Here is a 71,603-nt window from a genome sequence, read left to right as displayed (position 1 = left end):
TCCAATGTACGATAACAATTTCGGGTGGGGGAGACCTCTGGCGGTGAGAAGTGGAAGAGCGAACAAATTCGACGGTAAGATCTCGGCGTTTCCCGGAAGAGATGGAACAGGGACCGTTGATTTGGAGGTTGTTTTAGCGCCCGAAACCATGGAAGCGCTGGAATCTGATCCAGAATTCACGAGATATGCAACGTGTCAGTTGTGACACGTGTGAAAAGGTGGTGCATCCGGCGTAACTACTTGCTCGCATGGTCACGTCATGGTAGTGTTGGGAGGAGGACATGGTTGGAGCAGTGATGATTTAATTCGGGATTGGGGGCTGTATCATGGTGACATAAAATGTTTTTTTTTTTAGCGTTTTTATCTGTTTTTAATTGAGTATGATGTGGTCCATTTTTTTCAGCTTATCAAATGGTTTCCTTTTCTCTTCAAAGATAGAGTTTTCAGAGACAGTTGTAATAAAGTATTAATTTAATATGAAGTAATTTTGGGAAATTAAGTTGGATTTGAATATTTAAAAAAAAAACATGAGAGTTGTGGAAAGAGTGTGAATGTAGAATATGAAGTAATTGGAAGTTGGAAGTTGGAAGTTGGAAGTAGTAAGTGAAAGAAAAGAAAAAGGAAACGTGGGATGGGATAAAGTACTGCCGTACTGGATAATAGAAGTTGAATAAAAGGAGGAGGCTTGACTGTTTAAGTGAGTATTTTTAGGGACAGCTGAGTCTAGCGCTTTTATTGGGATTCTATCCTCCTTACCACTTCACATGCACTCAATGTCAATATCAATATCACACTTACATACACGATTTATATCAACCAAATTCAGATGTACAAAGTTTTCAGACACACAACAACTTGCTCCACTTTCCCTCAAATCATATGCTGTCACCTTTCATTATTGCTTCTGCTTCACTCTCATTTCGGGGAACTTACCTGCCAAAACTCCAAACATAAAACACACTCAGCGACCAATACTCCCGACACACCCAGAGAGACTACTAAATAATACACTTCATAACAGATATGCAACTCAAAAACAAAACAAAACATTTAACACTTCCTTTTATCTCATATTCTGCTTATTTTCTTCCTATTTAAAGCTTTTTTTCCCAATAACCCAATTTTGATTCTATCACCTATCATCATTATTTTTAAATTAATGAATCATATTAAATAAATAATTCAAGTTCAAAACGTCAAAAATAATAGATGACATAAGTTCTTTATCATGAAACAAACTGAATTAATTTCAAAAATATATTTTAAATTAATTAATTAAAAATATTATCCTTTTAAATGATTCAACACATACAGCTAAAGAACCACTGACATCAAACTCAGAAAAAAAAAAAAAAAGAGCAGACAATATGGAGTTAGGATAACAACAAAGTTGTTAGTTGGAGCAAAAATCAGACAAGCATTAAAAAAAACGAATTCAGAGTAAAATAAGCTTAAGCTAATCTTGTAACATAATAATTTTCATTTTGTCAAATCAGGAAGCAAGAGGGGCATTTTGTCCATGGCTTGTCCTTGGACAACAGCATGATGACAGTTACATAACTGCAAGAGTTACATGTAGCAGTTATTTGATTCTGGTGGAAATGAATCGAAACACAATTGTCCAAAATGATATGATCGTGGAGAAATAAAACCAAAACTTCTTTTGACGTAATTATATTTCTACCTTTTAATTTAAATTCTGGAAAATTATAATTTATAAAGAAATACTTGGGATAAGTATAGTTTGTGTCTCACATTGATCCTATGTCAAACTTTGTTTAGGATGAGCTTGTCTTCATATTCAATTAATGATGTGTGGAGTACAATTTGGTTTGGATTGTGAGTGAAATCTGGAATCACAGGAATTCTATCATTTTCAAAAGGGGTGTGGTTGATGTGTCAGAAGTGTGTGCAATGGTGCAAGTAAATGTTTGGTCTTCGATTTCTGTAAAATCTCGTTTTGCTTATAGTTTTCCTATTCTAATTAGTGTTTGGAATCTTTGAAGTGTATCAGGATGGTTTCTTAAAGTATTTTAGGTTTTATTAGTACGGTTTGAGCTTTAGTTTGTTAGATTAGTGGCTCTAGTTAGAAGTTGGTTATTATGTCTTTTGTACAAGGGTTGAATCATTCCTGAAATAGTTCGCATTTATTTATTTTTTATTGCTGATAAAAAAAAAAGTGTCATATAATACAAAAGTAAAAATATTGTAAACTATCATAATTTAAAAAATTTAAATATTTTATGTGCTTATAGGACTGAGTAACTTATTTCATTTTGTTATCTTACATATTTTAATAAAAGACAAAAGTTGACCTGTGTCCTTGATTAAGAAATTCAAAATAGAAATAATTTAATAAAAACTATTGTTAGCTATTTCAATGTGAATTCCCATAAATAAATGTTTTAATTCTTTAATTAATATCTTTGACATTTCGGTTAGTGAACTATTTATAAAAATGCCGATAAAAAAAATCTATTTATAAAAACGATCATACATGGCGGACGGGTACTCAGAACAACTCTTTTTTTATGCCATAGTTTATTTTCAAATGACTGATCTTGTTAATTAGTATTATTGTTGTTAGTCGAACACATTTTCATATACAGTACCATTAAATAATTTTAAAATACAATTTTTTTTGTGTTATATGAACTGTTCTCAAATTTTATAAGCGTAAGTTGACTAATTACTGTGTAAATCTATCCAATTTTACACAAAGAACAAATAATATAAAAAAAAAAATAAAGATGGCAATAAAAGGTGAGTTACGTGGACTGATCCGCAACACATTAGAAAAAAGATGAAAGGGATTGGACAATTATTCTTAAGTTCGTGTAGATCCACTCCCCATAATCCATAATTTGGGTAAATTAAAGTATAATTAAGTTTGTCCTATCTCATAATTTGCATTAATTTTTTTAAATATTTTATTGTTACCGATCCGCATGACACAAGAAAAAGATGAAAGGATTACAAATTTGTTCAAAACTCCTATAGATACACTCCACATAACGCGTAATTTACGTGGATTAAAGTATAGACCGGTTTGTCCTTTCTCACAATTTGCATTAAATTTTTTAATGTTTTATTGTTACATAGTATAATTTGTATGTTTAATATGGTTAAATACTTTTATTAATATAAGTATAAATCTAAATTTATTGTGGCCGACTTTAATATAAAAACTTTATAGGATGTTTCAATGTTTACTTGTAACAAATCGTAAATCATTAGTATAAGTTTTTATTATTGTTGTAATATTTGTAACAAAACCTTGTTTTGACGAAATACTCAAAGTTGAGATTAAAAGAATTCTAAAGAATTTTTTAAACTTTTTAGTTTATGCGGGTTAGTTCATAAATTTATAAACCTATATAGAACAAGTCAGATCTATTAACCCACAAATATTATATGGGTCACCTACCCTAAATATACAAAAACATATAGAGAACTTGCATAACAACTTTACTACCACAACAAAGGCAAAAGAAGTGTCAATATGGAAGTTATGCAATAGATGTCTAAGCCAAGTTATTTTACTTAAAATAGTTGATAAAGCTTTGCATTCTGCCTTGGTAGAAGATTTGCTGACCCTGTCTTTTTTTTGGACTTTCAAGAGATTAAAGAGTTATATATCGAAAAATGCAGAATCAATTCATAGATTTCCAGCTATCTGGACAAGATCCCTAATCAGCATTACATAAGCATGAAATCGGGTATCATAATCTACTTTAAAAACAATGCCTTGTCTAATAATGTTTTTGAGGTACCTAAACAAAGTATGAACAATATTCATATAATCAATATAAGGATTAGAGATTGACTAAGTTTGTGAAAGTTAAACATATGTCAAACCTAGATGTAGTTAAGTATAAAAATCTTCCTATAAGTCTCTATTATTGTTGAGGATTAACTAACTTGGAACCCAATTATGTAATAAGTTTTAAATTCAGATAAATTGGGATAGTTGAAGGTTCGCGTCCATACATACCACAATCTTTAAATAGAGACAAAAACATAATGCACTTGACATATAAATATTCCTTCTTTTTAGACCTAGATAATTTTATTCCAAGAAAAATTTTAAGATGTCCAAGATCTTTTAATCTAATGTTTACGAAGAAGAATTTTTGTGCATGAAATATCATCATTATTAGGCCCAAAATAATAATATCATCCACATAAACTAAGACCACAACAAAATCTAAACTACTGCCTTTAGTAAACAAAGAATAATCATTATTATATTTTTTATAATCATGACAAAGCAAAGTATTACTGAATTTGGTAAACCAACTTCTTGAAGCTTGTTTGAGCCCACATATAGTTTTTTTTTTTAAAGTTTGCAAACAAGAGGAGCAATGGAGTTGTTTCAAATAGTGTGGTTGTAACCCCGGGAAATCTTCATATAAGTATATTCTTCAAGATTACCGCTTAGAAAAACATTATTAACATATATAGTTAGGCTAAATGCTAATGCTTGGAAGGAGCTAAAGAAGTCTAAGAGTAGTGATCTCGGCAATAGTGGAAAAAGTTTTCTTGAAATCAATGTCATATTGTTGGGTGCGTAATTCCCTAGCAACAAGTCTAACTTTGTGTTTAACAACAATACCATCAAAATTAAGTTTAAACCTAAAAATCAACTTTCAAAACCATTCCCTTAGACAGGTAAAATAGGCAACACTTTTCTATCCAAATTTAGGCCACACTTTTTATTGTAATTTTAATCAATGATTGTTTAAGTGTTGCATTTATGTTTAGGTCACATTTAATATTATTAACAATTTGTTTGTTATAGTAAATCAAACACAGGTCCCATGAGTAAACATAAAACCTATAATCACTACATCAACAAAGTTTATTGTCAAATTATGATTCCGATTCTTATTATGATTATTACTATTATTCTTATTTTGATTATTATTAATAATAATATTTTTTATTTTTATTGATAATAATAATATTTTTATTATAGTTATTCATAAGCCACATTGTAAAAGTGTTATATTTTTCACTTTTAGGCCACATATATATGTTTGTGGCCACTTTTAGATCCGAGTTTTATTTTTTAGCCAACATATTCTAAGGACAACATTTAAAAAAATATGGTTTAAATAAGCAACGATTTTACAAATGTGGTATTTGGTAGTCCTCAAACGACACTTGTAAACTTGTTTCATTTTCTATGTTTAGACAACGATTATATAAGTGTGGCCTAGTGTAACCACGTCTTTGTATCTCCGTATATGATATATTAAAGTCCATAGGTAATAAATGTTGTCTAAATTACCTACAATTTTAAAAAATATGGCATAAAATATTGGTTAAATCACCCAAACTTTAAGGAGTGTTACCTAAAGTTTTCACATTTTAAAAAAATGTTGCTTGAAGTAACTACAGTTTAATAAGTGTTGCCTATAATTTTCCACATTCTATAACATGTTTGAAATAAATAGACAATAGGTGTCCCATATACATTGAGTCAAAGCAAATAAACCTTACTATATAGTTAAAATTTAAAAATCATTACTTATCCATATTTTAGGCAACGCTTTTTAAAAACCTTTAACAAGTCAACGTGGCTTAAAGTAAAAAAATATGTAGTGTCTTGGATGTTAGAATTAGAGGCCTAAACAAGAGGGGGTGAATTGTTTTTGAAAGATTTTCACAAAGATTGAAGGTAAAGTAAAAAGCTATGTAGAATCAATCAATTGAAAATTATGTTCAACTAATAAAAAATTGTTTTAAGTTTGATTCCAAATAATTAACCAGTTGTTTTCACGAAACAAGTAGTTGTTTATACTAGAAAAATTGAAAAACAATGTTAAAACAATTTATACCGATTCACTCTTAACCAAAAGTTACATTAAGCCCTTTGCTAACCTCTGAGAATTCACTATGTAATCAATCATAGATTACAAAACACACACCAAGAGTGATGAACCCTTCAAGAACACACACCACTTTATAGCAAACAACACATTTTCTATAAACACGTTCTGAAACTACCTTACATAAGAACACACATAAATACAATGGGTAAATCAAAGCTTAAAGTTCAGAAGTACAAAACCCAATCCTATTCCACACACTTGAGATGATCCAAAGCTTTTGAAATCTTGAAAAACTTTTTTGATGAATCTCTCTTTCTTAGTTAATGCTAAGGAGCATTAAAAAACTTTTATGTAACCTCAATTAATTGGTCAAAGCAGTTAAACCAAAAGCCAAAAGCAGTCAGTTGGATCATTTAAAACAGTTCAACCCACTTAACAAAGTTTTGTTAAGGTTTTCACAAAAAACAATAAGTTGATTGATCGAAACAACCGGTTGATTATGTTTGATAGCAAAGTCAAAACAAAGCTAAGTTTTTCCAAATCATTTTAAAAACCACTAAGTGTCAAACAATGGATTGATTCGACATTTCAACAGGTTGAAATTTCACACCCTTTTAGAAAACTCATCTTTTAAAAAAGGTAAAGATTCAATTGAACTTGGATCATCTTAAGGAATGAATTAACAAGTTTCAAATAACTAAACAACACATGCGCAACAACAAAATTTTCAAGTTTTCTACTTGGATTTAGAGACATCAAAGTATCTTGTTTAATATGGAAGACATCAAAGTATCTTGTTTAATATGGAAGACTGTAGGCTTTTATTAGGTTTCATCTTTTATATATGTTTTAGATGTGTATAAGTAATATTTTGAAAAAAATATTTATATACCTTATATAAAACCCTCTATTGAATTCACAACATAATAGATAGTAAGTGTTTTGGGTGTTACAATTGTAATCTTGAAGTTATTGTAAGCCACCACGGAAAGGAAGGTTTGTAGCTCAATAACTCCTCCTACGTAGACTTCAGTTTGGTATAATAACATCATTGGTCCTTTGTTGTGACGAGGTGAGTTGTTTTCGAAGTTAAAAAAACCTTGGATCATTTTTCTAGAAATCATGGTTTTCCTATCTTTAGAAATTTTTGTTATAGTATAAATGAAAATAATATTGGTGATGATTTCTTGGGAAATAGAGTTATACAATTAAGAGATAACAATATTATATAAGACATTGAAGTCAGTATCATACATTGTAAAAAACTCTCCTCAAAACATATAAAGCTAACTAACTAAACACAAACTAGATCAAACAACATGATAAACCATGGTTGATCACAATAGATGAGTTCACATTATATAATAGATCCAAACTCAAATCCAGCGCATTTTTTTTAAAAAAAAATATCTTACCAAAATGATTTTCTCCAAAGAACATTCGTAGTCTTCGTTCAAAAGATAGTGAACCTAACATCAAATTCCCAAAACTCTACACCCCCCTCGTGCCTAGCTAGTAGTACCCTAAACATATACTACAATATTCTGACAGACTACTAGTCAAAACCAAAGATTATAGCTACATATAGAAGGCATTAGGTTTTTGGAGGTTTCTCGTAGAATAGGGTAACTGCTTATACAATGAACCGAGTGGGTTCATGCATGCAAGTGGAAATAATGAATGGTCTACTACTTTGAATGGCATGCATTTGCCGTACTATTATGCCAATGTAGTTTTCAATTCTGAAGCTGCAAATGTAAACCCAAACGTATCTGCAAGCAAGTGTCAATATCATTTCACACACCAGTTTCCATTGATTCTTATGGTCATACCTCAAAACTTTAGTCAATTTCATGTAATAGCTGCACACCGCCCACCCTATGCTTCACCAACTTCTTTGTACAAAAAGTGCTGTCAATCACATTTATAACCAGAAAGGTATTACCAGTTTGTCTTCTTCTATGTCTAAACATGCCAAAATTTCAAGAAAAAGTCAATGATGTTAGCTACGGGTACTTTATAATCAAAACTACTCGTGACAAAGGGGATGAATATATAAATCAAATTTTATATCCAGTTATAATAGATTGAATTTAAGAATTTATTAATCACTTTTCATCCAATCTAATTTATCTGTTAATTATTTTTCACGTCCTTTTATAAAAATAATATTTATTAAAATTTTTTTTTTTTTTAAGAGTTTCCAGAACTGGATTTTGTAAAATAAATATTTAATTAGTGAAAATTTGATTGAGTTAATTTAGATTTTTGAGAGATAATAGATGAATGATTATTTCTTTACAAGATTGAATAGATGGGTTTTCGGGGATATATTTATTTAATAGTGTCAGATTAATTAAAAGAGTTTACTTATAAAACATAAACAAATATATACTTTTGTTATCTAATGAAAAGTGAGAGAGAAGATTTTAACAAAAGAGAAAGTAGAGTTAGGAAATATTTATTAAGGCAGCAATGCTGTAAGATCAATGAAAGTCTAGAACGAAAAAAAGAAACTATTAAAAAAGATAATTTGTTAGTGCTTAAAATTCATTAAAGAAATCATATATATGCTTGTCAATAATTTTTTTAATAATCAATCATAAAAGTTTACACTTTGAGATAGAGGAATCAGCCTACTCACTGACTTTTGGTATATTGATTATTCATACCATTCCTATAAATTGCAATTAAGCTATTTCCATAACAAGAATTATTATGTAAGATCTTAATTTATTTTGTATGAATTTTATTGTATTATATTATTTCATTTTTTTACAATTTTCACTTCAATAACAAGATTGTATAAAACTTATAATTTAATTAATTAATATTTTATTTGGTTGTTAATATTTTTAAAATAGAAAAATAGTTTATAGTAATGAAGATCATTTGCCTAAAGCGAAAAGAAGTTTAAAGTTATTTTTTTGAATGCTAATAAATTTGTCTCTTTTGATTTTTAATTCCTCAATAAAATCACTTTCTTATCTATCTTTGCAGATTTTTTTTTTATCAAAGACATAATTTTCATCATGCTCTAATGCACTTCCTTTTTGTACTTCTTTTTTGTCATTTTCGAATTTTGTTTAGCGCTATGGTTCTCCAGTTCATTATATAATGTCAGTTTTGGGCTTTGCAGAAATACAATCATAAATGTGACGGGCTTCTGACCACGGTAGTTATGGGGCCTATAACAAAGCCTTAAATAGTACACACTGGGCCTCCACGTGAATCAACACGGCAATTTTTACTTAATTTTATAATTTTTTTAAAGTACAGTCTACAATATTAAAATTTTAAAACATTCGGAAAATTAAGTTTTAAAATATATTAAATTTTTAACAGTTCTGGAAGTATTTTTGAAATATTAATTTTTTGGAAATCTGGAATATTAGAATTTTTATTTTGGAATACACTTTCCGAAAACCAAGTTTTAGAAGGAAAAAAAAAGTGGGATATCTGTCGAGTTTAACGGAACAAGTTTTTCACTGTTTTAGACAATTGGTGTCATTGACATCATGATCGAAAAAATTCTTGGCACTTAAATTAATTCCTTTCTTCTTTTTTTCAATTTGGTAATAGTTCCTGCCAATTTCACAGATCGATTAGTTTAATTCATCTTATTTTACACAAAATCAATAATATGAAAGAAAAACCAGCAACATTTTAGAAAAAAATTTATATGGTACCAATTTTTGCTATCGTGTCATGCGAAGTGAATGAGGACACAAAAAGTGAGAGTAATACTAAGTTGCCAAATTTTAAATCAGCTGTTGAAAACCATGTTAATTCACTGATCAAGAGCCAAAACCCACACCATCACACAAGTTTGATGATTTCGCTAGTATATAACTAATAAAATATCGTTTGCTCACCAATCTTGGATGTTCTATTACTCTGCATTAATTAATGCAGGGAGTAATAAAACTAGATTATCAAGTGATAAAACTAGATTACTCTGTATCAAGTGTTAACTGAGATTACTCAAGTTAACCAGTCAAGTAATAAAACTAGATTATGTGAAAGTGGAGGGAGTAATGTTGATGCTTCAAGAATGAAATTGACTCCTCATATGATTATCAGCTTATCATTACAGTAAACTATCTTTCAGATATCAAACCTTGTAAGTCTCCAACACGTAAAGCATATAAGTAATACACCAAGAATTAAACTAACATATATCAGTGTTTGTCGTTATACGAAAGGTATAAAGAAAATATTATTATTATACACAATTCTTATTTGGATTTAATCTTTAGACACCACAATGATATATATATCCAATTCATACTGATTTATTGTTTATTATCGTTGAATAATTTGCCCTTGCACGTGACTAGCTTGCTTCCTTACATACATGTGAGTTGAGTAAGACCACTGGTCTTCATAATTATCCAAGTACCTCTCCCAAACAAAATTAGTAGTAATTTGATAGTAACAATGAGTGACATGCTATCTTGGTTAGCTACAATGCCTTGTTTTATATATATATATTCTTGTGTTGTAAATGTGGTTCATGATATTCAAAGATGGAATCAGACCCGAGGTATGACTACGACCCATTTGTAACTGGTAGAACAGTAAAGTACTAATGTTATCCTTTATGAATTCCAAGGTGAGAAATCTCATGAGGATAGAAATTAGAATCCCAAGCTATCCAAGTATAATCCAACAAAGATCAAATCAAAATTGAAGGAGCATAAGGAGAATGTCTAGACGTTTAGAATATTTTAATGGAGCTAAAACTGATCACTAGGTAAATATTAATCTCATAAACTACATATTGTCTTAACGGTCCATCATACACCCCTAAATGTTTTCTTTATGCTAAACCTAAGTCTACCAAGTAACAACAATGAATTTAGTAAAAATCTTCTTGCCTTCCACCACCACACAAAAGACTGAAACCCTTTTACAGAAAGCTCAAGCGCAGGTCCAATGGTGGGTGCTCTATTTGTTCATCCATCATGTACGAAAACATTGTACTACTATCCCTAAATTCATTTGCATGTAGCCTTAGGTTCTCTTGTTCAGATTCACCGAAGGAGTTCAAGGGAAAGAGTTGAAGAGTCTCAATCACCCTATCTGGCTCTGAAACTCGATACGTATCAGCAAGACCTACAACAATAAGGAAAACTGTTAAAAACACATTACATAGAACCTCAAGAGCTAATTGACAATCTTCCACACTCTCTTCCATAAAGTTTTCCATGAACACTTTAAATCAGCTTAAGCATTAGTTTACGGCAAAAGTTCAATTTTATTCTAACTTTTTAAGACTTTTTATGAATAATTACTAGGAAAAAGTTATGGAAACAGATGTAATACTTACTTTGTGTGGAAGTATTGAAGGAGTTTTGTCTACGAATGAGATCCTTGTCATCAAAGGAGACCTTGCGGCGCTTCTGTCTTTCCCTGGCCTTATGGTTCTGAAACCAATAGAAGACATTCTTGCTCTCAATCTTACCGTAAAAGCTGAGCTGAGTGGAGATCTTTTGAATCTGGTCAGTGCTTGGAGTGCGGAGCCCTGACCTGAAGAGTTCAGTTAGAAGTTTAACCTGTTCAGTGGTGGGATTCCAACGCCCACACTTGGTGCCAGTGGCAGAAGAAGTAGTGCTTCCACTTTTACCACGGACACTTCCTGATCTGATGCAAAAGCCTGACATGCCCTCATCCATGTTTTCTTCCAGATATGATTTTCTCTCTCTCTCTCTGCCTCTGAACTCAACTTTATTAGTTCTGAGATTATCTGAACCATAAAGATCCCAATCGTGCGCATATATATATAATACCCTAACTCATTAATCTAATGTCAAAATCTTTGTCCTTTTATTTTTTGTTGCATTGCTGTGTGGGGATCACAGATCTTACAATCAACGTTCTGTCTTCTTTGAATTTAGAGAATATGAGGGACCATTATGGGGCAAAACAAAAGGTGATCGATGAGTATTTTTTGTGTTTCTTTTCATGAAAACACTGCATAATTGTTACAATTTTGAGCAATGAACAGTTATATATACCTAAAAAATAGGGCATAACTGTTATATTTTATCATGATTGTAACACTTGTTGTGTACTTTCCATAGAAAAACAACATCAAATTGCGCATAGAAAATATAGCATATATATTAATCTTGTAATGTTTTTCATTGCATGTACTGTATTCGATCTGTTTCATTTAGAGTGGTGTTTTTTCATGGCAATAAAGAAATAGAAAGTCATGCGCAAAAGCAGCCGTTGTTCAACGTTTCGGTCTTGGGGCAGCGAACTTCAAGTTTCACTAATTGAAGTTTAACCATATTTTATATGATTCTTCATCGTTTATTTATTTTTATTTCCTCGAGTTCTTCTTAGACACAACACAGTGTGTTTTTCAGTAAAGTGTGCACTTACTCCTAAAATTTATATACTGTTATATATTTGTGTAGTTTTCATTGTCTTATCTCTGATGCTTAGTGCTTCGACAGCATTAATTGTCAAATTAATCCAATTCCATCAAGACATGTGAGTTAAGCCAAACTTTGCTTTTAAAAAGAAACGTTGCCCGCTAAAGTTATTGGAGAATAGTTAAAAGTTAAAGTTGTAATATACTATTTATCTTATAATGAGTTTGGCATCTATCAACTCCAAAAGCTAGCATAGAATATACCATAACTCCTTCACTTCTACACACTATTTTGACTATGTTACTAATAAGTGTGAAATCTTCAACAAAACACTTAAACATTTTAATTATATAATATTAGTGCCAAATCTTTAATGCAAACCCTCGTGCCTAAATTTGAACTTTAAGTTAAGCTCTTGTAGGTGATTTGTTTACATATAGGATCAACAATATAAATGCAAAAAAAAAATCTTTAATTTATATTTGAGTATAATTTAACTTTAAAGTTAGTTTGTAAGGGTAAATTTTTTTAACACACACGTAATATTTATATTGATCATATAAATAGTTAATGTTGCATTTCCTGCAAAGTGAGAATTCAATCTAATAAATAAAATCCAAAGCTGTAATTAGACTCAAAGTGAAAACATTATTTATAAAAAAACTTTATGAACGTAAATTTTATTATAAACTTCACTAATATTTCTTTTTGTTAAAAATCATAGTTTTGTATTTTATTTTCTAAAATTTTCCTCTAGCTTTAAAAAATCAAATATAATGTTAATTTCTATATAATTTGAGTTGCATACCTATTTTAACGTAAAGACATGAGCTTTTCCAACACTTCCTTTCGTTTTATGATGTATGATTTTACCATTATTTAATAATTGAATTCTATCTTTTAATAGGTTTAAAATTATTAAATCTTTTTTCTTTTTTAAAAAATCTCTGTTTTGAACTACTTTTAAAAGTTTTATTCAGCATATTTCTTTATTTTTTTTCTCAATCAATTATCAAACATTTATATTCTCTCTTTGATTTTCTTTTATAAATTTACACTTTCCCTCTGAACTTTTACTTGTATTTTTTCATATATTTATTTAATCAATTTAAAATTTTCCATTATTTTAGATTTTAATGTTTACTTGAAATAAGTTACTCCCGTAATGTTTACTTTAAAATTGTTATTAAAAATAAGATTGAATTCAAACTTAAATACGTTTAGTAATTTTACAATTTTTAGGTTTAAATTTTTTTCCAAGTCGTTTTTTAAATGAATATAACGTGTTAGATCATGGAAATTAAAAAAAAAATGTTTTGTTCATTCCTTTTTAAAATAAATTAAACCAAACACTACCTATACTAAGTTGACTTGTGTTCATGGGAATCTTCCTTTTAAGACGTGGGAGCATAATTATAGAGACGACAACATATGCATAGAGAGATTTGAAGGGGCACCTTGCGACCAGCACAATGGAAGCTGCTTTATTTTCTGTATGTTACGTCACTTTCTCCTTGTCTTCTGTCTTTTCCAATTTTATTAACATTTTCAGACTTACCATGTTTTTCTCAGCAAAAAGAATGATCAGACTTACCATTTTATAAATGTAAGAAGAAAAATTATGTTTGAGAAACCTAAATATAGTTAAACTTTAATTCTTTAAGTTTTATTCAATGTGCCTATGTGTAACCTAGATAGACATTGAAAGTGTTTTACTTTGTCTGCTTCTATTTTATTTTTTTTCTTGGTTCCAAGCAAAGGCTGTGATTCATGATATAGTGGTGATGGAAAAATAAAAGAAGAAATGATGATAGTGTGGTTGAGGAACACGAGAGTGGTAGTCAAGAAAAGACAGAGACCACATTCTTCCTTGCACTTTCTACAATTCCCGAGGATGTTGTACTATTCACGAGTGTCATTTGTCTCTTGAAACTTAGCACTAGGGCTCTAACTCCTACGTGTTTTGGCCACAAGCTGTTGTTCAGTCTACATGTCATGTTAGCCACCAAACTAGCTATCAAGTAATTTCCGCAACTAATTAAGCCTAACACCAAACAAGAAGGTGCTGCCAAGTTGCAAAATGCTCAAAATTCTGATTACACCAACAATAATTACTAAATAATCATCGTGTTCGCAGACTTCGAGTTTTAAGTTTGTGTATAAAAAGTCTTTGCTTTTTTCTTTACAATTCAGTTTCATAAATGATTTTTCATATCTCTCCATAACTTGTCTCTAATTCTCGAAGAAGACTTAGACACTTCATATAATATGTTCCATGTGGAAGAGTGAATACAAATTAGAAGAAATCGTGAATTTTAGACTTAGTCCTCAGTATAATTTATCCTCTCACCATATAATTTATTTGTTCTGATATCATAAGTGCATCACAAAGTTTCATGTCCATAAAAATGTTTATAAACCCATGCATATCTTAACCCATTCAAATATCTATAAAAAGTAAAATTATGATAACTCATTAAACTCATCATGTATGATTACCCAAATAATCTCTAAATAATTAGGATGGAAATACTGTTCTCTTGTATCTTTTTTATGTATAAATAAGGAAGATTTTACATTGATTATAGATAATTTAGGATATTTCATTTAATTTTATAAGATTGAGTTAGGTTTAAAGTCAAATTCTTATGATAGTATCATAGTCATTTAGGAGTATATCCTAGAAAGAATTTGTTATCCTTATTAGGTCACATTTATTGGGTCGCTATCGAACCACCTATAAATATATAGTTTCACGCACGAATTAACAGTTTCGATGGAGATGGATGTGTTAGAAATTCATATCAACTAAAAATAAAAACATTTTATAATATATAAGTGAACATAAATTTTACTTCATGAGATACTTTGTTGATTTTATAAAGTAAAGTACACTTCTTAAAAATACTCGTTAAATATGAAAAAAAAGGATTTTGTAATCTTTAATAATGCAATAATTCCCCCATAGAAGACTTTTAGGTATGAATAATTGTAAAGGTGCTTTGCTTTTAGGTGAGTTGATGGATGTGTCTATAAGAGGGTTCGTGGACGTATATAAGGAGTAGTGTTTGATGAAAGGAAGAAAGGCAATAAAAAAAGGAAAAAGGGTTAGGAATAGAAGGAAGAGAGGATGCAATGGTGCAACAGGCGTGAAAGAAAGAAAGGTAGGACGCCGCCACACCCTTCTCCGTATGATCCGTGTCTTTTACTTTCTTGTCGCTGCTTTTATGAAAACAAGTACCTACCATGCGCAACCCAATTAACACATTTTCTTAATTCCCACTTATAAATTCTTCCCATCTAACTGCATTGCAACACTGTTTCTTCTTTACAGAGAATAAAAAATATGTGTTTCATCCATGCTCATACAATACAATCCTTAGAATGTGGATGTGCTTTTCCAGACACGACAATAACATAGGCTCAGTGAATGAGACTGCTTAAACAATTTATTATCCTTATTCCCTCCAAGAGACTCAATGTGTAATACCAAATTACCAACGTTGTCTATCAATATCAGTGGCAGAAGTTGCTTTCTCTGATTGTTGCATGCCCCGGCTAGTGGGAATCTTTCAAGTTTTCTCAACACAAATTATCATGCCATTGTTAAAATCTGTGTAAACAAGTGTTTGTTTGCTGTTATAATTTAAAACAGAGGCACTGCTACTTTTTGTTTTAGATTTATACATTGGTGTTAAATGAACTCAGTCCTTTTGAATTATATATAGTAGTGAAGGTGACAAAGAGATCTTAACTAATAAAAAGCTACCTTTCACTTTCTTCCATTATTTCATGCTTTACTTATGGGTGATCGAACGAGAAAACTGTAAAAAAAGTTATAGTGTTCTTAAACCAATTATATTATATTGGTAAAATAGAAAAGTGTTCATTTTGTCTCCTGTAGAATTAGAATGAATATAGGGAAAATAAGAAATAAAAAAAGTCCTATTTCTTCCTATTTTTATACAAAAACATCCTGACAGTTTTTTATTTTATTTTATTTTATTTTATTTTATTTTATTTTATTTTATTTTATTTTATTTTATTTTATTTTATTAGCATGAAGAGTTAAGTATAGTGAAGACCAGATGCATGGATGGACAATATTATGTGAATATCATACTAAAAGCAAGGGTTTTTTTCTCTTCTGTATCACAATAAGAGATAATGCAGACACTCCCCAGGAATCAAGTTATAATATATTTGAATAATTGATTTGCAATGAGCAATGATGCATGTGAATTGTGGGAAAATGCTCTAACTTGGTGCAATATTCCAATTGTGTACTGAGTTGATTAATCCTACAAATTCCGAAGTGAAATAAGTTGCACCCAATTCAACTTTTTTTTACTACCGAGTCATTGTTAGTAAAAGGGTATCATGGCTTATCTATAAACAACAAAACTGAGGAGAAGAAATGACAACTATGTGTCACAATTTTGCTATGTGTCACAAACAGAAAGTACAAAAAAAAATTCAACACAAAAACAAAAATGGTAAAACATGTAACCGTTAAACCAAATCAATTAAATGATCAATGCTATTTATTACTATTATTATTAATATTATTATTATTATCCCCTTTTGAGTGAACTTGTGGTCTGAACATTTTCTTTTCAAGGTGGAGAAAGCTTTTTAAACATTTAGTTTTCTTCACGCAAAAAATAAATTGATGATAGGACAGGATTTAAATTCTACCATTTATATATATATATATATATATATACATGTATTCTATATAGTTTTACTCTCAACCTTTCGTACCCCCCTTCACAAAAACACTTGCGTATGTTTTTGTTAACAATTTTCCTTTTCCAATTTTTATTATATATATATATATATATTTTTTTTTTTTTTTATTTTCGTTTCTTTTTCTTTCTTCTTCTTCTTCTTCAACCAAACAATGTATGTTTATAAATAATTAATAATTGTTTTGTTCATCATTCATTTATTTTCATACAGGCAGTGATTTATTGCCAACTTACTGCAATAATATGTTGCATGCAATTTTTGGGCCTTGTCTGTGGAGATAGGCCCACTATTAGTAATTGAGTCAGGGCAATTGCTTCCTGCACCCGATCAATTGTGACTGGCACCCGACACACTTTTAAAAATCCTAAAATGCCCTTGTCTTCTTCATTTACGGATAAAAATATCCGGAATTGCTAGTTGCTTACGGATAAAAATATCCGGAACTGATCGTTGCTTACGGATAAAAATATCCGGAAGCCACAGTTGTGCCTACGGATAAAAATATCCAGACCCAACTATATTCCGGATAAAAATATCCAGACCCAACTATATTCTGGATAAAAATATCCGTAAGTCAAAACAAACTTACGGATAAAAATATCCGGACCCCAAACTCCCTTATGGATAAAAATATCCGCACCTCTCAAAAGTCACTTGCGGATAAAAATATCCGCAACTCTCACTCACTTATAGATAAAAATATCCGGAAGCATGACGTACTTTCGAATCTGGTGCTCTGCCTGCGATAATGGAGGTCACGGTGGGTGCAGAAGAATGGAAAAGAACGTCGCTCACGGTGGTTGGACAACAAGCTTGCTCACGGTGGCTGCACAACACGGTGGCTTACGGTGGCTGCGGCAGGCACAATGGAATGGAAGAAGAGAAGAATAGGGTTGGTGCAGGTGATTGGGTGCATATCACAATTATATTTTTCAAAATTTCATTAAGGATATATTCGTCTTTTACTATTAAGTGATTGGGTGCCAGTTAGAATGTGTTGGGTGCAGGGAGAATGTGCCTTGAGCCAGATATGCACGGGCTAGTATTTATTGGGCTAATTTACTGTCAATATTATCTGTTGGGCTATTTTTCTTGCAAACAGGAAAAAATTACTGATACCTCCTGCTTATTTCAGCGTGAACTTTTCAGAATGTGTTTTTTTTTCATCCGGAAGAGCTCATCTCAAAATGAATAGAAGGTGCACAAAATTTATAAGATGTAGAAAGAAAAATCCCATATAGCTATGATTGTTTTGTGATCGAATTGGGCTAAACAATTTGTTAACTGAAGTTTATGTTTACCAGATAGCGAACGTATTAAAAGTAATTAATAATGAAAATACTTCTGGTTTTTAGTTTGTAGAAATACATGACCTTAAATAATAAGAAACACGTTATAAATAAAAAAGAAACCATTACATTTTAATACTTAATTCATGCACATGTACTAAGTATTTAAATTAAAGTAAACTAATTATCTTAATCATTTTTATAATTTTCAACTCTAAAATAACATACCACATTGAAACATATTAATATCTCATTTTATTTTATTTAAGTATCAAATAGTATTAAGGGTGTTATTTAATCATAATAATATATAATAAATTTAAGTATAAAATATTGATAGATATTTAAATATACTACAAATACTGTAATAATAACAAGAATAATAATAATAATAATAATATTAATAATAATAATAATAATAAATTAAGAAGATTTGAGTTAGCAGAACTAATTTAATTTTATATATGATTAAATAATTATTGATGTGTGAAAGTTAATTATTTATTAATGTTAAATATTGCTAAAGCAAATCAATCAGGAATTTAAATTTCTAACTATTATAATAATTTAAATAGTACATATTGTTAAAGCAGATCAATCATGAATTTGAACTTCAACGCTTCCTTATAGAAAACTTGCTAAAAACACTACACTAATGAAAACATTTGTAGAAGAATATATAAATAAATAAATAGAACAAAGAGAGTAACTTGAAAATTTGTCACTTTCATAAAAATAATAAGAGAATTTATTAGACTTTAAATTATCATAATTCTAAATTATTTAAATATTATTCTCTAGGTTTATAAAACCAAATTAATTTTAAAATGATTAAAATTTATTAATAAACATTGAAATAAATAATTCTAATATATACCAATGTCAATTTTTAATATGGAATAAAATATGTAAAAAAATACTTTGAGATAAGTAGAGAAAAATATGCACATCAACCAATTATTAGTCAAGACGAAAGTGAATATATTTTTCTAAGAAAAAATCTGAGTTTATTTTTTTCTGAAAAAAAAAAACATGATGACTGAGGGAATAAAAGTGACGAGAAGCTACCAAATTAAAAACTGTATGAAATAAATCAGTTAGCAAAATAGCACAAAATAACCTAATCTAAATGTCAATATGCTTGAGGTTTTATTAACTTTATATGCACTCCCTCAAAGTTTTATTTATCAGTGTGATAAAAAAATTGAACTTAATAATAATTTTTCTTTATTTTTTACATGTTAATGCAAAAATTGGTTTATCCTTCTCTTTGTTATATATATATGCAATTTCCACTTAAAAGTTGTGTGACAATCTAGCATGTGTGTTCCATGAATGTATGTGGGGCTAGACAATCATATAAATTCAAAACGACATGAAAACAAATATGCAGAAGAGCACCTTTAGCATATCATCTCCAATAAGATTCATAATTTTATCTTTAATAAGAATTTATAAATTTTTTCTGTTTTATAGAACAAGACAGTGTCATATCATCTTATTAAAAACAAAAACGTACAAGAGTTAAACGGGTTCGTCAACTTGTGCACAAATATATTTTACGTTTGTGTCTTCATCACATGTGATCATCACTATCATACTCTTAAAATAAAATCAGAGTACTGTATGTTGAAATAAACATTTTTTAAACCAAGTTGCGAATAAGTTTCAACACTAGCACCATAGTAGTTATACCTTTTTCGTTCTTTAAACAAGTTTTCAATTATAATAAATTGGGATGTGAAAATCAACCACTTTCTACATAAAAACAACTTGTTTGTACCTCTTCCATTTTGTATGTTATGCTAAAAAATGTGAATTGAGCACATTGGCTGGTTAAAATTCATCCCCGCCTTAACCATTACACTTAAAATTAATCCTTATTGGGATACCACGAAACAGAACAATTGTTAAATTTTGTTCTAGTTCAAATTGGTTTCAATCTTTTAAGTGTTTATGTGAACTAGACACGTACAAATGTTCAAAATTTCGAATAAACCAAAAAGGAAATATCGGAGCAAGAAGAGGGTTTGAGTGAGGAAGGTGTTGAAATTTGTTGGTGTTATGGTGGTGTTAAAATAGCAAGCAAATAAGTTATTAAAAATATTGAGAAATATGAGTGTAATTTTTTTTTTTGTATATTTTAATCCAGGGTTATGGTGGAGGGAAAGAGTTACCTTAGGAAATAATAAAATGACATAAGATGAATGAAGAAAGATGGAAATAGACATCTTATCTTACTACTTTGGCAACAACATAAACAAATATGCAATTCGGACATTTGTACGGAGAGAAGTTGGAAGAAGCTTCACCACCATTTTCATTCTCTTAATTATTTCTCTCTTCTTCCACTTTTACTCATTCATTATTTTGTACTTTCACTTCATTTATTATTTTGTGGGGACCTAAGTTCTTCTTCATCCCTATCACTCCAATTTAAATACTACTTTTCTTTACCCATTCGTATATATAACTTGTAGATTGAGAATTGGCCCGAGAATAACTTTTTCTACTTTATTTTAATTGGGGTTCATGTTATTTAAATAATGTCAATGTAGTTAATGAGTGGTGAGACTTGTATTAACGCTTTCTTCACAGGTACTTCTCTGAGGAGTGCCACGTCTTTTGAGTGAAGGGTTCCATGGAAGTAACTAGAAGGAAAATGGTGGCAATCCCATTGGTAAGATAAAGCTTATCCTAAGCTTATTGAATGCGTACACAAATAGTGCACATTCTTTTTTTCTCTGGGCTATGATCACAAATCATTATTAAACGGAGAAGACAAGAAAATGTGCATTATTGATGAAGAAAGTGGTCCCAGATTAGGCAATAGACATCATCCAACCACCCACCTACTTCCCCAACCCCACTCTTTTCTCAAGCTCACTCCATGGATTTCGATTATCCATAGCTAGTGATAACGGCCACAGGCGTGGATAAAGAAACCCAACCTACGCATATACTTCAGGGAAGAGGACAAAAATTACAGGGAGGACATTGCGGGGTCTACACAGAATTAAATAATAATAGTATTATAAAAAGATGCATAAATGACTCTGCTGTTATTTTTAAATTTTGCATAATAATACACAATCACAGCCGTACATCACACATGAGCTGGGCCTCTTCCAACTTAAAAGCAGAGGATAACTGAGGCCCATTACGCGACACATGCACCACCTAATAATCATAAGTTTACATCTATACATACAAAATACAAGACTTTAAATTAAAAGCAAAAAAAAAAAAAGATGAAACAGATCATTGGATGAAATGAAACCGAAAAGCCCACAAACATTGCTTGATTTTTTTTCCCCAACTTGATTGATTAAGCATGAACCGTTTGATTCAATCACTTGGACTTGAAGGGAATGGCGCGGATTACGACCTGGTGGTAGAGTGCAGCGAGAGCCGCACCGATGAATGGTCCCACCCAGAAGATCCACTGCACAAAAAGCGACAATCAATTAGCGTCGGAGATCTGACGGTCGAGATTGGTTTTCCAGAAAATTCTAAAATTTGATGCATTTAAAAGAGAGGACGAAATTAAATATCTCACGTGATCGTCCCAGCCAAGGTCTTTGTTGAAGATGATGGCGGCACCGAGACTACGAGCAGGATTGATACCAGTTCCGGTGATGGGGATGGTGGCCAAGTGAACCAAGAACACAGCGAACCCAATTGGTAAAGGTGCCAGAATCTAGTGATAAATTCAACCCACACAATAAGTCCCACCAAACTTGCGTATTTTTATTAATTAAGAGGGAGAAAGAGGAAGACGCTTACGGGGACGTGAGAGTCTCTTGCGCTACGTTTGGCATCGGTGGCTGAGAAAACGGTGTAAACAAGGACAAAGGTGCCAACAATTTCAGCACCAAGTCCGTCACCTTTTGTGTACCCAGGGGCAACAAAGTTAGCGCCACCGTTCAATGCACCGAATCTGGTTTTTCCCTCGAAACCCTTCACCACTCCAGCGCCGGCGATGGCACCCAACACTTGCATCACTATGTAGAACAACGCCCTGGTCAACGACAATTTCCTTGCCAAGAACAGCCCAAACGTAACCGCAGGGTTTATGTGACCCCCTACACCACAAACACACAAACAAGCAACGTTGTTTATCTTCCACAATTTAAAAACGAAGATATTTTTTCAGCAGTGGAGAAAAAAAAAGGAACCTGAGATTCCGGCGGTGCAGTAAACGAGGGCGAAGATCATGCCACCGAAGGCCCAAGCGATTCCTTGAATACCAACGGATTGGCACTTGGTAGGGGACCTGAGGACACCCATGACGGTTAAGACGGTGATGTAGAGAAACAGAAAAGTGGCAACAAACTCTGCTATCCCTGCTCTGTAGAACGACCATGACGTAAGCTCCGAGGGCTCAAACAGCGGCGCCGGCGGTGGCTCCTGGTAGTCCTTGCCGTCGTCTTGGCTCTGTGCCGCCGTACCAATGGGTTGTCTCTCGGCGTACTTGTTTGCTCCCAACGACACATCCTGCTCCTTCCCCTCCATGTTTTTTTCCTTCTTCTTGCCTCGGATTCCTGTGAGTTGTGAGTGAGTGAGTGTGATAGGGTAAGGAGTATGGTGCGGATTTATAATCCTAATGAGTTAGAGTTAATAGAAGTGAGGGTGAGAGTAGTGGGAGTGGGTCCCGCCAGCGTAATATGTTGAATTTTTTATTGTTTTCTTTGATAGAGACCAATGATTGATGGGGTTCGTCCTAGCTGGCGTGATTCCAACCACTCCTAGAAAGACCGACCATGTTCCGCGCAGCACTGGAACGTGGATTACTGTAGTTTTGAATAAACGGAACTGGGAAAAAAGTTAACGGAAGAAGGGTAAAACGTTTCGTTTTTGACGGAGAGAGTTGCATTGCAGGGACCCAATTCTACGTGGTCCTTCACTGCGCTTGCTCCTGGGCGGTGCTATTGTCGAGACCGGACAAGTATCACGTTGAACTCGCGCCTGCACTAGGACACGTGTCACCAACTCATGCATTGCATGGTGTATTCGAGAATTTGAAACCAACACGCAAATACTCCCCCTACTGTTGTTCGCTGCTGTTACTCCTGTCAGGTGTCTACAGTTTGTTTCTCTTTTTGTTTCAGTTTTACATTTTTAGAATTTGGCTCCATTGAACCACACGTAAACCTACATATCAAACCAACATGCAAGTAATTATACTTTTCAATTTTCATTCTTTTTTATATATATAATTTAGTGTCTCAGGTATTTTCTTCTCTCTTAAATACATACTTTTAAATACTTATTCATTTTTTTTAGTTCGAAAAAAAAAATACTATTTAAAAAATATATAGTATCATTTTAATATTTGAAAGATTATTTATATGATCTGTTTATTTCAAAGACTATTTAAGATACCCAGTATTTTAGAATAAAATTTACTGTTTATTCCTACTTTTAAAACACAAAATTGTAAGGTAATACAATTTAATATAATAGATTTAAGTTGAATATGAATTCAAGTCATTCTCTAATATATATTGATTATTGTAGAATAATAAATCTAAACCAAGAAAAAAGTACAAACAAAAATTAATGCATTTGCTAATGGCTGCAAATCCATGTCATCATTGTTTTAAAAATATTTCACTCAAAGCTGTTTATATAGTAATTACCAACGTTAATAGATGAACAAGGTTTTTCAGAAACAAAAAAAATGTAACGATAATGATGAAGAAACAAGGTTTTTGTGTCCGCTAATTATTATATACAAACATTTCTTCCTTTTGATTTATAAAACATGGTCGGCACATGGATGATGGATGTTCAATGTTCATTTATAATAAACTTATCTCACGTCCATTATTAAATGTTCATTCTACATATATATGCACTCATTTTCCTCTCTTTAATATATTTTGTTTCTTTCTGGTGGATGAGACAACGATAAAGTCTAGATATGTTAATAGGCCATGTCTTGTAACTGTGGCTTTCAATTTGTTTTGTTGGATAATAATAATAATTGCAGGTTTTCCTCTGGTAATACGTAGAGATATAGAAAGGTGGTTAAGGAAAGGAAAAATAAAGAATTTGAATATGGTTGTAGCGTTGTTATTTATACGTATTAGGTAGCTAATATGCATTAGTTTAGTGGGTTGATTAGTGTGAGTGACTTGTAAGGATAAGATTAATAAAAGGAAGGGTTGTTGATGATATTGAGTTTTGAATTGTGGGGAAAAACATTGGAATCTTTTGAAAATTGATTAGTTGGTCATTCTAGTCTGGCAAAAGGCACAAGGTTAGGACCCATGAGCTCCAGGGAGATTTTGGGTGGCAGGGTCCTACACTCTTCTTTATATCTTTTGTCTCGTGGCTTCTAATTTAGAAACACACATAAAATTTAGCTAGGCACTTCTGGACCCCTTTTACCAATTTCCATTATGCTTTCTGTTTCAGTGAGGGATCACAATTCTTTAAAAATTTTGGTTTCATATATATGTCTCTTTTGTTTTCAGAAAATTTATGTGGACAAGAAAAAAGAAGAAAAAGGAAAACCTATTCTAACATTTCATATTCCTTCTAATCAAGTAAGATGGAATATTTTTCCTTCTAAGCGATGTCGATGGAATAATTATTATAAAATATAGCAAGTAATATTTGTTGGAAAAAAACATCATTATAAAAGAGATATTGACACTCATATTGTAATTTATATTAATATGGGTGTTGATAATAATAATAATAATAACCAAATTCCTCTATATTTTTATCTCGGCAAAAACAAATAACAGAGTTATGTATAAGACACCGTTTTTCTCTATATTTATTAATAACAAAAATTATTATTATATAAATGCTAAAAATAAGTAAAAATATTTTAAATGGAGATTCTAAAAAGAATAGAGGAAGTTTTACTTAATAAAAGAAGGTCAAACACATCTCTTAAAACATAGAGAAGTCTTATTTGTTTATAGAGTGAAAGATATAAATTGAAGCAATCAATTTGATAGAACTTGATTAGTTGTCCAATTGATCAACTCCCAGAATCATTTAAGCACATGAACATGGATTTGAGAAATCGTTGAACCAATTAAATAAATAAAAACAATTGTGCATGATGATCTAGTATTGGGTGATCTTATATTCTTTTAATCATAAAGTTTGATATCATGTTACATGTCAATGTATGAGTAAGTATTTACTTGGATATTAAGAGGTATAAGTATAGTCTTTTCTTAATTTCTACATAAAAATTGTCCAGATTTAGATGTTTGTACAACAATATGAAATCTTAATGTATAAAAAAAATTAATTTATGGTATTTATAATTTTATTATTTTAGTTTATGTAATCCTGGTTGAACTAGGTTTTGTGATTTACATTGTTTAACTTAGATGGTCTATAAAATTTATAGTCTAAAATGTCTAATTAGTCTAGATTGTCTAGCAAGTATCTAGTAGGTCGTCTAATGGGTATCGTTTAGTAAACCGTTTAATTTTATGTTCGTTTTTTATTAATGTTGAAGGGACCTTGACTTTTTATATAAGAGATAAGTATGTGTCTTTATGGAGTTGAACTTTGTACTTTGTCTTTCAAAAAATAAAATTGATCCAATTTTCATATTCTTGTGAGTTTCATGAGATGTGTTGTTTATGACTTAGAGTTTTCTTGTAGGTATGTTCTTTTTTATGCTTCAAGCATGACATGCCATATTCAACATAGTATCGAAACATATTAGGATTTTTGACTATTATAGGGTTATTTTTTTGGTTTTTACCAAAATGAGGTCCGTTTAAAAAAAATTACAAATTTAGGCAAGTCGTGCCAATTTGGCACATCTTCATATGCACAAATCGTCCCAATTTGACATGACTCTGCCATGTCATACTGAAGTTGTGCCAACTTAACACGACTTCTGTCATGTTGTACTGAAGTCGTGTCAACTTGGCACGACTTCTGTCACGTCATATTTTTTTTTAATTTTATTGTTTATATATTGGGTAGTAAGTTATGTAATATTAAAAATTAATTTGATACATAATTTTCTAAAAGTGTTAAGTTTTAAAGAACAAAAAATTGAATAATCGTGTATGGATCATGTTTGATTATTAGCTGACTTGACCCATGTCGCCACTTATAATCATTACTTTTCAAGTTATTTATTTTGTTAATTCACAACCATAATTCTCTATTTATTTTCCAAATACAATAAATTTTCATTATCTATTTATTTCCAAATTCAATAACAATTTTCTTCATTTTTTAATTAATCAAATGATCAAGTTATTGTATTACATTACCGCCAAACATGATCCATACACGATTATCCAATTTTTTGTTCCTTAAAACTAACACTCTTAGAAAATTATGTATCAAATTAATTTTTAACATTACATAACTTACTACCCAATATACACAATAAAATTTTATAAAAAATTATGATGTGGCAGAAGTCGTGCCAAGTTGACACAACTTCAGTATGACATGACAGAAGTCGTGTCAAGTATGACAGGACAGAAGTCGTGCCAAGTTGGCACGACTTCAGTATGACATGATAGAGTTGTGTTTAATTGTGACGATTTGTGCATATGAAGTTGTGCCAAATTGGCACGACTTGCCTAAATTTGTAATTTTTTTTAAACGGACCCCATTTTGGTTAAAAGCAAAAATAATAACCCCATGATGGTCAAAAAGGCAACATATTAAATCTTGCTATGCTTCCATTTTGTTCTTTCTTCCCCTGTATTTTGTTATTTCCACAAAAGCATAATATTGTGTTTTTACCACCACTACATGTGAGTTACAATGATTGAGTTATCTTCTTAATGATCTTCGTGTCAAATTCGATGTTACTATGGTTCTATACTGTGATAATCAATATGATCGCAATATTTTTCATAATTTAACTTTCCATGAACATACCAAACACATAGAGATTAACCGTCATGTGGTTAACGACAAGCTCCAAGTCAATATTTTTTAGTTCCTTCCCATACAACAAACTTGCGAATGTCTTCAATGAAGTCCTTGATAATTCTTCTTTAAAAAATAATGTATCCAAGTTGAGAATAACAAGTATACATTATCCAACTCGAGGAGAGGATGTTGAATTAAATATTTGTGATTTATAGTGTCTAATCTAAATAGTATAACTTGTATAGTCTATCCTTTAAAGCGTGTTTTATCTAACAAATACCATGGTATCATTTAGTGAATAGTTTATTTTATGTTAATATTTAAGATATTTTTAACTTTATAAAACAAGTTATATTAAGAAAATAAAATTTATCCAATTTTTAAATATTTTATTGTAAGTTTTTTTTATATATACCTTAAGCATGGCATGCCATATTCAATTACCTAATACTCCTTCAATAATAATAAAATTAGCAAGCCGCAAATTAATATAATTATCAATTTAATAATAATTATAACTTTCAATGTGCTTTAACCCGGGGAAAAACAAAAGCCTGGGCGTCGTTAATTGCAAACGAAGCTAGCTAGGGATATAAATCTATAATAATAGGAAGATTAAGATTTACCATAATATATATTTGAAATTTGAAATCTTAGAAACTTCTCGTATAAAGTGGTTCTTGTGTCACTGTGTTGACAATAATTTATTGTTTTCGAAATGATGGTTTTCTGTCGTCACCACTAGCAGTCCTTCTCATTATAAGAGAAACATACCATATATTTGAATAAACGTGTGGATAAAACTTGTGATTATTTCTCTCCTCTGCGATGCATTGTTTTTTTTAATAAAATTATTCTTATCCTCAAAGTGCTACAACTAATGACACAACACCATATGTTAAATTATATAATAAATTAATCATTCGAGACCGTCTGCGAAATTAGGGCCACAGGTTTGTGTTCGTATGTCATGCCATAATTTTTTAATATGCTTAATGAAGATAAACAAAAATATTAATCGTTCTTTCTTGTTAATTACACTTTTGTTCAGGTCTATCTATTTGGAGGGAAGGATTAGGTTCCTTAATGGTGGCATAATTAATTGTTTCAATCACTGTACCTTTAAGTGAAAGCAAAAGCAAAAGTAATTCCTTGCAGTCGTCACCATATTTTTGTATATAACTATTTTCTAGTTACTTCAGCAGTATATATGCTATATTTTGCATTGGAACATTTTCCCCAAAGGACCACTTCTGCCATTATCATTTTCTACTTCATTTACCCTTTATTTGAGGAGTTAGAGAGGAAGATAACTCAATGATGGAGAAAAGGCATACAAAATTCAGCAAAAGGTACTAGAAAATCAATTAAATAAAATTGTTATAATAAAATGAAACTTTAAACAATGACATGTTAAAATTAATAGAATAAAAATATTTTGAGTTATTGTTTTTAAATTAGTGGCACCATCGGAATTGGGACGAATTTTCAGTAAGGTTGTTTGCATTACAAGAAAATCATGAAATAGAAACCAATTCATAGAAACCAAAATAATTAGTTGCAATAGTAACTAAATTAGAGACCATTTTAGAAACTAAAAAAAAAATTGGTTTCTAAATTAGTTTCTACTATTTTCTATTATTGTTAAATAGTTTCTAAATTGGTATCTAATTAGCAACCAAGGTTTTTGCTACCAAATTTAGAAACTAAATAATTAGTAGTTAAAATCTTAATTGCTAATTAGATACCAATTTAAAAATTATTTAACAATAATAAAAAATAATATAGACTAATTCTTTAAAAAATATATTTGCACTAATGTCCATTCTAAAAATGAATACACTTAATTTATAAATGTATTGATTTTATTAATTTTTTCTTGCAAAATACTTAAAATTTGCTTACTGGTAAGTATTATTTATTAAGAAATTTTGGTAAGGGTGTTGTTTTACTCAAAACTAGAGCACTAAATATACTTTATCTTAGTTTTATTTATAGATAGATATTTTTTTATATATATTTTTTTCTTATGGTGTTAAGGTTAAGGTTTACATTTTTTTTTTATATTATCTTAACAATTATTTTTATCATGATTACTTGTATTAAAATTTATTAGATTCTCTTTGAGATTTGTTCCAGATTATATATTATTTTCTATCTTGATTGTGATAAAATTCTACAAAATGAATATATTTTAATTTGTTGATATTCATATTTTGAGTGATAAGATTTATTCTAAGGTAGATTGGAATCATATCTATCATTACATTATCATTACATAATCGCTTCGTCTTCTTTAATATGTATATCAAAATCTTATCTAATACTAGATGCATATTATAGAAAAGAAAATCATAAAATATAACAAAATAATTTATATATTAATGCTAAAAAGCTAAAGTTTCTTATCGAGAATCAAATAATTTATATAACAAAATGCAATATATATATAAAAAAATACATTTATGTGATAAGTAAGCAATAAATATATTGGAAAGGTAATCACTAAACTTTTATTTTTATTTGTTTTTTTTTTCATTTAAAAGATTTGGGAATTTTCAATACCTCAAATGTAAAAATGTTGAGAGTTATAATCTTTAATAAGAGATACAAAAGAAATTTCTAGATGATATTTTTTCTACTCATTATCAATATTATTTTTTTTATTATCCTCGCTAATGTGTATACTTAATTTAAGAAGTTGGTTCTCCAAGGTTCTTAATAAAACATGAAATTATATGTGATAAAAAAAATGTGGGATGTGTATTGGAAAGTACACAACAAACGACCTTTTTTAATATTAACACTTTTAATTAAATTATCCTTTAATAATTTAATAATCAATCTTATGTTGAGATGAGTTGAATAACTACATATAGGTGTTAAATATACTTTTCTTTTTTTAATAAAACACTTTTTTGCTTCACGTCCCTAAAAAATATTTGTTAGGATTTTTATTCTCCTATTGGGCTTATTGGGCTTTTAGTTAAAGGCCCAATATAAAACAACCGGTTGACAAAACCAACAAAGTTACTATAGACGCACCTCTTGAACTTCTACCTGGTGTAATTGAAATATTTTTCTGATCTCCTAATTTTTTTTTTTTGCTTGAATTGCTACCAAATATTCATAAGTAAAGATACTCTTTGTATGCAGATAATACTTAATTATTCAATTTAAACGTATTTATTAATTTAAATTTTACGTATAACTGATTTCATAATTTATTTATAACGTCAACTCAGTTAAGTTAAACAGTCCAAATTTTACTTACAGTCATGTTAGATTTTTTTACAGAAATTCAAACCACTTGATGGACTATTACAAAATGGAATTGGTACAGTTAAATATCATTGACAATATATTAAAAATACATTGAAACGGTTAGGCTGACCAGACCGCTTCGGCGAGGCTTCACGCATTCCTTGCGGCGGTGATGAGAGGGAGCTGTTGCGTTTTGAACCGTCGGAAAGAGCAGCGGTTCCGTCTACTTGCGATCTCCACCGTTAAATCAGTCAAGATCAAGCTTCTACTCTGTTGCTGCGTCACCTTCACACTTCTCGCCTTCTCCAGAAGCGCTTTTTCCTTCGTCCTATGGAACAACCAAACGCCGCTTCCTCCTCTCTTCTCCGATTTCAGGTTCTCATTCTTTTCTTCCTTTCTCTCTGCTGCACTTCATTAATTTAATCCCAAAAAATTATCCTATTTCTTAATGCGGATAATTCCAAAAGTTAAATTAAACTATTAAGATCGCTTCGTTTTCGGCAACGGCTTCTTCTTCGGAAAGAGTCTTTTTTGCAGTTTAGGGATTTCCATATATTTGTTGGCTTCTCAGATCCCGCAATATTTTTGTTCCAAACACCAGGTCGGTGAGATAACATAGTTAAATCGTTAAATCATTGAAGTATGGTTAGTTTTAGAGCTCATCACGATTTTATTAAGACGCATTAGAGAGGATAGAGCCTTTCTCGGAGCTAAAAAATAATAAGATTTGTTTATAATATTAATTCATTTCTTTTTCTGTGAATTAATATTATCACTTTTTGTTGATTCAGAGATCTTAATTTATTTACGGTACAAATATATAACAAACAATTTCTTTTTTATGGATGCTTTAATAGAGATGACCCATGGACTTTACATATTCGAATCCTATATATCTCTATATTTTTACTGCCTTAAACTAAATAATTTTTTTTTACTTTATTGTTCAGAATTTTTGAGTTGCTATAATACTAATTCTTTTCTAATTTAATATTTTTTCTTTTGACTAATTATTTAAATTTTTTATTCCAAAATTATGTGAGAGTATTGAATATACTCCAACAAATCTTTCCATTGGAAGGACAAGGGATTAAGGCCATTAGGGTTTAGGGTTATTAGGGTTAGTTTTTTAATCACTTTTTCATCTTTAAATATGAAATGTTTTAATCTTAACTCCTTCGAAAAATATAGTTATGTTTAATCATCACATTTGAGATATTATTCGTTTTGAAATTTAGAGTTTTGTCACGTTTTTATCCTTAAAAGGTTGATTGAAGATTTAAAGAAGAAAAATGTATTTGAATCGTTCTTGCCCCCAATTCATAAGTGATGTCAGATTATTAGGCTTATCAAAACAAGTCTTCAATCGAAAGTTAAAGGAATAAAGATTTGTCTTTGAAACCATTTTTTCATCCTCATAAATTGTGTCAATGTTTCAACCTCAAGTCTGTTGGGATAATATTGTTAGAGTCAATCCTCAAATCCGATGTAGGTGCACTGGAACAAGCCCCCGGTTAAGGGTTAATAGGACGTGTGTTCATCTTCGGAACCACTTTTCCATACCCATAGACTCCATCAATGTTTCATCCTCAAATCTGTTAAGATAACATTATTAGTGTCAATCACCACATTCGAGGTATTGTGCATTTTGATGTTTCAGAGCTCTCTCGACTCGTAAGGCTTAGACGACATGTCATTTGGGTTCTCAAATATTCTAAATGACTTGATCATCGAGTCAAAAATCTAATTGAACATGTTGGGTTCATACACATATTGACTTTTAAGAACATTGATATAAATCATCATATAGTTATGACATTAATTGAGAGGTGTAGAACTGAAACACACATCGTTCATCTGCCATTAAAAGAGACTACAATCACCTTAGAAGATGTTGCGGTTCAACTTGGGTTCTCAATTGATGGAGAACCAGGTGTTAGTAGTGGTGACTTGGCATCCGTCTATGAGGAATTGTTGGGATTTGTGGCACCAAAAATTGTGGTTCAATGAAATACAATCAAAATATCTTGGTTGAATAGTTCAATGAAATCCTAAATCACACGATGCAATTGGTGTTATTATTGCGCAACATGCACGAGCGCACATATTAACATTAATTGGAAGTGTATTGATGTCACAAACATCAGGCAGTCAGGTTTATTTGATGTATCTATTGTTACTCGCTGACTTGAATAATGGATCTAACTTTAGTTAAGGGTCAACTTTGTTGGTGTGTTTGTATCATGCAATGGATCACACTATTAATTATAATCAAGAAAATATCGGATGGTCCATGTTGCTATTAGAATGTTGGGCGTGAGATCGAATGACATGCTTTTCATTGACTATTGATCGATTGAGTGTTGAGTTTTTCACTTGCGAGGAAGTTACTATTTATTCTATTGCTCTCAATGTTGTATGTCTAAAAAATTCATATTAATTATCACATGACAAACATTTATCGTAGGAGGTCTCAAAATTTTCATCGATCAAACACAAGTGCGATAACAATGGTCAAATCTGGAAAATGTGGATCAGCAACAACGGGTAAAATCTGGAAAACGCTAAATCAATTGCAACCGAAATAGGTTATCCTTTCTTCCTCTAACAATTAAATGATTTATGAATAATCCAACAAATTAATAATGTTACTTCCCATTTTTGTGGATTCGTTATCGACAACCTCAAATTAGTGGTCTAATTATAATTTATGTGTTAATTGTAAGTCGGGTGGTTGTACCGGTAATCTGTTTTGCAACTATTGAATTTCATCAAGTTGACCGAGTGATGCTACAATTTAGATATCAACAACCCATGCAGCCTTGATGAAGTGCATGAAGAAGACATGTGTGGAAGAACATATAGGTACTGCCCACAATATCACTAGAGGTGGATAACAATGTGGAATGACCGACAAAACTGTTTAATTTAAGGAATACCACAAAAAAAACCACTTGTGTGATGATTCAACTTACATGTATGGTACATCAATCATACTATCTGCTACGTCTCACCTATAGAGGTCACGTCTTAAGACAGTATAAGTTCAATCTATAACCCATTTCATATTGTAATTTTATTAAACACTACATTAATTATCTTTTTAAATAACATTATGACATCTCACCCGACAGTCAACCCCACCATTCCGAAGGTCACCCTCATCATGTTAGGCCTTCTACAAATGTTGGACAATAAGTCAAACTTCAATCGACCTCGATCAACTACAAAAAATATTTAGCTTTATGGAGTATCACCACAACATATATGCCCAATTTCCTTACCAACAAGTCTCATCAACCTACACCAATTTTCCATCGCATGGGTATATTTTTTCTTCAGGTCCATAGACTTCCATATTATTTTTTGTAATCTAACTTTTTTTAAATATCTAATCATCAACTTCATACATCCTTTTTAATCAAAATAACACATCTAAGTCTTTCTTAAATTATTTCTTCATTTAAAAAAAATTCTTCCAAAAAAACACTGAAGTTGTACATAAATACAATTTCAATATAACTGAATATAACTGAAATTGTACATTACATATAATATGATTTCAATCTTATTTTCTAAAAATTATATTAAAAATGTTAGGAGTCCCTAATTAAAATCGTATTTTTTTCTATGTACGATTTTTGCATAAAATATTTTTTAGTCAATTTACATTAAACTTGTATGTGGTAAATACGAATTCTTTGAATTTTGCAAAATGTATACCCTGATTGACGACTTCTTTGAAATCAAATCGTATTGCATGGGTATGATTTACCTAGTTCTGAAATTAAAAAAAAAAAAAATCTGTCCATTTACGGAAATTTGAATTAAAATTACACTAGTTTTGGAGGGAAAAAACCCTTTTTATCATTTTCTCTGACTCAACAAACAATTTTGAACAGAAAATCGAGTGAATTAAGATCTGGGTTTGGGTGGTTTAGAATTTTGATTATTAACCTAGAACCTGGATTAGGAGAACTCCAACCTCCTTAATCATATATTCTTGATAAATATGTTCGTGGTATTTGGTCGGGGGATTGGGTTATTCATACTAATTTTTTTTTCCTTAAAGACTAATGAGCTTATGTTGCTTGTGATATCATAGGACTCATTATCGTTTAATATCTTGAAATCTTTTGGAAATTTTATTAGTTGGTACTCTGGCAAAAAGCACAATTTTAGGGAAACATCACCTCCAGACAAATTTTGGGTGGCAGGGTCCTACCCTCTTCTCTATATCTTGTCTCGTGGCTTCTAATTTAGAAACACACATAAAAATTTAGCTAGGCACTTCTGGACCCTTTTAGCAATTTGCAATATGCTTTCTGTTTCAGTGAGGGATCACAATTCCACTTAGATTGTTCACTTCCCTATCAAATTTTGGTTTCATATGTCTCCTTTGTTTTCAGAATGTGGACAAGAAAGAAAAACGAAAAAGAAGGTAATCCATTCTAACATTTGACATTCATTGAAGATGGATTATTTTTCCTTTTAAGCCACTAGTTATTACATTACATGGATAAAAAAATTATTATTATAAAAGATAACAATTAGCATTTGTTGAAAAGATACCATTGTAAAATAGATATTGAAACTCATATTGTAATTTATATTAATATGGGTATTGATAATAATAACCAAATTTCTCCATATTTTTTCTCGGCAAAAACAAATACCAAAGTTATGTATAATAATACACCGCTATTCTCTATACTAATAATAACAAAAACTATTGTTATATAAATGCTGAAAACAAGTTTTATAAATAAAGTCTTTCGAAATGAAGATTGTACAAAATAAATAGAGGAAGTTTTCCTTCTGAAAAGATGAGACAGAAGAAAGTCAAACACATCTCATAAAAAGCAGAGAAATCTTAATTTTTTTAGAATGAAAAAGGCAGGAAAAGGTTTTGTATTTGTGTGTATAGGTTTTATTTGCCAGGTTAATTTTGTAAAGAGCATAGGGGGGGTAATGAATAATAGGTTTTATTTAAGTGCTCGGTATTGTTCCGAACAAATTTGGCAAAAACAGTTTAATTGAAGTAAAAGCAAAAGAAGAAGATGAAAGAATGAAAGAAGAAACAGCTCGTAAAGGACTAATATAATTGATTGCTTCTAAAAATATACATAAAATTACCTTGTAAAAAGACTTCAATTTCAATTGTAAATAATAATGTAAGACTTGTAACTTTTGTTCCACAACTTCTTACAAAAGTAATTTTAAAAAAATTAATAAACATAAACTATTTGGTCAACATAGACTAAATCAACAACTTTTTCCAACTATACTTATTAAAAGAATATGGAAGTAAATAACAAAGTATAGTCACCATCAGTGGCGACGATAACTAGAAGTTTAACTGTGGATAACTTGTTTCTTTGATACCAAGATCACTTACTCACTAATCTCAAATTGGCAATTGATCCTTTGACATCAATTGAGTTCCTAGTAGTTTCTGATCCCTTAAGATTCACTTATTAATGGATATTGTACTTTATTTTGTTTCGTTTATTATTACTCTTCAACATTGACTCTCCTTTTCTTGTTTAGAGACTTGGGTGTTGGATTTTGTTGATCAAGGTGAAAAGCTAAGATCTTTATTTTGAGAATAGCAACTATTCAACTATTGGGATACTGGGTTTCATCAAAATGAGGAGGCGTCAAGTTTTGAAGCATTCAATTGCTTATGTAAGCATGTTGGTGTGTGTCTGCTGTTTTTTTATCGTGACCGTGACTGTTCTCAAGCTTCCAGACGCCCCAACAAAGGAAAGTGCAATGGGGTTTTACCCAATAACGAGATCCAGAAAAGTTTCCCCTAAAGATGCCAACTTGGGCAAGTTTGGAGAAATGATGATTGACATGTTGCCCCAAGATCTTGCTTTTACCGTGTTTGTTCCGTCCGAGGAAGCGTTTAAGCGAGATCTGCGTCTGTCGGTGAATGATGCTTTGAAATCGGACAGGTTCAATGATACTTATGCCATTTTGACTCGTATATTGGGATTTTCAGCTGTCCCTCGTGCACTTTCTTCCGCAAATGTGAAATTGGGAGAGCTTGTGAACTATGATTCGTTATCTGGGTTTTCCCTGTACATTTCAAAAGACATCGATGGAATGCTTGTTGTTAACAGGATTCGATCAGAAATAGTGGATGTTAGAAAAAAAGAGATTGTTGTGCATCTCATGGATGGGGTTATTATGGATGCTGAATTTGAGCAATCGGTTCTATCTGACAATGATACAGACGAGGATTGAGTATGGGTGATGCTTTTTTATTTTGGTTATCCTGTAGATATTTTTATTGGAAATAACAGTGTCCCTGGAACTCCAAGAATCACAACCTTAGCTGAACTTGGTGTATTATAAACATCAATTATAAGGATCAATAATCTAAAAGGATTATTAGCGACGTGAAGGGTACAGAACTGCTGCAGAAAGACCTTCTGGCTTTTCTTAGTAGCATTCTTCATTCAGAAAGACCTGTCACTTCCCACCCCTTTTGATTTGGCCCCTCCGATATTGATTTCTTTATTTTTCTTTCCCCCCCTCCTCTCTTCTTTTATTTCCTTCAAATACCATGTTGATCAATGAGATTCCTCCCTATGTATAATATTTTTTGAAGGAAAATTTTGTAACAGTTAACTAGATCTTCGGCTTTATGATTTAAAAAACATGTATTAAGGTATTTTTTATTTTAAAAAATTATAGGCTTTTAAATTTAAAATATATTTTAAAAAGTGAGTTGGATTGGTTTATGTCAGTATAATACATGGATTATTACCATTGGTAAGTTAATCCTTAGGTTGTAGTGGCCCTAACCAGAATAAAATACATGAACATTTATCAAATTGGTCTAACTCATTGCCAATTTATTAGTCTAATTGCTTATTAGTTTAACTATTCCATTTGTTTCTTTTATTGTGGTTGCATTTTGATAGATTTTGATCCAAATTGTGTTTGAATTTTCTACTGAACATCCTTTAGCTGAAAACAGACTAATCCGGGGACTTCTTTAGCATATGCTCCCTGAAGATCCTCTTTTTCTTTTTTGTTTTTGGCTTTTTGGCTTCCATAATTACTTGGTGGATCTTAGTCAAAGTAATATGTAAGATTTGCTAGCTTAGAATGGCGTTATTCTGTACAAACCTATTAATAAGCATTGAATGCTTTTTTGGTTAGGTTTTAAAGCAAAAAGTGAGAGAATTGAGTTTATTGTTGTATAGGGTGAAAATAATCCTGTACTGATTTATCCTTAAGATTTTAAAGCAAAAAGTGTTATTCTTCAATCATTGAGGTGATCAAAGTCAAAGGCACGAATGGTTTAAAGCTCAAGAATGAATCTGTCTCCTTTAATATAAACTTGCAACAAAACCAGAATGAAAACCTGAAAATGAAATTGCCCAAAAAAAGCTTGGAGAAACTAGAAACTTTGCCTTATCTAATAAACTCCAAAACAACTAATTTATAATTATATGCTTATAAATAGTTTAGGGTTTAGATATATAAATAGATAAAATTAGTCTCCTCCTAAACTACCTTGATCTCAACTGTCTTAATAATGAAAATATATAAATATCTGTTGATAAGGTCAGGGATGGGAAGTCCAGTGGGTCCGTGTGATGGAAAATCAATGCCATAGTAATAACCATAAATGAAGACATGGTAACACCATGATCAGTGAACTTTTTCTAGAAGTATACACAAGTATGTATTGGATTAGAGCTAGTGTATGTCCATAAAATTATTTTTCTGTCGACAAGTGTTTTGGCAGAGGCCTGTTTGCACCATGCAATCTAACCCATAAGACTAAAACTGGGATGAGATCAATAATTATATTATAAATCCACACTCTTTCCACTTAACCTGAAAATATTCAAGGAAAAAAACAAAGAAAAACTCCAGGAAAGGAATCATACTTCTACCCACCATTTGAAGGCTTGAATAAAAATTCCCATCTATTTAGGCCAAAAAGTCTAAAACTACAATTCCTAGCCTGTAGACATTGAAGCAATTCCTTCCAATGTAATCTGTTCTACAACTATACCTATCAATTCATCTAGGGGCATCATGGACAAAACTTGAGAACTGAGTTCATCAAGACCAATGCCAGCCAATTTCTGAAACAACTCTAACCCATTTAGGTACTGATTTAATGCCAACACACAAGGCTTCACCAGAAAAATGCCACCCTTCACATAAGAAAGAATATGTTTCTGCATAAACAACAAAATATATTTACAGAAAGGTGGGGATATGTCTTGGAGTAGGTTTGCAGAAGAAATCATGTGCAGCCGTATACCTTAATGAATGTTTGTGTAAATTCTCTAAGCCTATGCAGAATAAGTTCAAAATGAATATGATGAGCGAGTTAAATTTCTTCCTCTATCTACAATTTAAACAAATAAAAAACAATATGCATACATTGGACGAAGCATGTGAAAGAATTTCTAAAGAAGTTTAAGATGGACAAATAAAATCTCATATGGATCCATCAAATTCATTTAGACCAAATAAAGACTCAAACAAAAATAAGACACATGATTGATTCACTCATAAACTAAGCATCATAGACCAAATAAAGACTCAAAGAAAATAAGGCACATGATTTTCACTCATACTTAACATCTAAACTAGGCATCATGTTTACTGTATGCTTATGTATTTATTTTCAATCTAACTCAAGATAAGTGCACTTAACTGTTATCAAAAGAATCATTTTATTGTATTAGTGACTCTGGTTTATGCTTTAAAAGAAGAAAAATGTTGAAGTAGTAGGTTATTATGAAAAAGACAGTTGGAAAAAAATATTAATGGAGAATTGTCACTTCACAAAAAAAAACTTATCATGAACAAGCAATAAGAAAAGGACCATAACATTAACAACTACAAAAGTTGAGACATCTTTGTTGTTAGTTGCTACTCTAACTTCTATGAATAAAAAATTAACTAAAAGATTATAAAGTCTATAAAAGTAATATTTTTATCATTTGTGATGATAGCATTGTAATTTGTTTTTTTTTTTTAAGAATATCATACTTTATTCTAGAGCAAAAGATGCAGAGATGAAACATCACTTTAGTAAAAATCATGTTAAAAAAGGATACTACTGATTTAAAAGTTGCAATTATGTAAAAATAATTTACTTGTATTTTTACAGAACTCCTAATAGAAACAAAGATTGTTAAATACCATAACGTGATCTTTGTTAAAGAATGATTAATAACAACACATAAAACATGCATTTTTATTTGTTAAAGAATGATTAATAACAATAAAATATGCATGATTAATAAAAATAATCCATCAATCAACATTTTATATCTAGAGCTATAATCTCTCGTGTAATACATGAAATATAACAAAAATTCTACATAGTGCTCTTATTTATTTATTAATAATATTATTGTCGGTATTTTCCTCATTTATGTTTAGCTTATTTTAGAAGAACAAATCTTAAGACTTTGAGTTTCCAAAGTTCGTCACAAAAATCAAATATGATGATAGGTGATAAAATAAAAGATGTGCGAAATCACACAACAGACGAATTTCTTTAATATGTAATACTTTTAATTAACCCATCCTTTAGTAATTTAATAATCAATCTTATGTTAAAGATGGGTTGTTGAACAACTACTACAGGTGTTAAATATATTTTTGTTCTTTGTAATATCACTTTTTGTTCTGCTTCATCTCCCTAAAAGAACATATTTGTTAGCTTTTGGCTCGGACCCTAAGAACTCTTAATCTTAATCTGGCTGTTTCTTTCTGCATGCATGTATTATTCTTTCACCTCATATTTTTAAAAATATTTATCTGTAATATTCTGAATTATGTAATCCGGAGATTTTTCTTCAAATTCGTAATTAACTTATGAATTACATATTTTGAAAGCTTTTTTTTCAGAAGCATGATTAATTTTCGGATTATGTAATATGGAAGTCTTTTTTCAAATGCATGTCCGGATTACATAATTCTGAAGCTACTCTATGGGATGACACAAGAAGGATAAAAACATATTTTCACGTTGTGTATGGGGTGACACAAGAACCTATGGAGGTGCAGGAAGAAACAGTCCTTAATCTGTTATTATCTATTAGGATTTTAGTCCAAGGCCCAATATGACACCATCCTAGTCCCCCAAATAAACAAGGCAATTGCTTCCTACACCATATCACTGCACCCAATTTTAGTGGAAAAGACGAAAAGGTCCTTCAATAAAGTGTAGTGCATATAAAAATAATTCTAGACCCCCTTTTCCAAAAATATGTTTCTGGATTATTTTTTTTAGAATAAACTTTTTGTATCATGTATTTTTTTTTATCCGAAATGGGATTTTAACTTTTGTTTTCAGATTTTTATTTCCAGAACATAATAATTTCTTCCGATTTATTTTACTGGAATATATTATTTTTAATTTTGGTTTTTTATTTCTTGAATGAAGGGTATTTTCGAAAATTTAAAACTGTGTTGGTGCAAGTTCAAAAAGATTGGGTATAAGAAGCAATTGCCAATAAACTAAACTACTATACACCTCTTGGGCTTCTATACTTCGTGTAATTGTAATATTTTTCTAATCTCCTAAAATTATTTATTCTTGAATTAGTATCGATATTGATAAGTAAAGACACTTCATATTCATTAATTTAAACTTTACCTAATGTATACTTGATTTCATAATTTAAGCCCAATTTTTGCTACCTAGCCCCTGTTTACATAATAATATATCTTTAGTTTCTGCAAATATAAAATACTTACTTTTAGTCCTAAAAAATAAATTATTGTTTGTCCCTCATTTATAAAGAAAAATTCACTTATGCCATATTTCTAAAAATACAGAGTCTAAATAGAGATGCCATATTTTTTTTTAAATTAAGAACAAATATTATCCTGTTTTAAAACATTAAAAATGCATTTATTCCTCTTGGAAAACAACATTATGGAATATTCTCTATGGAAAAGTCCATTCAGATATATTTTGTATTGTTCCAAAATATTTAGAAAAAAACAGTAGAAAGGGGTTATTTTCACAGCCACGCGCAATATAATTGATCAAAATGCTCCAATGCAAATTATGAAACATTAATCCTCCATCTTTGAATTCTCTTCCACCAATGCTTCAAACAACACTTATTTCGTGGGCCTTCTATTAATAATTCATAACAAATAAACAAACTCTTTCCTATGAAAACGTTCACACATCTAAAATTATTACTTAATTTGTTCAAAAGAAATCGATCCTTAAATCCTCATTAACACTTCCCATAAATACTCATAAAGACAGAAACACATAACGTTAATCATTCTTCAAACTAGATTCAGTCCTTATTTAATATTTTATTAATCATTTACTTCAATAATAATAAAACAAATATTGTTGGTTAATGATAATTATTTCATTAGCCAATTACAATGTGTCATTAATTTATTTTCTCCAAATTGACCAATTACTCTTAATTACCTCGCAAGCACTTTCTTTCTTTATTTTAAAAAAGGATTGGTATGAAATTAAACTTTGACCCAATAAACACGTGGTCTTTGTTCACTAAGTTGACATTTCTTTGTTGTATATTTTAGTAGCCATGCCGTACCACGATTATTATTAGGGATGGTGATTGGTGTAATTTTCAATATGATGATATACAATTTATGACGTAAAATTAGTGAGATTCTATTTTGATTATTAAAAATATTTTTTATTTCTTCAAATTTCAAATAGCTGTTTTTAATATCTAGTGTTGAATTTAAGATAGATAAATATAATTTATTTTAGAAATTTAAGAGTTTTTTTAAGTATACCATGGTAACATTATTTATAACATAATACTGATATGTCTTACTCAGAATCATCACTTTAATATTTTGCGCAACATATAAACAGTTAATTAGTATCCTATAATATTAATCATGATAATTTTTTTACCACTAAATAAATAGAGTGGTAAAGTGGAAATTTCACTCAATTATTTATTTTCTAAATTTAAAAATCTTAGTCATTCTTTTAATGTTAATTAGATATTACTATTAACTTTTTCCTTAATAAACATACATGATAATTATTAAATACATAATATATATTCAGTTACCTTAACTCAGAATTTAAACAAAATTATCGAAATTATATCTTTTATACTAATATTATATTTTTTGTTTACTAAAAAAGAAATAGATCGATATATAATTAACATACAATTTATCCAAACTTCTAATGTGTAGTTTTTCAAGAATTTAGTATTTTTTTAAAAAAAATATGTTTTTAGTACTGTTAATTTAATTTATAAATTTAATTTTTCTAATACTAATAAAAAGTTAATATATAAGCAGCATCTAGATTAAATTATTTATATATTTTACATCTTTTAACTACTTTTATTTATTTAAATTAATCTTATAAAATAAATAATATGATTTTTTTTAAGTTTTGCAAACCGATTTTCTAATCCACACTACACATAGACAATCATGTATCGAACTTTTTTCCCATCATTATATGTAGGATCAAAATTAATTATTTTTAGTTATTTTTTAAAAGACTACAAATAAATATCATACTTTAATCAATAAAAAAATTAGAGCAAACAAAAATCTCATTTTAAATTAAGAAAAATCTTCAAACTGAAGTAATACTTAGAAAAAAAAAATCTATATATATGTCCCTAAAAATTTAATAAGAAGCTGAAACTTATAACATGCGATTCTCTTGTATTTTTTTATAACATATTTAGTTCAATGTAAACAAACTATTTTTATTATAGTATTATTTTATTATGTTTTTTATCTTTAAAAATTTAAGTATGAAAAGAAAAGAAAAAGTATAACTCTATACTCCATCAACTATGAATTGTTTTTTAAAAAAAGTAATAAAAATGCAAAAATATAATTAAATATAATGTATTTTTTCACTTTTTTTTTCTCTTTCGTGAAAAGCCAATCACTATGATTTTCAAATTATCGTGTAATTTGTTTCTTTTTTTCTCTCTCTACCATCACCACTTCTTCCTTTTTCTTTGTCTTTTTCTTTTTCTTTCCTCCTTTCATTTCATGCAAATGATCCACTTATTTAAGTCTCACGAAATGAATTACCATGATTTTTTTTATTTGCTTTAATTAACACCAAAAAATTTGACTTGTTACATTGAATATTAAAATGAACTGATGTAACGGTAGCTAATTATTATGATTTAAATATTTAGTTTAATTATAGGATTTAAGAGCTGAAAATCAATTTAATGAGAATCAATGTGAATACGTTGCAAACTAGGAAACAAAGAGATAGTTATTAATAAGGAAGAACAGAATCGCAGTTATAAAAAAGTCAAATAAAGATTTTAAAAAGCCACCGCAACGAAGTTCTGTTGAGCTCGTTTTATTCAACTCACTCACATGCCGTTATCATCATCATCGTCGTCATCATCGTGCAGGAATCAAATGTGTGAAGGGACGCAGGAACCACCCCTCTCAGACGCCACGGGATGGCGGTCCGATTAATCTAGCGGTTACGAAAGCGTCCACGTGGCACGCAGCACCTGAAGTTTGTTCGTGAGTGAAGCGATTATACAAGCCCCCAAGGCCCAAACAAAAACCATGTCGGAACCCATCCAATGTGAATGAAAATAAAAAAAAATAAAAAAAATAACGAATCTCTCTCTCTCTCTCTCTCTCTCTCTCTCTCTCTCTCTCTCTCTCTCTCTCTCTCTCTCTCTCTCTCTCTCTCTCTCTCTCTCTCTCTCTCTCTCTCTCTCTCTCTCTCTCTCTCTCTCTCTCTCTCTCTCTCTCTCTCTCTCTCTCTCTCTCTCTCTCTCTCTCTCTCTCTCTCTCTCTCTCTCTCTCTCTCTCTCTCTCTTTCTCCTCCCGTTTCTCTCATTATATCTATTCAGCTTCGTCTCGTTTCATTTCTGGCATCAATTCCTGTCAATGTGATCTGCGACTGAGACAGAGACACACAACGACAAGGCTCAACAATCAGTAAGCTACAACGTTAAGCTTTCACTTTCACACGTCAAAGCCAACCTGAGCGCACACACAACACAATCCGTTCAAATTTTTTTCTCTCTCCGGATGCCTCGCCGCTGAACCGGACCGCTTCGCCTCGGAGAGATCTTCGCCTCGCCTGCGCGCATTCCTTGCGGCGGTGATGAGAGGGAGCTGCTGCGGTTGGAACCGTCGGACAGAGCAGCGGTTCCGTCTACTCGCGATCTCCACCGTTAAATCAGTCAAGATCAAGCTTCTCCTCTGTTGCTGCGTCGCCCTCACGCTTCTCGCCTTCTCCACAAGCGCTTCTTCCTTCGTCCTATGGAACAACCAGACGCCTCTTCCGCCTCTCTTATCCGATTCCAGGTTCTCGTTCTTTTCTTCCTTGCTCTCTTCTGCACTTCATTAATTTAATACCATAAGTTTTCCAGTTTCTTAATACGGATAATTCCAAAAGTTAAATTAAACGATTAAGATCGCTTCGTTTTTGGCAACGGACTTTTTTTTTTTGCATTTCAGGGATTTCCATATACGTGTTGGCTTCTCAGATTCCGTTTTATTTGTATTCGTCGTTTTCCTGTTTCCTGCATTTGTGGAAAAAAAACGTTAAGAAAGGGATGAGTGTCTCTAGGTTTTATTTGCTAGGTTAATTCTGGAAAGAGAATAGGAGGGTGAAGATATCTTCGTTTTGGATGCAAGCTATTCAAATGATTGGTGTTGCTCCGAAGGAATTTTTGCAATTTTAGACGCGGATGAATGACTTTTTGGGTTTTGGGATCTTGGAAGTTGATGTTTGGGAAATTTCTTCCTGATGTCATTATTACTATTAATATCGTTTACGCTTTATTAATTACCTGTGTTTTGTTGTCAAGTGATAAGATATTAGATATGTTAAGGAATTTGGGTTCATAACCATATGACAAGATATTGGAGTCCATCTTTTTTATATTACGAGGTTCATGACCCTTTTCTGAGTTTTTCCAGAAACAATATTGAACTGAAAATCGAGTGAATGAAATAGAATATGGGGTTTTGTGGTTTAGAATTTTGATTAACCTAGAACCTAGCTCAGGAGAACTCCAACCTCAATCGTATATTCTTGATAAATATGTTCGTGGTATTTGGTCTGGGGATTGGTTTTTTCATACTAAGTTTTGTTTTCTCAAGACTAATGAGCTTATGTTGCTTGTGATATCATACACTCATTGTCGTTTAATGTTTTTGTTCACAGGAGAGGGTATTCTATCGTAATGAACACGTGGAAGAGATATGATCTGCTAAAGCAGTCCATCAAGCATTATTCATCATGTCCTCGTCTTGAATCAGTACATATTGTGTGGAGTGAACCCAATCCTCCTTCGGATATTCTTTTAAAATTTCTGCACCACGTTGTAAAGTCCAAGCCTAAAGATGGACGACAAGTGAAATTGAGGTTTGATATCAACAAGGAAGACAGCTTGAACAATAGATTTAAAGAAATAAAGGATTTGGAGACAGATGCCGTGTTTTCTATTGATGACGATGTCATATTTCCTTGCTCTTCAGTGGAGTTTGCATTTGATGTTTGGCAAAGTGCACCTGATACGATGGTTGGATTTGTACCTCGTGTCCATTGGCTGGATTCGTTGGTATGGTTATCTTTTTCTTATTGAATTATTGTCCGCTATCCCTGTTAATTTTGGTCGCATAATAAGTTTTTTTGCCTTTGCTTTTGGAGCTCAAACATGAGAGGAAGTGTATGACTAATTTTGAATGGAGGTGTGGAGCGAGTCAAACAAGTCAATCATTTCTATTCTAACTTTCATGCATAACTACTCTGATTACTCGTAACATTTACCTTTCAAAATGTTGTTTTGCAAAATATAGAAAGCATATTTTTTGTGAAAATATGGTGTGAAGATCCATTTCAATTTTGAGAGGGATTTGCGACTGACATTGAAACAACAAAAATAGCACATTTTGGATATCTTGTGTAATTTACTTTCAAAACTGGATCCTTATTTTGAACTTGAGACATGTTATACTTTTCTTGATGAGTATCCAATTTAAAGGGAAGAAAGTTCAGTTCTGTCATAGAGGAAGGAATTTCATATATTAATCTTCAACATCTTTCTAGTCTTTGTTTGATGCATCTTTAAACTTAAAGTGAGCCTTACTGATTACCGTAATGTTTGATCCTTAAACCTGCAAGATTTTAGGTTTCTTTCATTAATTTCCCCGAGTTTAGTGCCATGACTGGAAAAATATGAAAAATAATGTTTTAAGTTATTTCATTTGCTTGCAGAAAGATAATGACGACAAATTTAGCTATGGTGGATGGTGGTCTGTGTGGTGGACGGGTACATATAGCATGGTGCTCTCCAAGGCAGCGTTCTTTCACAAAAAGTATTTCAATATTTATACAAACGAGATGCCATCGTCAATTAGAGAATATATAACCAAGAACAGGTTTTTCCCTGAATAAATAATTATTCATTGCCTTCTTTTAATCAGATTTCAATCTCTCAACTTTGGTGCCACCTTTTCTTAATTTTTTACTCAATAATTGAATTTATTTACCAGGAATTGTGAAGATATTGCAATGTCTTTCCTTGTTGCAAATGCTACTGGAGCACCGCCCATATGGGTTAAAGGTAATTGATTCATATCAAAGAAATTGATCGATATTCTGAGTTTTTTCTTATACTGATGAACACAATTTAGAACTAAACAACGCTACATTCTATAACCATTGCATAGGAATCACGTGGATTATTATTTTTCTATTTTGGTTGTTCAATTCAGAAGTTCCTTAACTAGCTCAAAGTGCATAGTGCCTTTGTTTTCCTTAAATGATGAACTTCTCTTGTATACGGATTCATCACCTTCCTGACATTTGAGTGATTAAGTCGAGGATGGGGAGCCAATAAATGATACATGCATATCTTTGCTATGTCATTACTACACATGAAAACAATTTTTTTTGGCATTTTGCTACTTCTTAATGCTAGAACTATTAGTAGTTTGCTGTGTTCATTTAGATGTATGTCAAAACTGCATTAGAAAACAATATTTTGGCATTTTGCTACTTATTAATGCTTGAACTACTGATAGTTTGCTGTGTTCATTTGAAGGTATATCCTATTTTCTCGCTTTCTTGCATAATAGTAACTGATATCTTGTTAGCATACAAGAGGCATACCATTAGCAAAAGGAAATAGACGTACTTAAGTATTTTTTTTGTGAAATTAGTCCTTGATTCCGTGTCCCTTGCCTCTCTGCCCGTCATATGGTAGACAGTGTATAATGCATAACGCATCTGAATACAGCAAGGTTAACCCAGCTAAATTGAATCGAGAACATTTATTATTTCAGTATGGAATTTTAGTTCTTTCTATATCAGCGTAATTGCGCAGTGCAAGCATAGGTATGAATTAAGCATAGTATTATTTTCATTTATCTTTAATTTATCTTGGTGTGATCACTGAAACAGATTGACGATTCATTCTTCGTTTGACACTTATTTTTTAAACTCGTGATGGTGCTGGTGTTTTCTGACATATTTTGTATTATTATCAACCACTGGCCAGTACACTGCTGTTTACAGGGTTAATATGCACAGTTTTTAAATACAAAGAATATGTAATTGATTTTGTGCTGGGAAGCTCATTCATTGTTAATACAAAATTGAACAATGCACTCATTATTTTTAAACGAAGGTGTTGATATATGGCAACCCTTGTATACTATACGAATATTAACTTGATCGATTTTGTTATTTTTTGTAACAGGTAAAATATTTGAGATTGGATCGACTGGAATCAGTAGTTTGGGAGGTCACAGTGAAAGAAGAACAGAGTGCGTCAACAGATTTGCTGCCGTGTATGGGCGGATGCCCTTGGTATCTACTTCAGTGAAGGCCGTCGATAGCCGTAATATCTGGTTTTGGTGACGCTTGAATTTTGATTTCTTTGCGGTTTTTAGAAGTTCCACTTTCGTCTGCTAGTTGCTAGTTGAGTTGATCCATTCTCGTTAGTCACAGATCTGTATTATATTGGATCGTATACATAATTCATGTGTTTTGCTGCTAATGATCAAATTCCTTAGGTTAATTTCTTGTATTATTGCTAAGTAAATACAAGGCAGCATCCTGTGGTGCTTTTTTCTCAAAATATTAAGAATTTTATTGTACAACATTATTAAGGTTTTGTACACCCGGAGTGATGAAGCTCTATCTGTGATACAGATTTTCACGTTATCTCATCTCCTATTTTGAATTTATATTAACAGTCAATTAGCCCAATAGATAACGTTGTTGAGTTGGAAGAATATTGGAAAATGGGATTCATAATAAGACCGTAAATAATTAACATCATATTACTTTTCACATTTCTTGATACAATTTCACATTTGAGATTGCGTGTTCATTTCAGCTCTCGAAGGTAGAAGGTAAAGTTGGCACTAACAATAATCATGCTACCAAAAAGTACAATCACTCAGCCACGATGAATCATATGAACAATGTCATAGCTGTGATGAATCATATATGAACAGTCATAGCTGTAAGTTGTCCAATTCTTCTATAGGAAAACTATTAGCATCTTGTCCACCGGTGTTCCAAAGGAAACTGGCGTACTTTGATAAATAGTAACTGTTGCCAGGATCTGTTTCCAATGCTTGCAGATATCTCAGTTCTGCTGCCCAAACATCCTTTCTTACCATCAACAAGAAGTCAGCATAGCGAATGAATGCCTCAGCCTCCGGTTTTTCCACCAACACCGAACGCTTGTAGTACTCTTCTGCCCTGAAAATCAATATAAAATGTATTCAAAATGATAATATAAATCAGAAATGGAAATCGAATACACTGTAGAAAAGGGCTAAAGAGAGAAACTTCAAGATACATTTACATTATCTGTCATGCCTTCGCCCCTGAAAAGTTTACCTATACCAGATCACTTGTCAAGCAGTACCCTCATTTTTAGGTCAATATTGCAAAATGTTACTTCAATCCAATCTAAACCAAAATAAATCTTCAAAGACTCAAATGAGCTTCACTAAAACCATAAATTAAACACCCTTCTCTGCACAGAGAATAAACAAGCAACAATATTTGTTCTTCCTCTTATTAAAGAATGCAGCATCATCTAGTGCCAAACAGATTTGATCACAAAGTTGAGAACTCACCTTTCAATGTCATGAAGGACAAGGAATAGAAACTGTGCATAGTTAGACAGCAGAAGGGAACAGTGAGGTGTCTGGAGCAAATGCTTTTTGTAATAAAGGTCAGTTTTAATATATTCCTCATAATGATCCCCTTCAAGCTCCACGGATACTGGGGCCACAAACCGCTGCCTTGTCTCGTGGTCCAAAACATCACTCCTCAATTCCTTTTGCAAAATTGCAGCCTCCTCTTGCAAGGAATTCCACAACATTTCCTCTTCCTCTGACAACTCTTGCTTCACATACTCACCTTGATCAGCATCAGTACCGTCTAGTAAATGTTGTACTTTACTCTCGTCGTTAGTCAAGGGTGTAGCCTTTGTGATCAGGGAAGGAATGATTGCCTTGACAGTGTTGTCATTCGTTGAGAACACCAAGAAGTTAGCTAAGAGGACCATCACATCGACCATGAGAGTTGGGGTCTTCCAGAAAACCTGTTGGAAGAGCCAAACAAACGAAGCATCCATTTCTCTCCCTAGCTTGGCCATGACACTTTCTAAGTCTTCACCACACAGACTCTCCCTTGTTTGCAAGGCCCGACTTTGAAGCTCATGCATGATAAACATCATAGAGGAGAAGGTCTTTTTCATAGAACAGTTAGTTAATTCAGTCAACTCACCAGCCTCTTTGAAACCCTCCTCCAATTGTAGCTTCTTCTTAATCATCCTGATGGACAAAGGAATTTCCACACTGTTCACTTTCCTCTCAAAGCTAAGTCTCAAAATCTCATCCCTCTCTGGCCAGCTAGGTGGCTCAGGCTGGATTCCCAAAAGAGAAGGCTCCAAAACTTCAGGCTCCGTTATCCTAAATTCCTCAGAAGAACCTCTGCCCGAGAAATTTTTGAGTTGTTTGTTTGGGGTAATATCAGAGACAGCACAAGCAATTTCATTACCATTTTCATCACAACAACCAATCTGAACCAGATTCATCATTTCCTCTTGGTGAAAGTCATCAAAAAGTGCAGAGTAAACTGGTTTCCCTCTTTGCACCCTCAAATTCCTTGACCTATAGACCAACCCACATGGCATAACATAGTTCCTCTCAGTGACACGCCTCAGTAGCGAAGAAGAAGCTACACGAGGCGTCTTCCATGAATCACAATACTGAGGGGTCCTGAAGTGCCAACATTTCAGATTGGAAGAGACTCTAGAAGCCATGCTCGATCACCAAGTTCTTCCAGGGATCACAGAAACAATGAATAACAGAAAAAAAGAAAACACCTAAAATACAATCATAATTGAATAAACCCAAATAGAATCAATAAAAAATCACCCCAAAAAGTTCTTTGTTTTCTGTATCAATTTCAGAATCAAATTACTAAAATTATGGTAAAACTGAAACGGGTAAAAATAAAAACGATCGATAAAATAGGGAGTGAAGATGAGGGGTAGGTATGGAATTTAGTGAAGAGTAATTAAGAATGAGAACAGTGAAAGAAGGTGGTTCATTGGAGTTGGAGAATGGGTCTTGTATATGGAAAAGTAACAGAGAAGAGAACAAATGGCAACAGAAGAGGGTACTCAGCTTACTGAAAAAGTTTTTTGTTTGATGAGTCGTAGGAGAGGTTGGATGATAAATGCAAAAGAAAAAAGAGAGGAGTGGATAACACGTGGGGCCTGATCAACGTGGCAATGAGATAAAGTTTCAAGATATTTATTTTGCTTTTTAATATTATTTTTCAATGGATTTTGTTTGATATTTATTGATTGGTGGATCATCCTCTTTTTGATTCAATGGTTCCTTTTGTCACCCAAATTGCGATGCGAGACATACGCAACGGATCACTTTGGACACCACTCAAAAGTATTATGTTACGGTTATTTTTAAAAATTATTTAATAAAATGAAATTATTCAATTATGTATTTTATGAATGAATTATTTTATACTTAATAAAAAGTAAAATTACCTAATTAAAAGATAACACAAAAAATAATCAAATAATATATTTTTTTATATAATAATATAAATGATATTATATAAATTACTTATTTTATTATAATAAAAATATTAAAATATTAATACAAAATTAAGATCAGTTATATTTTCAATATAATATTTGTTTGTTTCAGCACAAGTTTTTGCATAAAACAAAGAAAGCTTAATTTTTTCAAAATATGTATTTTTGTAATAACTATAAGTCTTGATTTTCTAACTTATTTTCAGTTGTTTTTCTGTGCTCAACAACATCGATCTGCAAATCCAAACACAGATAATTATTAAGTTCACTCTCTTTGTTTCTAAAAAAATGCATGTTATTAGTTTAGGATAGGATTTTATTCTTCAATTAACAGAATCATAAATTATTAAATATCATTCCTAGAAATGATTGAAATTTGTTTGATCGATCATAAATGTTTTTAGAAATTTATACAAATTTGAATCAAATAGTAATACAGTATATCTACAAAAAAAAAACGATTATTTATCACATTAAATAATGATAAGAGAAACGTAACATTTTTACTACATTAAATATATTTTAACTCGATAAATTTAGTTACATCTCTTAACAAATTAATTTATATAAGTTATAAACAACTAGTAAATACCATAAGTAAATTTTATTTACAGTAAATGTTAAACATTCTCAACTTAAAAATTCCAAAAAATAAAATTTCTTACCAGCTTAAGCATTTCTAACCAAAAATTAAAACCAAATTTTAAAAAATACTAAAATCCGTTTAAGAAAAGATATATCCTATTAAAGATTTTTTTTTTCATATAAAAAAATATAAGAAAGTCTCTAGTCACAAATTCTAAGAGGAAGATTATTTTACATAACACGGTCTTATTTGCAGTGGAATAAATATAAAATAAACCCTAAACCTTAAAGAATAAATGAATGATAGATTTGGAAAAAAATAATTATTGTTAACATGATAAACTCTTGTTTTTTTTTTTTTCACTCGCTGTTTTTCAGTCCTTTTCTTTTTCGGTCCTTGTTTTATCTGAGAAGGGTCTAAACTTTCGGTATTACATTGAATGATAATTTTTCTAACATATTCTCTTTGCATCATTCTCCTTCTCTCTACTCTTTTCTTAAAGTTTTTTTTTTCATATTCTCCTCTTGGTAAATTTGCCTAAATTGTGTTGTCATTGCGATCTTATTTTTGTTTTTTTTTTTCAAGGTTTTTTACACTTTTTATCTGAATAAAAATTTGGCTACATCTCTTGTTTTTTCGATTCTTATCTTCACCAACTAACACTTATGGAATAGATATATAGTGACGACTTTAAATATTAAGAATAAGGTTGAGTTCATCCACAATACTGCTTCACTTTCCGCAAAAGCATATCCCGTTTGATTTGCTTGAAATCGTTGTAACAACATGGTAGCTTTGTGGCTGGTTCACTCAGTCTTTGTCCTAATCCAACAAAGTATAATATGGATGGACAAAGCTCTAGATATTTGGAACGATTTCATATATGCAAATGGAAGCATTGTTCTTGAACTAAGGTGATCTTTCCTTTACGAAATACTTGACCAAACTAAGAATTATCTGGGATGAGCTAGAAAATTTCAGGTCCAATCCGGTTTGCACTTGTCAAAATAGATGTTCTTGTTATGTTTCTTCTATTACTTTTAAAAAAAAAACAAGAAAATCAAGCCATGCAGTTTCTCCGTGACTTGAATAACCAGTACAATAATATTAAGTCTCATGTGATTTTCCAGGAATCCATCCCACCTATACTTACATGAAGATCATCTGCATGAAAGAAGATCTTCAGTGTACATGACATTCCTAGAATAAAAATGATTTTTTTTTGTAAGTTTCAACAATTCTTTTATGGTCTTAAGCAAGATGGACTTTAGTGGTATGCTAAAAGTGTAAAAAAACTTTATTCTTTATAATATAATGTTAAACTCATAGTTTTGTCCACAAGGAGCACAATAACCTACTCATACGATATATTAGACGTATAGTTTATATTTTAATAAATATCCATTGTGGGACATATCATCCAAGTCAAAGAAAAGAATTTCTTCTAGGATCCTCAAGCTGAACATATAAGATTCCAAGACGTAGCTTGTTACGTAGTCTACAAAATTTGCGAAATTGCCTAGCATTAGACCCGTATCTGTACCCTTAATTAGATTCTTCTGCTTTCACCCAATTTTTAAAATTAATTAGTCATATTTTTATAAAAAAATAGTGATGCTATATATTTTTTTAATTATATTGACCCAGTAAGAGTGGATAAATAGAAAGCATGGAGAGTGTGTGAGATCTCATTCAAACTTTGGAGTGCGATAGAGCTTGAATGGAATCTAAAACAAACACAAACCACTTTCTTGTAATGCATCTTGTTGCTCAACCGTAAGGTAATACCTTACAGCAGAGAAAAGAATATGATTCAAAAAATAGTGGAATAATATTTTACAGAAGCATACGTGTGTACATCAACCTATTTTTTTTTTGTATCTTTTTTCCTTTGTGTGGGTAGGTTTAACTATGAAGTGAATTGAATTGAATTATGTAACCAATTTAACTACCATGGAACTACCAAATTTTGGTTTTGGTTATTGTTGTTATTTTCCCAGTAATAACCAAGAAATGTCTTGGCAGCATCCAAGCTAGGGAAGTATGTGGGTTGAAGGAATATCTGAGTTAATCCATCGGCCTCGGAGCTTCCCATCAGAAGCGTCGCAACCTGCTTGTACGCGAAGAAGAACCTCTTCATCGCCACCTCAACCGCTTGCATACCCTGCAAAACAACAACCTTCTCCGACCCCTTCGTTTTCTCCGCGTACACCTTCATGGCCGCCTCCATCATCCCGGGCCCACCCTTCGGATCAACCTCCACTTCCAATATCTCCGGCACCTTCTGCCTCAGATCCCTACATACCCTCGCCAACTCCACAACCTCCTTCGACCTAAAGCAAAACGCCACCGTTTCGCCTTGCCTTCTCATCCCCAACTCCTTCTTCAGCCGAAGAAAATCCTCCGGATCCATCATCACATGCACGTCCTCAACCTCCGCCAGAAGCTTCCAGATCCGCTCCACCGCGTGGCACTCACTCGCCGCCTTCTCCAACGCCCTCCTCTCCACAGACTCCACCAATCTCTCCACCAACTTCCTCCCCACACGCGTCCAGCACTCCACGATCTGCTGCGCCGCGTGCAGGGTCCTGTTCTCGTAGTTCTCCACGTGATCAAACGGCGTCGGATCCAGAGACGGGATCTCGGTCGGCCTGCAAACGGCGTCGTAACGGAGAACCTTCTTTCCCGCGAGGTTGGCCTCTCCCAGGCCCAGCGTGTAGGTGCATCTCGTCATCTCGCATTCCACGGTGGCCAGGATCCTCCTCGCCACATCCCGGGACCTGTGCCACGTGGCGAGACGCGGGAGAAAGCTCTCCTCGCTGTAGCTTCTTCTTTGAGCGGTGACGAAGTCGTTGACGTCACAGACAGGCGCCTTGCCACGTGTCTCTGGGTTTTGCTCCTCGTCTTCGCAGAGCATGGCAATGATCTGGACCTGCGCGGAGGCGAGAGACTCGAGGCGTCGGGCCCAGTCGCGCTTGTTAACGTAGGGCCTCGGGTCCGATAAAACGGTTGCGAGAAATCGGAAGGTGATTTCGAGGGCGTGTAAGGCGGGCTTTATGATTGGGTAGTTGGGCCAATCGGGGAAGTGGTTAGAGGCCCAAAGATTTCTGAGGTCGGGGAGGCGAAGGTAGTTGTCGTAGGCAGCACAGAGCGGGGAGGAGGCAGCGGTGATGTCGTTTTGGAGAAGAGGGATTTGCAAAGTGGGGATTGGGATGTTGTTTGGGAAGAGGGAGAGTTTGGTGGAGTTGGGAGACATGTTTGAACACACCATCTTTGTTTGCCAATCTAGATCAACCATGTTTGGGAAGATGGATAGGAAGAAGTAATAGTTTTGTGAATTAGAGAAGTTATGGTATTTGAAGAGATAGAATAGAAGTGTGTATTTATATATGGATATGTGGGATGGGATTGGAACTTGGAGAGATGAGAGAGAAAGACGTGTGGACCGGGAATGGATGGAATCAGACAGAGGGCATGCACACACACATGAAGAACATGGAATTGGAATTTGAAAGTGTGAATGAATATGTTTATTTTAAAAATAATAAGTAAATAAGTGATGGAGGAAAAAAAGCTTATCCATAAGCAGGTGTGTCGTAAAAGGACAAGAAAGGAAGTTGAAGAGAAGAGGTAGTGGAGTCGTTGAAGTTGGACCTTCTAATTGTAATACTCATACGCGTTGAAACCGCACTCCTTAGGAACTTACTCCACCATCATTGCTACACCACCCTACTCCAACCACATTTCCATCTTCCTATTCTATCAACTCACACTCACCATTTGCAACTTCAAAACTCACTCTCTAATGCTCTCACCATTTCTTTATTTCCTCTTTTCTAATCTTTTTTATTATTCCATTCATAAAAAAAATATTAATAAACAAAAGAAATAAAATAGTAGGCACAACTATGGATTCTAGATTTAACAATTTTAATTTTGAGAAATAACTCCAAGGAAAAATTATGAGACAGAAAAAAGCCACACCAACACGTACATATAAAGATTCCAGAAAAAATGGATCAGAAAAATTAAAATTATTTCTTCTTAACACCTTTTCTAGACGTCTATACCTCCTAATAATTTTGAACAACATTATATTTTATTATTCAATTCATATTGTACATGTAAGACACTAAATTTTATGCAATAATATATTCAATTCTTATCTCTTTCCATAAAAAAGCTGAGGCAGATTTTATTTATATTTTTCTAATAAAATTTTAATTACCTATTGTTCAACTCTATTAACCAATTATAATATATTATAGTAAAAAATTTATACTATTTTTTAAGTTATTTGAATATTGTTGGTCAAATTTATTATATAAATTTTCAATTATAAAGTTTATTTTGACTTAGTTTATTTGATAAAAAAAACTATAATAATCCTAAACTAACAACTTTATCTGTTCTTCTGTACATTCAACCAATAATTTGTAGTATTTATTTCAAGAATTTGAAGGAGACATTTAAAATACTAACTTCAAACTATGGTTTTTCTACATTCTTATCAAATGAAGTAGACATTTGATAAATTGTATGAATAAAATTATATGAATGTAATTTAAATTGAAATTGATTTAAATTTTTTCTATTTCTTAACACTTTAGTCATATTTGATCATACTTTCTACTTTAAGAAAATACTAATAAACTATATGAAAAATAAATTATTTAGGTAGTAAGTAAAAGGTAATATAATGTGATAAAAGTAAAGTATGTTATAGTTATCCTATTAAATTTTCTTTCAATTTAATCTTTATTTCTCAGTTTTTTCATTTTAGAATTTTTTTATTATAATTTAATTTTTTAATCGGTACATGGAATCTTTTTTACATGATTTGTAATTAATTATTTCAATATATTGAATTTTAATTTTTAATATTATTTTGACTTTTATAAAATAACAACCTCCTAATTAATCACCTTTTAATTTTAATTCATACTTTTCTTTAAAAATAGACTAAGGGTATTTTAGTAAATAATAATATTTTCTAATTAATTTTAATTTTTTGTCATATCAATAAAGTTATCTACAATAAAAAAATTCTCTTCTCATTTTCTTCTTCTTTACTTTCCATTCTCTTTCCGTTAATTCAATAATTTTGCTTTTTTCTTCTTTTCTTCTCCTTTTTTACTTTCTCCTCATCAAAACAAAACATAAAAAATTCACATTCGAAGTTGCATATTGGTACATCCAATATCAATTTGTTTAATATACTATTATTTTTAAAGTATTAATAAATTAGTCTTTTTTGGATTAGTTCAAATAAAAATTACAAAAATGCATGTCCTAAATGTAATTTCATTGGTGTCTCATAAGATTGTAGAAACTTTCTTATTTAAGACTTGTATTTAATTGACTTGCAGTGACCTATATCATCATGTAAAGATGGTCATGAATAAATAAATAATACGCTATCATCTTATAATTTCTCTCTTAAATTCAACTCAAAGTGCATAGGCACCTCTTGTGATTACAATGAATGGCTACATTGAAAAATAAATAAAGTAGTTATTCCAAAACTAGTCAAAGTACAAATATTGAATTACAACAGTATAGTACTTAAACTAGTATATAAATAAAAACAAAAAGCTTCGTAACTCACTGTGTTCGTTAACAGTGCTTCATTCTTGACCTACATGTACCCTTAGGTGGATGACAAAATTCTCAGGTACAAAATTTCTGAATTCAAAATTATGTAATGAAGGGAATGACGTGATAAATGGGATAAAAGTAAGAAGAAAATTGGTTGAGCCAGTACACATTAAGGATACATTTAGAAGAATATATATATATATATATATATATATATATATAATTTTCTTAAGAAATTAAAATTAACTTATCTATAAGTTAGAAATAGGTATTAGAAATTAATATAAAAATTCCATACATGAACCTTTTTTTTTAAAATAGAAATTTATTTTTATATATTTCTAATAACTGATACTTTATGATTTTAATAAAGTGACATTTTCTTTTTTTTTATTTAAACAATAATTTATTCATTTAAATTAATAAAACAATTATGAAAATTTAAGTTTTAAAATATCAAACTTGAATAATAACAATAATACTTTAATAAATTTGAATCATATATAGCAATTCACTTATTTTATATTAAAATAATGTTCTCTTAAAAATATACTTTTTTGTTAGTTTTATTGCACAATTTGTCATTAAGTGACATATAATTGTTGTGATATTTTTAATATAATTAAACTACTCAATTTTTGGTATAAGAAAAAATATATTTTTATTTTAAAATTTTCACTAAAATTATAGTCAACAAGATATTTTTAAATAACATAAAATTAAATGTTATTTTATTATAATATGAGGGGCGAATGTTATATATAAAAAATATATATGTATTTAAAAATTTAAAAGATGGAAATGTCATTTTATTTAAAAATTAAAATATGTGAATATTTATTTTAATTTTTAAAAAGGTGTGAGTGGTTTTATTTAAGGTAGGATAAAAAATAGGTAAATGAGATCTTTTAAAAAATATTATATAATAAAATAGTTGAAACAATTGTAATATATAGGGTAGAGTAGAGTAGAGGGAATCTAGTTTCACAAGATTCCTCTTTCCTTCTACCCAAGGACTCCTCATAATTCAACAAATAACCTAATAGTTAGAAGTCCCTTTGGAGTTGGGACAAATAAATAAACATTGACATCATTAGTCGGCTAAACAAGATTAGATGTCTAGATTTTAAACACTAGCTACCCCTTCATTCATCACCACTTTCTTTTCAATCTTCTTAGTCCCACACCAGTTAGTATTCAATATTATTAATTATGTTGTTTCCTATCTCTACTAATTTAATGTTTTCGTCTCAACATCATCCTTTCAAGTGTGTTAGAGCTATGGTTTTTAATTATTATTGTTCTTCTTTTTGGTTTTGGAGAGTAAGACAAGCATGGGTAATGGGTGTCCCATTCAACATTATTGTGTGATATTAGACTCTTATAATTATTTCAAAATTATACAATAATAATTATATATATATATATATATATATTACATATAGTTTCAGACAGAAGGGATAGTTTACCTTATGTTAGAACATCTGAATATTGTTAATAGTGAGTGCACATCAATTAATGTGTAAAGATGATATTCTTGTTGGTACTTCTTTCGTATATATTGATAAACTTGGACATATTCTTTCTGATTCTGTATTTATTGAGTCATTAGGACTAGTTAAAATTAGTTAATTTGGGATTCTTAACGTATGTCAAGTAACACCATCTGATATTATAGATCGAGTAACGATCTACTTATTACATGATTGGGTCCATACTCATCACCTTACATGTCACAACCTCAGACGCAGGCTACTGAGGTTGTTATCAAGTCATAATCGAGTCCAAACAACGATCCACTAATTACATGATCGGATCCAGACCCATCAACCCACATATATATTATTTGTTATTATTTTAAATAAAAAATATATAATAAATATATTATATTTTTAAATAAAATTTTATATGTTGTAACACGGTCTATCAATTTATAGTAATTTATCTATAATTTTTTATATATATTTTATCAATTTGTCTTTTAGTTGTATTATCTCTAATTATTGTTTTTATATCTAATTTTTTTTATTAACTACATGATATTATGTTTTATAACGAGAATTGTAATTTAAAAGAATTATAATAAAATACTAGTTATATTCAAAGCAGAAGCAAAGTGATGAAATGAACCCCCTTTGCCAAAGAATTGTCATTGGTATTTTGATCCATTTATCTTTCTAAATAGTTGAGGATAATGGGAAGTTGAACATACACCCAAAGATGGGGTGGGTATTTGTTTGACTTCTATAGTCAACGGTGGCTATGTGTGTGTCCACATAATTTAAAGAGAACCTAAACAACCAGCTATAGCTATTGTGGAATAAGTTCATGCATATTTTGAAACTTACCATAAGGTTACGTGTCATTAATTAACACTTACAAAACATATTTCACTTTCTATATAGTTATACTTATAAGAAATGTTGAATATTTTAATAATAGCATATTAAATAATAATATTTTTATTAAAATCAAATTGTTTATTAACAAATTAACATGTCACCGCCAATAGAAGTTTTTAAAATTTTGTACCAGCTTGCATATTTAAATAAAAAAGACTTTAAAAGTCAAAAGCTATTTTTTTTTTTAAATAAGCCTAGTTGACTAAACCTTAAAAGGGTCATGATGAAGGAGACATTCAATGGATGATGGTGTATACTATTTTTCCTAATGATCCTTTTTGACAAGGTTACCCAATATTTTAGTTATGGAATTGGAAGAAAGAAAAAGTGGGTTTTGATTGTAATAGAGAAAGGGGAAGGAAATTAGGGAAGAGGAGTGTGAGATAAGATGAAAAGCATATTAGGGATGATGAATTTGTAGATGAAAAAAAGAGAGGAAAAAAGATAGAGTAGAATATGAGGGTTGTGAAGAGGATGCTTTTAGATAAATTTGGGTTTGAAAAGAATAAGGAAAGGGAAATGCAACAGGACATGAAAAAAGAAAAGAAGATAGTGGCATGCACTTGTTCCATCCCATTCTACTTTTTATGGTTATTGGATTCTATGCTGCCCAAAAAACTCTACCCACTATACATTTTTTCATTCTCATCAACATTTGGATTTGTTAATTAGCTTAAAGAAAAAATAAATATAAAATAAGATTGTTTGAATGAAGAAAATTTAAATAAAAAGTCTGTGATAAATTTTATTGATATGATAAAATAAATTGTATGTTAATATATTTGGATAGTATTTTATAAAGTATATTTTAAAATATATAATATTAGTACAAACAAAACAAATTAAACCTTACAAAAAATCTCATAGCCAATAAAAAGCAAACTCAATTTCATAGGATATGAATACTTTTTTACCAAATTAGACCAATTTTTATATTATATAATAACATTCTTTCTTGATATTTTGATCAGCACTTAAATCAACTACTAGTTAAATAAATGATTTTATTTAAGCATGGCCTGTATAAAAAGAAATAAGAGTAGTTCTTTGGTCTAATCTTTCATGCAAACGTCATCAGCATAACATCTCTTATTTTGATTCACCAACAATCCTTTTCATAAGCAACCCAAGAGCAGTTTATTTTCAATTTTCCTTTTTTTTTTCTTTAGCACAAGCTTTTACTTGACGAAGATAAGATATTAATATTTTTAAAATATTTTGTCATTTAATTAAAAGTAGTATCATTGAAGCAATAGTTAGAAGAGTATACAAAATTGTATGATGTAAATTTAACCTTTTTAAAAGTATTCAAAGTTGTCATTTGTCAGCAGCCATTCGCAAGTTCAATAGGAAAATATTAAGGGATTTGAGTATATTAATGTTGATAATTGAAAAAGATATATATTAAATGAGAATAATCTTTTGGAGAAAATTCAAGTGGGTGAATGGACTGTGTCCAAAGCCCATAGAAGGGGACTTCTAGAGATAGTTGTTGATGACTTAAATGTCACCGTCTTTTTGGAGTTCAACTTATTTTTCTCCCAAAACTGCATAAAAGTCTTTCTTATATATTCATAACTATTGTCATATATTTAAGGAGATAAAATGATAGCCAAAGTTAAAAAAAAAAACACGCCAACGAAATTAGATAACAGTTATAAGTTATATACAGCTTATACTTAGTCATTTGTGTGCCGATAAAAAAAAACTTTAGTCATTTAATTCATATAATTGAAATTTAATATTTTAATTTTTAGTTGACGTGGGATCTCCAATACAACTGAGAGTGACAACTCGTGCGTGGATAACAGGTGACACAATAGACCCAACAAATATTACTTATGATAGACTTTAAATGACTTTGATACTATATTAGAAAATAAACTTTAAGTCTAACACAACCCCATAAAACTGACTCATGAAGTGATGTTTGCACCTACTTATATATAATGAATGTCCTAATCTCTAATCGACGTGAGATTTCCAACATTTTGTGATAGTTTTGAACGGATTCTTGAAGCAGAATTTGGTACCTTTTATACTAACATTTTAATGTTTCATCTTACAAATATGTTACTTATTAAGGAAGTGGAAATAGCCATTCAAAAAGTACTCACTCTCAACACGACCCTTGACCTATCAGCCATGGATGCTTGTAAAGTGATGGTCGACGGAGTTAGTCAAAGAATAGAAAAACTTAGGCTTTATTAGAAAATTCTTTCAACTTTCTAAGTTTGATTTTGTAATGACCAAGTGCAATAGTATTTTGCATTATTCGACATTTTGTCTATTTACCGATTTATATATGGCGTTGCTACTTTTTTTTACTGATTACTTTTATTATGTTTTATATATCGCCCTTACTCATTATTTTAACAGTTCATGATAACCACGAAAACAGATTTAGAACAAACTGATTTATGACAACCTTATGAAATAAAACAATTTAATTTTATGAAAAGGCGTTTAGACAACCATGTGAAAGAAATCATTAGATCATCAATATTGTTTTAAATCAAACGCTCAAACTTAAGATGTTGCCGTTGCAAAAAAAATTTGGAGGCTCAGGAAGATGTTGTCGTTGTAGAAAATTTCAGAGACTAGAGACTGGGAAAAAGATGTTGCAGAAATGCAACAACATTAAAATCCACGGAATCCTTTCTTTTTATGAGATTGAGTTTTTTCTTGGATCTTCTCCTTAAGATTGGATTTTTCTACGTCTTTCTCCTTTTCAGGTGGTCTTTCACCTTTTCCAGCACGTCTCCGACGTCATCTTTGAACCGCTGGAACAACACTTTCCCTCTCATCTTTTTGTGGATTTTTGAGCTTCTTTCCTTGCATAAAAATAAGAGGCACGAGAATGCTCCAACATCATCACTCACAGTGCATTCTTTCTCCCTTTTCTCTTCTTCATTCTTTCTCTTTCTTTTATTATAAATATTTTTGGGATCATGTGTTCTTACTCTTTTAAGAGTAGCTTGCTAGTTACGATCCTCAGAATTTTTCGAGATGTTCTTGTTGTTTTCTGAGGGACTTGTGCAATACATCACGCATAAGTCCTTATGGACAGTGATCACTCACGCCTCAAGAAATCAATTTTGTTCGTGTTTTAAAATCTTATTTACTACATTTTTTTTTCGTAAATTGTGTCTAATCGCTTTAAAGTCTTGTTCTTTCATTATGTTATAAGATAAATAAGTTTACATTTGATGTTTGTTTGAATTGAGAGAAATGATTTTTTGTCACATAACATTAAATTGCTCATTTCTATCGAAAATAAACCATATCGTAATCTAAGTCTAATTTATGACATGGCTTAAACTCATAGATGTTAAGGTTTAAAAATGCAAAATTCATTTGAGAAAATATTGAAAAAACAGCTTAATATTTTTATGATGTTTTACTTATTCAACTTTTCAATGTTCCAACCGTGTCAAGGTCGAGACTAATTATTAGCCTTTTGATAGTCTGATCATGTCGAAGTCAAAGCTGATCAATCAGCCTTTTAATAATTCGACTTTGTAGAGATTGATTGAGATTGATTGATCAACTTCTTAATTATCTGGTTGTGCTAAGTTCGATCCATCGTGTCAGATCAACCTTTTAATAATTGAAGAAAATTTCACTAACATAATTTTATTGAATTATACAACCTCAATAAAATTCTTTGAAAAAAAAATATAAAAGACTAAGGAAAAAATGGTGGTACTTTGTATTTCTACATGTACATCAACTAAAATAAAAATGTAAATTTGTAGCATTCTTGAGGGATCAAACCTCCGTCTAATGTTTCCACTTTGTATGCTCCATTACCTAATACTTCTCGTATCCTATGTAGTCCAACCTATTTTGTCGAAAGTTTGTTCTAGATGTATGCCTTTGATAAAAAAAAGTTACTCCTTATATACTATATTGTGTATTTAGGAGAAGTTTTCTACAATATTTAACGTCAATTTGTTATGGTTAATAACGAGTGACTTTAAGCCACCGAGTTCAGAAAACTAATTTTTCTAACACCATTACAAAGTGTGGTTTACCACATGCTTGATCAATCATGGCCGATTCCAAGTTCCAAGGATAATGATAATGAGAAAAAATGATATAGAGTATAGTAGAAATAGACGAGCAACAAAAATCAAAGAAGAAGTAGTTAGTTGCGTAGGATGTAGCTGAGGAGGAGGAAGAAGAAGAAGAAAGGTGATCGGCGACGTTGAGGAGGCTGTGTTGTGCTGCGCGTCGCTAAGAAAAGAAAAGGGTCTGAAATGAGTGACAGGACTGGGTCTGGGTGTGAAATATTAGCCCAGTGGGCTAGGCCCAATAAAGTGTTGCATGGTAGTGGGTCTCAGTTAGTTGAGGTGTCTACTGAAATGACATCCTTCATGATATCTTGGAATTGGAACGAACGGACGTGTCTCCGATGGCTTCCTCTTACCGTGACCGCACGTCGGAGTTCCGGTTACTGTCGGAGACTCTCAAGAAGATCGGAGGAGGGACCTCACCTTCGCGTCAACCCGAGACTGCTCCTTCCACCTCTCAGGATTCCTATTCAAGATCCGAATTCAACCGAAAGGCCTCACGAATCGGGTTGGGGATCCACGAAACCTCGCAGAAGGTGGCGAGGCTCGCGCAGCTGGCGAGGAAATCGTCCATGTTCAACGATCCGGCTGTGGAGATTCAGGAGCTGACTGCGCTGATTAAGAACGAGATCACGGCACTGAATTCGGCTCTCTCCGATTTGCAAACCATTCAGAACATGGACATGGCTGACGGAAGTTACTCGCAGGATAGGATTGTGCATTCAACCGCGGTTTGTGATGACTTGAAGAGCAAACTCATGGGAGCCACGAAGCATCTTCAAGATGTCTTAACTGCTAGGACAGAGGTTGGTCAATCAATGACACTTTTTGTTGTTTATTTATTTTGAGTAAATGCATGATTCAACGTTTTCTTCATTGAAAAATTGGTAATAAACAATTTCTTGTGTTTAGAAGAATATGATAGGATGTGATATGATGCCACTGCCAGTGTCGTAAATGAATACTGTAAGTGTAGAGAGAGATTAATATACATATTGCTGCAAAAAGATAGTTAATCCTTTTGGGATTGGAAAATGTTAGGTTGAACAAGGTTGTGGAAGGTGTTGATTGTGTATGCTATGTTTCATTTTATCCATGGTTAGTATGAACACCGTTTTATGTTTTTGCCGCAGCCGCGGCGGTTGCTACCTACCTGGGTAGTCCAGCACTGGTAAGTGCCCAACAAAGTATAGGCAGAAAGTCTCGTACCCAAACTGTGGTCTACATTTCAGCTATTTAAAAGCATTTGGGACATAGGTTAGACAAGGCTGGGTCAGTTGATGTTATCAACCAACTGTGCTGGTAATCTCCTTATTGTTTTTACAGTCACGCCAGGGTGCTCATACTAACAGTATGATGACATTTATTGAAATAGCGGCAAGAAATGTGGTTCTCTTGTCAGGGTGTAAGTCGCCTAACCTTGGTAGCATTAACTTTTCACAGGGGCATTTCCTGCCTTGTATAAATGTAGACCAATTTGGCACCCCAGGACGGGTGGCACTTGACAGTGACTAACATCCAGCAAGGCTTCTGTGGCTACTGACATCCAGGCATCACATTTCAAGTTCTTAAGTTGGGCTGCTCCTTGGTTGAGCCAAGGTTAGGTTCATCTTGTATTGGCAGTGGTGCATGGACTCGTTGGGCTCTCAATGGATCAATGGATCAATGGATTCCTGAAGGTCATAGGATTTGGTTTATGTGCATTATGGTATACTACTAATGTTCAACTTTTATCTAGGAAATATTTAAGATATAGTAGAGGAGAGACAAGGTTATGGAACGTTCGTGGAGATGCAAATAGGCCACTTGATGATGCTGGACTTTAATTAGCAAATTTGTGTCTTGATAAAACAGAGTTGGAAGCTATGTTGTTTCTCAATGATGGAAATGAAGCATAATGACACTGGTAGTGTTAGGTAGTGAATATTAGGCAATTATATAGAACCAAAACTATCTGGACATGGCTAATGGTTCTTTTGTGAAAATGTAGGCAATTCTACAAATGACTAAATTCATCAATTTAAAAGTACATGAACCAAAATTCTATATATCCATACTGTGTTATATACCCTACTTCCCGTACTCTGTCTTACTCTGCTGCCTGTAATGTGTGATGTATCCGGGCTTCTAAAATTATCATATGACTTACTATATTTTTTTCTCCCTTGTAATTAATATTGTGCATGTGCATGTATGCTCCAGAATATCAAGGCTCACGAGAGCAGGAAGCAGATTTTTTCCAAGAATGCATCAAGGGAGAACCCTTTCCAGCATCAACCAAAGCCGGCTACTGAGCCGCCACCTTGGTCAAATTCATTGAATGCATATGAGAATCTGCAACAAGAATCGGCGTGAGTAATTTTTCTTTCCCTAACAAGTTAAATTTTAACATTTTTCATTATGCTACGACATGAATAATCCTTCCCAACTTCCATAATGTAAAATAAAATTAGGGAATTTGTCTCAATGTTCAAATTGAAAAACCTGGCTCCTGTGGGATGGGAGCTAACTGTTACTATGCTTCTCTAAATAGTTGGGAGTTAGCTGTTGCTGTATCCAAATTTCAAAATTTAGAAGTTTCTTGCTCTTGAATACTCTTGTCATATTTTGGATGCTGGTAGATTCTTAGATGTGTTATGGATTTCTCAGTCTGACCATTTATTGTTTAATATTATACATTTTGACATGGTTTACAATTCCATATTTCCACTGAAATATCAATTTTTATAGCAATATTTATTTACCAACTATCAACATTTAATTTCTTTCCTAATGCACCCAATGACATACTAAATCATGAAATTTTGTAGCAGAAAGAAATAGTCTAACAACTTTGATATTTTTCTTCACTGGATAACTAATAGGAACAGTGATAGTCAAGAGAAGCAGAACAATATATTCCATATGTTAATAGATGATCCCTGTTCCCCTTGCTGAGAAAATTGAATGTCAGACTCAACACTTAAGCCTAATAATGTAAGGCCAGGGCCAGGGTACTCTATTCAATATTGCACTATGAACATGCTAATCACATAAACCCAAAGTTCTGAACTGTGCTTTAAACGATTGGAGATAATTATCCTTACTAGCCATTTTCCGAACTTCCTTTCAGTATGTTGCCTCAGTAAATACCAGCCAAACCTGATGGAACATTCTTAAAATATCTTAACTTCATAATTGTTTCCATTTCTCTCTTTACTACCACTAACATGCTTTAGGGCATCATTGGAATGTAATTGTTACAAGTTTTGACATTGTACATGTGTGTGTGGCCTAAATGAACTGTGATAACACAATTTTCTGTTTAATGATGATGCTTATAAATTATAATGTTGTTTGACTGTGTAATTTATTTATTTGTCTTTCTTTAAGAAGTCACTTCTGAATCCCGTCCCAATTTGTAAATAATTAATGCTGGGTTTGTGTATATTTATTTTATGAAAAAAATGATATACCACTAAAAGTTTAATTGCTGAAAAATAATATATATCAATATATCTCATGCAGATTACCATCAAATGGAGCTCCTGTTAGCAATCAACTAAGGTTTGTCGAAATTTCCTTTTAAAGCTATAAGATAAAATTGCCTCTTTCACATTTCTATATATCATAATTTTATGTAAACTAAAAAATAAAAAATTGTCCTTTAAGTATAACTTCATGTAAAAACAAGTGGCTGTCATTTGGTCCTCACGGACTAAAAATCTCCGATTGTGTTTATTGTTTAATTCTTTTGAGTATGTAGTTATGTGTTGATGGGCATTGGGTACAAGGCATTCACTAATCTTTCCCTCTTTCCAGTACAAGCATGCCCAAATACACTAGGGAATAGCTTGCAACATTGGTACACCATTTCACTGCTAACCTGATAATGCTTGTGGTTTGGGGATAACCATTTAGGTTCCCACGACAGGGGAGGCTATGTCAAACAGGCAGGGCATGGATTTCTTTTCTGGTCCAAACTTAATTGAACACCCTTCTCTCTCTTGGTGGGCTTGACAAGTCTTTTCTGTGTTGTATAAATAAACGAATTAAACTTCTAGCCCAACAAGAATAATCATTTGTTTAGTAAAAGTTATTTTTATTAGTTTTTTTTTTTAAATTTTATATGGTTCATTTATTCGCAGTATTCAATTGTAAACTTATTAATGCTTATTTTCTGTACACTGTCTCTTGAATCCACAACTCATCTGATTGGTGATTGTCATAAGTTTACCGTTGAAGTCACTCAAAACAATAAATATTTAAATGTCTATTTTTTAGTTCTTAATGCAAGGTTTTTGTATCTTAATTGGATTGAGTTTAATTTAACGAACATCTTGCCACCTACTATGAGTAATTTACTTGGCAGTATTCCCCTGTAGTTTTTCTAAAACAAGTAGCATAACATCTGTTTAAAGCTTTGAATATCTTTGATGTTTAGATGTCTGTCATTGATAATTTGCTTACATAAATTGACGGGCATTTACCGAAACGCCCACAAAAGACAATTATTTGATGTGGCCATTCAATTTAGAACTTGTTACAATCTCAAATCTTCTCCTAACATGATAGGACTCCTAGACATCAATAAGGTGCGTATGGGCCTAATATTCTTGAGAAAACTGAAAGGCCTAGAATATGGCAAGTCTACACTAGGAGAAAGAGAGTGGGGCCCAGTTATGGAGGGAATGAGAATTAGTTAGAGAAGGGGTAAATTTTTACCCTTTGATTCTTGAGACATATCTATTACATTTTTGGTTTCTACATAAAATTGTTAAAAGACACTAAAAGGAAGGGAGGGAGTAATTCTTCGGTAACTTTTTACCCTTTGATTCTTGAGGTGTTGCTTTTGGGGTATGAATAGCTTAAATATTTTAGTCATGCCTAGGATGTAGGCATTTTCTGACTTAAGATACAAAATTTTGTTAAATTGCTGATACAGACGAAGGTTGGCTGTGGACAACACTCCATCTCAGCAAATGGAAATGTCTATGGTGCAGCAGGTTGTTCCTCGGCAAGAAAACTATACTCAAAGTAGATCAACTGCTCTGCACAATGTGGAATCTACCATCACAGAACTTAGTGGGATTTTCTCGCATTTGGCAACAATGGTTGCTCATCAAGGGGAGCTTGCTATCAGGTTTCCTCCTTTAACTTAAATATTAGGCACCTAGGTTACTACAGTGTACTGATTTTTTCCCTCCACTTATGGTTTTGACACGTGTTAAAAGATTAAATTACAATATTATTGTATGCGAAGCTGTAGATGTTCATGTTCTTTTAGCAATTACCATTAAATCTGTCTAACTTGCACGGGCAGGATTGATGACAACATGGATGAGTCATTGGCAAATGTTGAAGGAGCTCACAGTTCCTTATTGAGGCATCTCAACCGAATATCATCAAATAGGTGGCTTCTAATAAAGATATTTGCCGTTCTGATACTTTTCCTCCTGATCTTCATATTCTTTGTGGCGTAATATATTTGCACGTGCTAACATGGAAGTTTTACTTCACGGCTTGGATTTGTCTTCGTTCTTCTGTGGAGGCAAAATTACAAGAGCAGCAAAGTGTGCGGATGTATTCTATTTGCATGTAAATAGAGCTCCGTTATCTGTAAACTTTTTACATTCCCATATTCTTTGATGTTATTATAGGTGTTATTAAAATTTTCGTTCTTCGTTCACACCCCAAATCAAGCAGATTGAGTAAGAAATATACGAGTGTTTGGCAACTGATTAAGATTCACAATATTTTATGGAAAGTGAGAGATTTTCTGAGATGCAATTAAGAGGGAGAAAGAAAATATCCCGTTTCTAGATACTGTAGTGGACGAGTTACCAAATTGATGGTAGCATACCAGAAGTCTTTGTTCAGTTACCTGATCATGTAAGCCTTTTGATACTGTAATATCATAATTGATTTGTTCAAGTTTTATGTGCCAGATAGAATTATTTTTTATTAAATTTTTTTTATTCATTGGCATATCAAAGATCTTCAATATGTTTCAGGGTAACTTCGATATTATTTGTGAAGTTTGCAATATAGTTTTTGTGGTTGCATGTGCTAAATTTTTCGGCTTGCCTGTTTTGAATCCTTTTCGGGTACTTGTGGGTTAAAGACAGATTCTTTCTTAACTGATTTAATATTTCAAAGTGGTGTTCGTGTAATGTTTACTCTCTCGCTTTTTGTTATAGCAGTCTTTACTCTTCATAGATAATGCACTAATTTATTCACATGAGGATGTTTTGCTTTACATAGATAAGGATGCAGCCAAACTTAAAAAGAAGGTTATGTAAATGTTGGGTGGGAATCCACTAACTCATTCTGCAGCTATTGCTAAGAATCTCCTTTTTCATGCCAGATTTTAAGTGGGTTTAACTAGTTTCTGTTGATTGCCGCCACCTGTCTAGTTTGGTCAAAGATATTACGTTATAAAAAGGAAAAGAAAATAAGGATTTGAAGTGTAGTCAGATTGAGGTCCTGAGTTCCAACTGTTGATATTCAAAGAAAATTTAGTGGGTCACTGATTCGCACTCAAGCATCCTTGAGTAACAGTAAGCATGCAAAAGGCAAAAAAATTGAAGTCAATCTTACTAGCCCAAGTTGACATGATTTGGCAGACCATGAGAATCCTTCTCTTTCTAGCATCTGAATTCATGTCCTTATAAATTCCACTTTGATCAAAATAGTAGAGGTAAAAAGATAGGGAAATAGTCCCAAGCTTAGCCTAAGCATTTTGATGACATGCAGAGATAGTAAATGGGAGTGTACATGACAGGGGACTTAAAGGTGATAGCACGTGTACATGACCGCTCTTAAGTTTTCGTTTTGCTTTGATACGTTCCATCATAATCTGTTACGATATCAGGCGCATTTCACTTTAAAAGGCCACGCACAGGTTCAAGGTATGCAAGCTTCAAGACTTTCATTTTCTTATATAAAGCACTTCCAATAAACATCAACTCACATGGCTTTTTCCCTCAAATTTACAAAGTTGACTAAAATTCTGCATATATGATTGATATATTAAATTAGAAAAAATTAATGGTAACTATCATTAGGGGTAACGTGTTGCCTGTGTATTATTATTTCGTGTTGAATGAATCTATATACAACAACTAGTGGTTATGGAATAATACTGGAATGTAGGGTCACCGTTGAACTGTTATTAAATCGTTGATATATTATTTATTCAATCAAATCTTCTAATATTATTATGGACTTGTTAGTAAAAAAATGATAAAGGTGCATATAATAGAAGTATTGATCCAAAAGTACAAGTAAAATGTTTGCCTTGGAGCAAGGACTGATGTTGATTATACCCATCAAGAAAACTTCATATTCTTCATCGCTTTCTCTGTTTCTTTTCTCGTCCCTTATGCTTCTAACTTTTGGTACACCTCTGCTTCTAACTTTATGC

The 71,603-nt window shown here is 31.6% G+C and overlaps 8 protein-coding genes across 12 annotated transcripts in view; 4 read left to right on the top strand and 4 right to left on the bottom strand.

Annotated features, from left to right (window-relative positions):
* LOC137825512 (HXXXD-type acyl-transferase family protein) overlaps positions 1-499 on the top strand; it is a 1,954-nt gene extending 1,455 nt beyond the window's left edge. The window contains exon 1 of the mRNA XM_068631194.1: positions 1-499. This exon is cut by the window's left edge and continues 1,455 nt beyond it. Coding sequence (XP_068487295.1) covers positions 1-205 — 205 coding nt within the window. The 3' untranslated portion in view covers positions 206-499.
* Positions 500-10,409: 9,910 nt separating this feature from the next.
* On the bottom strand, positions 10,410-11,726 carry WOX7 (WUSCHEL related homeobox 7). Its single transcript, XM_068631470.1, has 2 exons — positions 11,170-11,726; positions 10,410-10,955 (listed from the first exon to the last, which is right to left on the bottom strand). Exons 1-2 carry the CDS (start codon positions 11,513-11,515, stop codon positions 10,750-10,752), a joined length of 552 nt encoding a protein of 183 aa, XP_068487571.1. The 5' UTR covers positions 11,516-11,726; the 3' UTR covers positions 10,410-10,749.
* A 9,581-nt stretch (positions 11,727-21,307) lies between these two features.
* Positions 21,308-22,833, bottom strand: LOC137827198 (putative aquaporin PIP-type 7a). The gene is made up of 4 exons (XM_068633428.2): positions 22,443-22,833; positions 22,051-22,349; positions 21,824-21,964; positions 21,308-21,709 (listed from the first exon to the last, which is right to left on the bottom strand). The coding sequence occupies exons 1-4, from the start codon at positions 22,777-22,779 to the stop codon at positions 21,617-21,619; spliced, it is 870 nt and encodes a 289-aa protein (XP_068489529.1). The 5' UTR covers positions 22,780-22,833; the 3' UTR covers positions 21,308-21,616.
* Positions 22,834-30,499: 7,666 nt separating this feature from the next.
* LOC137825791 (Fasciclin-like arabinogalactan family protein) lies at positions 30,500-36,817 on the top strand. Of its 2 annotated transcripts, XM_068631582.1 has the most exons (3): positions 30,520-30,786; positions 34,821-34,852; positions 35,962-36,817. In XM_068631582.1, the coding sequence occupies exon 3, from the start codon at positions 36,061-36,063 to the stop codon at positions 36,661-36,663; it is 603 nt and encodes a 200-aa protein (XP_068487683.1). In that variant the 5' UTR covers positions 30,520-30,786; positions 34,821-34,852; positions 35,962-36,060; the 3' UTR covers positions 36,664-36,817. The 2 variants fall into 2 exon arrangements, with proteins under 2 accessions (XP_068487682.1, XP_068487683.1); XM_068631581.1 differs by lacking the exon at positions 34,821-34,852 and having other exon boundaries at positions 30,500-30,786.
* A 7,172-nt stretch (positions 36,818-43,989) lies between these two features.
* On the top strand, positions 43,990-48,613 carry EPC1 (Nucleotide-diphospho-sugar transferases superfamily protein). Its single transcript, XM_068628613.2, has 5 exons — positions 43,990-44,742; positions 45,608-46,004; positions 46,661-46,824; positions 46,939-47,009; positions 48,147-48,613. Exons 1-5 carry the CDS (start codon positions 44,540-44,542, stop codon positions 48,305-48,307), a joined length of 996 nt encoding a protein of 331 aa, XP_068484714.1. The 5' UTR covers positions 43,990-44,539; the 3' UTR covers positions 48,308-48,613.
* A 93-nt stretch (positions 48,614-48,706) lies between these two features.
* On the bottom strand, positions 48,707-51,239 carry LOC137823466 (uncharacterized). Its single transcript, XM_068628611.1, has 2 exons — positions 49,543-51,239; positions 48,707-49,159 (listed from the first exon to the last, which is right to left on the bottom strand). The coding sequence occupies exons 1-2, from the start codon at positions 50,733-50,735 to the stop codon at positions 48,910-48,912; spliced, it is 1,443 nt and encodes a 480-aa protein (XP_068484712.1). The 5' UTR covers positions 50,736-51,239; the 3' UTR covers positions 48,707-48,909.
* Positions 51,240-53,869: 2,630 nt separating this feature from the next.
* Positions 53,870-55,887, bottom strand: LOC137823953 (nematode resistance protein-like HSPRO2). The gene has a single exon (XM_068629336.2). It carries the CDS (start codon positions 55,418-55,420, stop codon positions 54,071-54,073), a length of 1,350 nt encoding a protein of 449 aa, XP_068485437.1. The 5' UTR covers positions 55,421-55,887; the 3' UTR covers positions 53,870-54,070.
* An 8,186-nt stretch (positions 55,888-64,073) lies between these two features.
* Positions 64,074-70,124, top strand: SYP31 (syntaxin of plants 31). Of its 4 annotated transcripts, XR_016514542.1 has the most exons (6): positions 64,074-65,004; positions 66,401-66,549; positions 67,706-67,744; positions 68,099-68,200; positions 69,123-69,320; positions 69,501-70,124. XR_016514542.1 is itself a non-coding variant. In XM_068633354.2 (5 exons), the coding sequence occupies exons 1-5, from the start codon at positions 64,540-64,542 to the stop codon at positions 69,658-69,660; spliced, it is 1,011 nt and encodes a 336-aa protein (XP_068489455.1). In that variant the 5' UTR covers positions 64,074-64,539; the 3' UTR covers positions 69,661-70,124. The 4 variants fall into 4 exon arrangements, 1 of the variants encoding a protein (XP_068489455.1); XM_068633354.2 differs by lacking the exon at positions 68,099-68,200; XR_016514543.1 differs by lacking the exon at positions 68,099-68,200 and having other exon boundaries at positions 64,451-65,004; positions 65,332-66,549.
* Positions 70,125-71,603: the final 1,479 nt, after the last annotated feature.

Source organism: Phaseolus vulgaris, chromosome 8 (genome assembly GCF_051622355.1).
Source record: "Phaseolus vulgaris cultivar YP4 chromosome 8, ASM5162235v1, whole genome shotgun sequence".
Classification (NCBI taxonomy): Eukaryota; Viridiplantae; Streptophyta; class Magnoliopsida; order Fabales; family Fabaceae; genus Phaseolus; species Phaseolus vulgaris.
The sequence above is the reverse complement of the archived record's forward strand: the minus strand, read 5'-3'. Positions and strand labels throughout refer to the sequence as shown.

Excerpts from the sequence above, each read along its gene's own strand:
- LOC137827198 (XM_068633428.2), bottom strand. The coding sequence starts at position 22,779 with ATGGAGGGGAAGGAGCAGGATGTGTCGTTGGGAGCAAACAAGTACGCC. Across the intron at positions 22,350-22,442 it reads CTGCACCGCCGGAATCTCAG|GGGGTCACATAAACCCTGCG; the intron begins GTTCCTTTTTTT and ends TTTGTGGTGTAG. Across the intron at positions 21,710-21,823 it reads ACCTTGGCTGGGACGATCAC|TGGATCTTCTGGGTGGGACC; the intron begins GTGAGATATTTA and ends CTTTTTGTGCAG.
- LOC137823953 (XM_068629336.2), bottom strand. The coding sequence starts at position 55,420 with ATGGTTGATCTAGATTGGCAAACAAAGATGGTGTGTTCAAACATGTCT.
- SYP31 (XM_068633354.2), top strand. The coding sequence starts at position 64,540 with ATGGCTTCCTCTTACCGTGACCGCACGTCGGAGTTCCGGTTACTGTCG. Across the intron at positions 65,005-66,400 it reads TCTTAACTGCTAGGACAGAG|AATATCAAGGCTCACGAGAG; the intron begins GTTGGTCAATCA and ends TGTATGCTCCAG. Across the intron at positions 67,745-69,122 it reads CCTGTTAGCAATCAACTAAG|ACGAAGGTTGGCTGTGGACA; the intron begins GTTTGTCGAAAT and ends TTGCTGATACAG.
- WOX7 (XM_068631470.1), bottom strand. The coding sequence starts at position 11,515 with ATGGATGAGGGCATGTCAGGCTTTTGCATCAGATCAGGAAGTGTCCGT. Across the intron at positions 10,956-11,169 it reads CTTCAATACTTCCACACAAA|GTCTTGCTGATACGTATCGA; the intron begins GTAAGTATTACA and ends TTATTGTTGTAG.
- LOC137825791 (XM_068631581.1), top strand. The coding sequence starts at position 36,061 with ATGAGGAGGCGTCAAGTTTTGAAGCATTCAATTGCTTATGTAAGCATG.
- EPC1 (XM_068628613.2), top strand. The coding sequence starts at position 44,540 with ATGAGAGGGAGCTGCTGCGGTTGGAACCGTCGGACAGAGCAGCGGTTC. Across the intron at positions 46,005-46,660 it reads TCCATTGGCTGGATTCGTTG|AAAGATAATGACGACAAATT; the intron begins GTATGGTTATCT and ends ATTTGCTTGCAG. Across the intron at positions 46,825-46,938 it reads GAATATATAACCAAGAACAG|GAATTGTGAAGATATTGCAA; the intron begins GTTTTTCCCTGA and ends TTTATTTACCAG.
- LOC137823466 (XM_068628611.1), bottom strand. The coding sequence starts at position 50,735 with ATGGCTTCTAGAGTCTCTTCCAATCTGAAATGTTGGCACTTCAGGACC. Across the intron at positions 49,160-49,542 it reads GTCCTTCATGACATTGAAAG|GGCAGAAGAGTACTACAAGC; the intron begins GTGAGTTCTCAA and ends ATTGATTTTCAG.